Raw genomic sequence first — 71,413 nt, forward strand, 5'->3', positions numbered from 1 at the left:
GAGCCTCATCCCTGGAGGTGTGGCCCTGTGGAGGAAGCAGGACATCTTATGAGAATGGGCTGTGACTGGCCAAACACTACGGACAGAACGGCAACTCAGCTGTCAATTCAGCTGTCTCAGCCACACCAAACATTAAAAGGCTTCTGTCTCCACAGTCGTGGAGAATCCTGGCAATCCTGTAGTGTGTTCAGGGTGCTGGGAACGGTAACTGATGGGAATGATGGGTCCTTGACAAATGACAGTTCCCAGGATTCCTTGGTGGAAGCCAAGACTGTGAAAATGGTAGAAGAGGCCTTTGAATGTCCGGTGTGGTGGATGCTCTCAAGAGGGAGCCTGCCACTTTCATAGGGGTTATGTTCAGGAGATCACGCCTCCAACCAGAATCTAATAGGGTCAAAACACATGGGGCCCAGGGCTGGGTGGGATTGCCAAAGTTTCAGACACCTGCCTTTCTGCCTCGCTTTTTGATTCTTTAGATTTTTGAGCCAAGAACAAAAAGCCAAATTTACACGAGTTAGATGCGCCAAAGTTGCAGGCTTTCTGTAATTGTCAAGGAATGATGTATACGTGCAATTGCGAACCAGGTGGAACATTGTAAGGAGAGTGAACAAGATCACCCTGCTGATCTCGCAAGAGCCACCTCCTTGCAGGAATAAGGAAGCCAAGGAGAATCAGATGCCCCAAAAGAGCATCTTGGATGAGGTGGCTTATGCAAGGCAACTAGCCGTGAAGGTTATGCTCAGCCACCCCGTTTGGAGGGACAAATGCTTCTGAAAAACACTTCCTGGAAGCCACAGGTGAGGAGAGTGTTCCTATGACCCCCCCCCCCAAAAGGTGTTTCACAAGGACCCCTTCCTTCCCTCTGCCCCCGTACCTGAGGGTCGTCATGTCTCTTCAGGAATTTTGCCAGAACAAAGTAGATGTTGGGGAAAGGCTCCCTCGCTGCAAAGAAAACAGAGACATCAGCAGGCGCCGGGCTCCCAGCCATGCTAGCACCAGTCTGGCGCATGAGGGTGGGGGACATGGGAAGGAAGCATTCCTATAATATTGGGCACTCAGTTGACATTTCCACCTACCTGAAGTGTGAGCCTTTCCCCCTTTGTTCTGGAGTGCCTCTCTCCTACGGAAGAAACAAGCTCAGTTAGTCTGATTGGTTGGAGGACTTCCAGATAAATATATGTATCTATTTTATTCTAAGGTTCATTAGGGTAACTGAGGCCACCGGTTGGTGTTGGCTAGAATATCAGGAAGGACATTTTCATGGGATGCAGAAATTAGGAGAAATATGGGCTAAGAAGGCAAAGATAGAACCTGAAATGGATTATATTTCTGTCAACTTTTGAGATTTCATAAGATTTCTCAACCTGGCTCTGGCGTTAATGTTTTGGGGGCAGCATTTCTAAAGAAGAAAAGAAGAAGAAGATGGCAAGAAGAAGCACAACATGCCCTTGTTTGAGATCTAGGTGGTCCTGGACAGCTATATGTTTTAATTGAAGCACAAACATGGAAAACTATCTATTTCCCAAAATAATTAGGTTCGGACTAGTAGGCTCAGGGGCGTAGCGAGGCGCCACGGCACCCGGGGCGGCAAATTGCCATGCACCCAGGGGGCGCGGCGTCGCTACGTAACGACGCATGCATGGCGGGCTTTCTACCCGGAGTTTGTAGCTGGAGGCGCACGGCTTTAGAGGTGCGGGTGGGGGACGATACCCCGCCATGTAACGATGCATGCGCAGCATCCCGCTGCTCATGCGTGTTACGTAGCGGGGTGTCGCCGCCCCCCACGACTCCAATCTGTGCGGTGTGTGGGGGGTGCCACTTGGCGCCCCCACCCCTGCGACTCCCAAGCCGAGCCTCCAGCCTCCCGGTAAAAAGTCTGGGAGGCTGGAGGCTCGGCTTGGGAGTCGCGGGGGTCAGGGCGCCAAGTGACACCCCCCTCAGAGTGGAACCCGGGGTGTACTGCCCCCATCGCCCCCTATTGCAACGCCGCTGAGTAGGCTGGTATTGGTTCTTGCACGTCTGAAGCCATAGCCATGGAGACAGCTCCGGGGGGGGGGGCTGTCCCCCAAGGCAATAGCCAGGGGGGAAGAGAAGTGGCTGTCCCATTGCTGGCATGAAGAAATGGCAGTCCATGTCCCCAGCAATGGGAGAGCCACAGAAGTCCACAGCAGACCTGCAAATGCTGGGTTTTCCCCTGGCACCGCTGGGCTGCTGCTGCTGCTTCTTGGCCGGAGACTTAGGCGGCTCTCCCAAACCATGGCCCCGGGAAAGAAGAAGGACATTGTATTCTCCTGGCATAAATATCCACTCTAGGGGATTCCCATGGGCCCTCCCCCAATTATTTTCTCCCACCCCACCCTACCTCTGGTTCAGGTCGGCGCCACAACCTCCTGGCACGTGTGAAGAATGGATTCCCCATGGAATTAACACATCATGACTTCAATTGCGGCCTCCAATTGCGGCCTTGCCTTCTTTCGCTACCCGCAGCTGCCTATGTGGCCTGCTTGTCCTAGGACCTGGGAGGCAGAAAAGAAAAGCAAAACAGAGGAAGAGCTTACAGATGGGAAATGTCTGGGAAAACAGTTTGTAAAGCTGCTTCCCAGGTGCTTGGAGGGGGTGGTGCGAGGCATCTGGGCATCCGCAGTACAAGCCAAGCCCTGGCTCTGCGGCTCAAATGGAGGGAATTCTGTTCCTGGGCAGCTGGCAGAGCCCCTCTTGGCCACATCACATCCCCCTGGCAATGTGAACTGGACTACTGATCCTAAGCCCACCCCAGCTTCAGGTCCCCTTTCTAGAACCCACCGCTCTCAACCGACTCTCACCTGCCTCCCCCCCCAACATTCAAACTGCCATTCCAACCCTCCTCCAACCTTCCATCTCCACCAGAATTCCACTCTCTCTCTTCCCCCTCCCTCCTTGCTTGACATTCCCTTTGGAATACTAATAGCATCACCTTAACTGCCATATTGCAGAAACAGAGGAAGATGGGAAATGTCTGGGAATCCCAAAGTCTAAACTCAGAGACCCTGGCTTATGTCTCCCAGGAGGACTCGGGATCCACCCTGGACCTTAACCTTTCACTGTTGCCTCCCTGTGTCAAATTATAGATTGTAAACCCCTCGGGGCAGGAACCTCTTTATCAAGAGTCACACACAGTGATGGTGCAAACAAATAATAATAATAATAATAATAATAATAATAATAATTTTCTTATTATTATTTGTACCCCGCCCATCTGGCTGAGTCTCCCCAGCCACTCTGGGCGGCTCCCATTCGGGCTTCAGATGTCTTTTAAAAATGTGATAGCTGCTTATTTCCTTGACATCTGATGGAAGGGCGTTCCACAGGGCGGGTGCCACTACCGAGAAGGCCCTCTGTCTGTTTCCCTGTAACCTCACAATGAGGGAGCCGCCAGAAGGCCCTCGGCGCTGGATCTCAGTATCGGGCTGAATGATGGGGGTGGAGACGCTCCTTCAGGTATACAGGTTCGAGGCCGCTTAGGGCTTTAAAGGTCAACACCAACACTTTGAATTGTGCTTGGAAATAATACAAAAATAGGTTGACATTTTAATGGAATGACCCTGTGAGTAACAGGCGTGGTGTGTACGGAGCCTTAGAGTTAAGAGGCATCAAAAGGCCATATGGTTCAACCTTATAAGCAACCAGTTATTCGCAACAGAAAATATCATCTGGGAACCACAGCTGAGGACCTGCCAAGCTGTCAACAGCTGTGGACAAGTCAAGTCAGGTCAAGGTGGATGACACTAATAATAATAATAATAATAATAATAATAATAATAATAATAATAATATTTCTATGCCACTCCTCTGGGCACCAGAGTTCCTCCTACCTTCACAGTTCTTTCTCATTATGACTTGTCTCGGTAAGTCTCTCACCATCATCTGACAGGCATCCCTCTTGCAGGCCAATATAGGGGTTGCTTGCAAAGCAGCGCTTTGTGACATCAGCTGGCAAACAGGGGCCAGGCTGCTGGGTTGTCAGGCAGCTGAATTAAGAAAAATAAAATTTGGGAGGGGGGTGTCAAAGTGTGCTGGGATGAGGCCACTGTGGGTCAGGCCAGATGGTGCTGTTGGGGTGTGTGGTTGTGCCTCCCCTTCTCCCCCGCCCGTTCCTTTAGATGCTTTGATGGAATTATAGCATGGTAGAGTTGGAAGGGATCCCAAGGGTCATCTAGTCCAACCCCCGGCAATGCAAGGATCCTGCCCACAGCCAACCCTTGCTGGGCTCCAAACTCCAACCATCTTCTTACCAGCCAGATGCACTGACCCCTTGCAATTCTACGTGGGGTGGGGAAAGGGGAGAGAGAAACCTTTTGCTCTCTTGTCTCTCAGGACACTGATATGAGAGCTACACCATGCAGCCCTGTCAATATCGCAAGGGCGCATTCACAGGGAGGAGGGAGGAAGCTGGCTTTCTCCTGCTCCAGAGGCCCTCCGGACCTGAAGCCATGGCTTCAAGCTACAAAAAGGAAATTCCGACTAAAGTTCAGGAAGAAATTTCTGGCAGCAAGAGCTGCTTGACAATGGGAAGGACTCCCTCGGAAGGTGGTAGACTTCGTTTCTGGGAGGTTTTTGATAGTAAAAATCATGTTAAATTGCTGTTTCAGGCGTTGTTTTTAAAAGTCTGGAATGGATTAATCCCTTTTGCATTACTTTCTATGGGAAAGCGCGCCTTGGTTTTGGAACGCTTTGGTTTTGGAACGGATTAAGTTTGAGAACCAAGGTACCACTGCATGTTGGAAGCTGCCCAGGGTGGCTGGGGCAACCCAGTAAGATGTGTGGGGTATAAATAGTAAACTTATCATTATGGAACAGGACATCCCTATTTTCATCAGGGGGATATGTCAATAGTTATTAGCCATAAAGGCTATATTCTAACTCTGCTGTTGGGGGCAGCATGCCTCTGAATACCAATTGCTGGGAATCCTAAGTAGGGACAGCACAGTTGTACTCAGGCCCTGTTTTGGCCCTTCCCATGCCATATGGAGATATTTTTGGCCACTGTAATAACAGAATACTGAGCCCGCAAGCTCCTCTTCTGTATTGTTGTTGTTTACTCATTTAGTCGTGTCCGACTCTTCGTGACCCCATGAACCATAGCACGCCAGGCACTCCTGTCTTGCACCGCCTCCCGCAGTTTGGTCAAACTCATGTTGGTAGCTTCAAGAACACTGTCCAACCATCTCGTCCTCTGTCGTCCCCTTCTCCTAGTGCCCTCCATCTTTCCCAACATCAAGGTCTTTTCCAAGGATTCTTCTCTTCTCATGAAGCCTCAGCTTCACGATCTGTCCTTCCAGTGAGCACTCAGGGCTGATTTCCTTCAGAATTGATAGGTTTGATCTTCTTGCAGTCCATGGGATATACCTCTTCTGTATATACCTCAGAATATACCTCTTCTGTATATTCTGAATTATTTTGCACTTAATTCTATGGGAAGTGAGGGTTGGTAAGTTATGCATGCTGGGGTCATTGTTAGTCCAAGGAAAGGCCTGTGAGGGGGATATGGATCTCCTAACAACTCTCAGCACCTTCAGCAAACTATCTGGGATGATTTAGGGCACTGTTTCCCAAACCTGGATCGTCAGCTGCTTTTGGACTACAATTCCCATCATCCCTAGCCACTGGTCTCTGGCTAGCTAGGGATGATGGGACCTGTAGTCCAAAAAACAGCTGGAGACCCAAGGTTGGGGGAACACTGCTGTCGGGAAAGGCATGACTGTTGAAAGTGGTATGATACTGCTTTGAGGGTATAGCGCGGATGGGACCTGATATATAATATTTAGAAGCAATAAACACAGAAATGCCATACCATATTATATTTATATACCGCTCAAAGGTTTCCCAAGCAACGAACACCTTATCCATATAAAGAAAGATGCAACAAAAGCACGATACAGTAAATACACAGATCAATCATTGAAACAATGTCAGATAGCAATATCAAGGAAATGAAAACACACACGAGCTGATAGCGGCCTACTTACACAATGAATCCACCATGATCTAATAGTTATCAACTGATTGAGGACTGTATCACTTAACCCAGTGTGCAATGTCATGTGTGCTGTTGTGAATTTTGGTTAATCCTTGGTTTTATCTATAGCCTCCATTTTGGTGGGCGGGCGGGCGGGCTTTGATACCGAGGCGCTCACGAATAAGTGTTGCATTAGCAGCTGATGTCATCATGGAAGTCAAAAGCTGAAAGGGATATTGGGAAAGGAACCATTGTCTTTATCTCTATTTATCAGGGCAAACACTAGTCATTCTTTGGGCCTTCCATCTCCTGCTCGGAGATGCTGGCTGACAGGGCGGCAGATAGCAGACACCAGCAAATCCTGGATAACATGAGAAGGTAACCGGAAATGAAACAGACGGGTTTGTTAGTCTGTTTTTGGTATGGTATGCAGCAGGCTAATGAATTGTGCAAAGATCTTAGGCAGGGGCGAAACTACCGGTAGGCTTTATTTCATCTGGGTCAAAGACCCAGTTTGGCACTCCCCACCTCATGCACATTTGTGTACATGCACCACAGTCTAGGAACCTCTGGAGGTTTCATCTGGGGCAAAACCCCAACTAGCCCCCTGTAGCTACGGCACTGTTTCATGTATTAGATTCATGTATTAATTTTTTTTTTTTAGTTTTCCCCCTCTGAGAGTGGCTCAACCTGACAGAATAAGCTAACACAAGCAAACATGTTTTGGGCTGTGAGAGTCAAATGCGCCTTTAAAAAAAAAAACGGTGCCAGAAACTCTGCTTTAGGAGATGTGGGTCATGGGTTTGGAAATACCCTTGGTGGGGAAAAAAGCAGAGTGGAAGTCATTGAGCCGTACATGATCAAAGGGCAAAAAAAGGCATGCCAAGAGCTGTGTGCACTGTAAATCACCAGTCGCCAGGGACTTTTTCCAGATGTTGGCAAGCTCTTCTAATTTAATTTCCTCAAATATTTGATTGCGATGCATTTGTCTCCTGACAAAGCTGAAAAAAGCAGCCAAGTCTCCAGTCCAGGGATGGACAACTTATTTTTTTCTCCTGATGAGGGTCACATTTCCTTGGGGGCAATATTTTGGGGGCAGGACACCAAAGATGAAAGGTGGACAGGGTAGAACTCAGTGTGGATGGGGAGAGAACCAAAGATAGTTGTGTGTGGCCAGGCCACCCCCTTTTCTCTCACCTTGCCACTCCTTTCTCTCTCTGGTCGCTTCCAGACCACTGGTTCATTGAGCATTCATCCCAAGTTGTTTGCACAAACCTTGTGGGGAGGTTATATACATCCTCTGTTGTTTATTGAGCATCTAATCCGAATTATTTGCAGGGAGGGTATGCGACGTTGTGCATAGATGTTACCCTCAACTGCCCTGTTCAACAAATAGTGATTATGATCAAAAACTAGTGTGCATTTTTTTTTCATGCGAAAGGCTAGACTAGATGAATCCCAAGACGGAATTAAGATTGCCGGAAGAAATATCAACAACCTCAGATATGCAGATGACACAACCTTGATGGCAGAAAGTGAGGAGGAATTAAAGAACCTTTTAATGAGGGTGAAAGAGGAGAGCGCAAAATATGGTCTGAAGCTCAACATCAAAAAAACTAAGATAATGGGCACTGGTCCCATCACCTCCTGGCAAATAGATGGGGAAGAAATGGAGGCAGTGAGAGATTTTACTTTCTTGGGCTCCTTGATCACTGCAGATGGTGACAGCAGTCACGAAATTAAAAGACACCTGCTTCTTGGGAGAAAAGCAATGACAAACCTAGACAACATCTTAAAAAGCAGAGACATCACCTTGCCAACAAAGATCCGTATGTATAGTTAAAGCTATGGTTTTCCCAGTAGTGATGTATGGAAGTGAGAGCTGGACCATAAAGAAGGCTGATCGCCAAAGAATTTATGCTTTTGAATTATGGTGCTGGAGGAGACTCTTGAGAGTCCTATGGACTGCAAGAAGACCAAACCTATCCATTCTGAAGGAAATCAGCCCTGAGTGCTCATGGAAGGACAGATCCTGAAGCTGAGGCTACAATACTTTGGCCACCTCATGAGAAGAGAAGACTCCCTGGAAAAGACCCTGATGTTGGGAAAGATGGAGGGCACTAGGAGAAGGGGACGGCAGAGGACGAGATGGCTGGACAGTGTTCTCGAAGCTACCAACATGAGTTTGACCAAACTGCGGGAGGCAGTGGAAGACAGGAGTGCCTGGAAGCGACCAGAGAGAGAAAGGAGTGGCAAGGTGAGAGAAAAGGGGGTGCCCGCCTGGCCACACACAACTATCTTTGGTTCTCTCCCCATCCACACTGAGTTCTACCCTGTCCACCTTTCATCTTTGGTGTCCTGCCCCCAAAATATTGCCCCCAAGGAAATGTGACCCTCATCAGGAGAAAAAATAAGTTGTCCATCCCTGGACTGGAGACTTGGCTGCTTTTTTCAGCTTTGTCAGGAGACAAATGCATCACAATCAAATATTTGAGGAAACTAAATTAGAAGAGCTTGCCAACATCTGGAAAAAGTCCCTGGCGACTGGTGATTGGCATGCCTTTTTTTGCCATCCTCTGTCGTCCCCTTCTCCTAGTGCCCTCAATCTTTCCCAACATCAGGGTCTTTTCCAAGGATTCTTCTCTTCTCATGAGGTGGCCAAAGTATTGGAGTCTCAGCTTCACGATCTGTCCTTCCAGTGAGCTTGAACTCTTTAGCAGGTCTTAAATAACTCTTGTAATGTTACATAGACTTTGGACACAATGGAGAACAGAAAAATTAGAGTGACTTATAATATGCAGCTGAAAACTAAAGCACCCACGGAGGGGAGGAGGGAAGTCTCGAGATTCGGAAGAATCTTGTGTAATTTTTATTATTTGCGATTTTTGAATGTGAACAAATTTGTAAAATCAAATAAAAACTATTTAACTAAAAAACAATAGATCGTAATGGTTTGCTTTGAAGTCACTTCGCATCAGATGGAAAATAAATAAATCTCCCCCCCCAACCGCCCCCACCCTACCCTGTACTGCATTTTACCAGAACAAAGGTGGTAACCCTATTTCAAACACGACTGCGTTTAGCCAAATGTTGGCGTCTAGGCGCCCAGCAGCCCATCCCAGTCCGCTCACCGATCCATCCAAATGGGCCAAATGGCTTGGCTTTGCGCTTCTGTTGCTCCTGCTCCTTCCGACGCCGCTCGCCATTGGCTCGACAGCCGGAGCACGTGGCGGGGGGGCGCGTAATTGGCAGGCTGAGCCTTAAGGGAAAGAGGGGGCGGGCTCGCTCGCTGCCTTGGGCTGCACTGAGTCATTCGCCTTTGCGGAGCAGGAACACAAACAGGCGGCAGAACTTGCTGAGCTTGAGCGGAGCAGGACGAGACGGGACGGGAGGCGCGCTCAGTCCAGCCCAGCCCTGCAGGGGAACGACGCACCATGAAGGGACCCAGCTCCTCGCAGCTCCTGCTGGGGCCTCTCCTCGCCTTCTGCCTGCTGGTTGCTGTCAGCGGTGAGTAGACAACGCCGATTTCCCCTTCCCTTCTCTCGTTCCCCTGCCTGGTTTCTGGCTACTGGAGGTGGTGGGTGGGGAGCCCTTCTTAAATTGCGCGCGGGGCGCCTCGAAGGCGAAGCTGCCCTGGCTTTAAATCCTTTTGTCAGCCCAGCCCCTCTAGATTTGTTCCATCGCTGTGGACCAAATCCTTCCACGAAACTCATTAAAGCGCCGTGCAATCTCGAAATGCCCATTTGAAAAGATCAGCCGAACGCACAAGCAGGGGATGTTTACGCGTTGGGTTGGAATGCGGTTTGGTTAGGGAAAAGCGCTCTGTACATGCTCGAGAGGTTCTGTGCGCAATGATTGATTCGCCAGGGGCGGCGGGCGGCGATAAGTCCTGGCATCATTTTTAAGGGTCTTCTTCTCCCTGCCTGTGTTTTGGGGGATTTAGCCTTGGCAAGCTCTAAGACGAAGACCTGGTTAGGAAGTTTAGAGAAGCAGGCCCTGTGTTCAAATTGTGGAGGGAAACTGTGGGGGAAGGGAAAGGGAGCTAATGAAATCCACAAGCCTCTGGCTCGCCCAGTTTTTGCCTATCCGTATCGTTCCTCAGTAACATTTTACAAACAATAGCTAAGGGGGGTCAACACAAAGAGTAACGCTGTGCCACTATTTCCCCACTCTCTGAACCTTGACTTGATGTGGGGATCATCAGACTAACATTTTGCAGTGTGGGAAAATAGGCACCATATTTTCCCACGGGAATTGGTCTGTGGAAATCAAAGTGAAAGGAGAGTCTACGGGGGGCCAGCTCTAGGCTTTCAGGGTCCTTGTTTTGGGCATAAGTAACCTCTTTTCTTAAAACGTGGTGCTAGAGATATATTTTTTGTTCTCCTTCTATACTGACCTATTTCCAGGACTTAAGTATGTGTGCATTTTTGGTTAAAGGGACTTCCTAATAAATCTCCCAAGGGTTCTTTTGGGTGCTTGCGGACAAGAGGTCAGTACGGTAGGCTTTTGTGGGGATGTGGAAGACATTGGATGAGTGCAGTGGCTCATTTCCAAAAGGAGCTTAGGGATATAGGAAGCTGGTTCTAGAACCCGGTCAGATCATTGCTCTGTCTCTGTCTAGCTCAGTTTTGTCAACACTGCCTGGCAATGGTTCTCTGGACTTGGAGGCAGAAGTCTCTCCCAGCCCTACCTCTGAGCAGTGGTCCCTCACAAGGGTTAATCTTACTTGGAAGCCGCTGTCTGGAAGTTTTACCTAGTGTGCAGCTCCAGAGTGAGGCTGCTATAGTTTTAAAGCCATCTTGGTTTGGCTTAACGTTGCATCCAGACCTTGGCCCCATGGTTTGTCTTGCTCCAGACAAACCATGCACTTTAACCAAGGTGTGTTCCTGGCATAACGCTTTATCTAGGGTAGGCATACCATAGGTCTGGGTTTTAACACTACGCCAAGCCATGGCTTCGTCCCTTGTAGGGCAGCGGCATTGGGGAGGAGCATTGTGCCAGTGATCTTTTATTTGATTGGTTACTTATTAAATTTGGATACTGCCCTATACCCGCAGGTCTTAGGTTACAACATAAAATCGCAATCTGAAAACATGAAATAATACACAATAAAAAACAAAAGTCCCTTCAGTCAGGGAACCTGCTTGCTTACACTAAGCCATGGTTTGGTTTAGCTTTATGTGTAAAAGGTAAAGGGACCCCTGACCATTAGGTCCAGTTGTGACCGACTCTGGGGTTGTGGCGCTCATCTCACATTATTGGCCAAAGGAGCCGGCGTACAGCTTCCAGGTCATGTGGCCAGCATGACAAAGCTGCTTCTGGCAACCAGAGCAGCACACGGAAACGCCGTTTACCTATTTATCTACTTGCAGTTTGACGTGCTTTTGAACTGCTAGGTTGGCAGGAGCTGGGGCTGAGCAACAGGAGCTCACCCCGTCGCAGGGATTCGAACCGCCAACCTTCTGATCAGCAAGCCCTAGGCTCTGTGGTTTAACCCACAGCGCCACCTGCGTCCCCAGCTTTATGTGTAAGTTGGGCTAAATGATGGTCTGGAAATTAAAAGCTACTGCTTCCTGGCAAAATAATGCAACTCCTTTCCTGCTTACCATAGAGGTACTCCCAGTTGCCACCTCTTTCCGAAGTGTGCCCAGGATGACTTTAGTTAGGCCAGTCGCTTTCTCATAGCTTAACCTACCTCGCAGGGCTGTTGTGAAGAAGCAATGTATTGAACTCCCTGAAGAAATGGTGGAATATGAACGAATAAGTACATAGGGACACAGGAAGCTGTCTTAGGTGGAGTCAGATCATTGGCCCATCTAGCTCAGTATTTTCTACTCTGGCTGGCAGCTTCTCCATTGTTTTGGCCATACATAGAGATGCTGGGAATTGAACCAGCAACGTTCTGCATGCAAAGCAGATGCACTACCACTGAATTGCGGCTCTTCCCTAGTAAGCTGATTGAAAAGTAATTCCAAACAATTGCTTTCAGGATTGGGATGTAAGCATTATATTTTTCTTACGCCCTCAACGCAAATAGGCCTTGGACAGCCAATATAATATAGTGTAGTGATGGGGCGAGGGCAGATCTGGGCCCCATCTGCACTATGCATTTAAAGCATTATCGTATCACTTTAAACAGTCACGATTTTCCCCAAAGAATCCTGTAGTTTGTTCCATTCTCAGAGCTACAAGTCCCAGAGTTCCCTGCGAAGAGGGATTGGTTGTTAAAGCACTCTAGAAATGGTAGTTCTGTTAATTGAATAGGGGATCTTCTAATGACTCTCGGCACCCTCAACAAACTACACTTCCCAGGGTTCTTTGGGGGAATACACGACCAATTAAAGTGGTATGATATAGCTTTAATGTGTAGTGCAGACAAGGCTGTGATAACCTCATCCACAAGGAGTCAGATTGTGAATTGCTTATTGTATTAGTAGCAGCCAAATGACTCCCGATTAACACTTCTGAAATGAAGGAAACTTGGGATTTTTGTGTGTGCAAGGACTGTGAGCTCCATTCAGTTTTGGTACTTGGAGCAAACACTTGGGCTCAGAATTATTTATAATTTTATATGCATTTCTTTTGCTCCAGTTTCCCATGGGTGGACCTTGGGTCCATAATGAAAACGACAACAGCAAAGCATATTCTCCAAGCCTGAATTTTGCTCACTCCTTTCCTAGTGGATAGGCTGTTGGACTTAGGTCAGGGAGACTTGGGGTTGAATCCCACTCAGCCCTGAACCTCATTAACCGACTGTAGGCCAACAACTCCCTCTTAGCCTAGCCTACCTAACAGGGTTGCTGTGAGGACAAAACGTGCGTGCATGGGAAGGAATCATGTATGCCGATCTTGAAGGGAGAGCAGGATAAAAAAACAAGTTAGCAGTAGAATGAGGAAGTTGAGGGCATGCGTTCCTTGTAACATCTCTTCCCACACTTGGCAATGCTCCTTTGTGTGGTCAGAGTCGGGGATTTTTTTTCTGTGACCGTTTTACCTGGTTCCTAAGGCAACTGCTGGAGGAGGGAGCAGAGCATATTTATATTTCTGATTGATGGTGACAGTGGGGAGGAGACAAATGCTTACTTGCAGGGCTGTGATGGGTACGGGCGTGAACCCAACAATGAGCTAAGCATTATCTGCCTGGTCTCTTGTTAGCAGAGTCAGCACTCCTAAGTCTTTGTTGGAGGAGGAAAAAAGCAACAACACGAAACGCAGGACGGTGGAGGTGCAGAGATGTACTGTATGTAGCTGAAAGGGATTAGACTGGATTCTGCATGAATGAAAATCCCAGTGGATTCTGCTGTTGGTGCAATCTGTCCTCTTTCCTTTTTTTAAATTCTAACTTAAGTTCTGCATCTGGCAACCTCTGGGCCATCCGGCTCCCTTTGTTGGTGATAAATGTCCCCCACTCACTCGCCACACTTGCCATATAGGGGTGAATAGGGGAGCAGCCTCTGATATTTGGCAGATGGCATCAGGCCCACGGGGTATTTAAAGTATATTGCTTCCCCAAAAGAATCCTTGGAACTGTAGCCTGTCAAGGGTGTTTGGAATTGTAGTTCTGCAAGGGATAAACTACAATTCCCAGGGTTCTTTGAAGGAAGATGTGGGCGTAAAATGTGCTTTAAATGTATGGTGTGAACCTTCGATCAGTGATGCCCCTGCAAAAATAATTCTCATTCCTTCTGCCAAGCGTTTAGAGTCAAGAGTAGAGAAAATGCTACTCTTCCAATGAATGAAAACGCCATAGGAATTATTTGGGCTTTTATTTGGGGGTCATGAAACATTAGGGAGAGGTGGGCGACAGGAATTGGGGCTATTCCAGTTCCAGACAAGACACTACATTCAAATACTATGCTTTTTGAGCACATGGAAGGGATTTTCTATGCATTCATGAGGACTAGCAGCTTGGTACCCCTCCTTAAATGAATCCTGTTTTTTCCAGGCACTTCTGACACTGGGAAACAGACACATTGTACTCTAGGTTGGGGGCAGGATTGTGTTGCTCATCCAATTTCCTTGCCTCGTGACAGTAAGTGAAATGATAATTGGGAATTGGTTCTGACCCAGCATTCCCGATGCAGACACATAGTATTCTTTTAATCATTAGGCAATCCTTCCCTCTGCAAGCAGACAATAGTTTCTTATCCCAGCCAGAAGATACGTTTTTCCCTTTCCATTGTTTGCTGGTTTGTTTATCAGGGCCAAATGGAATGAGCTGGTTTTTAAACAGTAGCTAATCAAAGGACACAAACATTCTTAGCCTGCAGTCAGAATGGGGGAAAGGAAAAGAATATAAAGGAGCACCCAAGGGTGTGGAAGCAACCTTTTTTTTTATTCTGCAGGGGCACCCTAAAGAGGACCCTTGTTGTTTAGTCATTTAGTCGTGTCCGACTCTTCGTGACCCCATGGACCAGAGCACGCCAGGCACTCCTGTCTTCCACTGCCTCCCGCAGTTTGGTCAGACTCATGTTGGTAGCTTCGAGAACACTGTCCAACCATCTCGTCCTCTGTTGTCCCCTTCTCCTTGTGCCCTCCATCTTTCCCAACATCCAGGGAGTCTTCTCTTCTCATGAGGTGACCAAAGTATTGGAGCCTCAGCTTCAGGATCTGTCCTTCCAGTGAGCATTCAGGGCTGATTTCCTTCAGAATGGATAGGTTTGATCTTCTTGCAGTCCATGGGACTCTCAAGAGTTTCCTCCTCAAAAGGAACAGATGACATGTAGGATACGACACTGCCTTGTACCAGATCAGGCTTCTTGTTCATCTAGGCTAGTACAATCTATTCTGCTTTATGTTATGGTTGTTGTTATTTAAATTTACTAGTCCTTTTTAAAAAATATTATTACAAAAAGCATAAAACCAAACAAAATGTAAGTCAATTGTAGGCCTATTTTTACAAGGCAGGATCAAAACATCCCACTCACCCAAGGCCTAGCAGAAAAGGCCTGGCACCTAAAATATGTAATGATGGCGCCAGGTGAGCATCCTTGGGGAGAGCATTCTATGAGTGGGGAACCACCACTAAAAAGGCCCTGTTTTCGTCCAGATCTCCCATGGAGAGGGCACATGAGATTTTAAGCCATTTTTATCTACACCACTGCCCAGAGACCTCTCAGTCTGGGGCTGCTTAGGCATGCCAATAATAAAAAAGAAATAATAATGCATACTTAGATTGGCAGCAGCTCTGAAGGATTTCTGATGCGACTCTCTCTCCTATGACAATTGCCTGCTACCTGTCCTTTCTAATTGGAATGGTTTGGGATTGAACCTGAGACTTGTAGAGACATCAAAAGCCAGTTTACACCAAGTCAGGTCACTGGCCTGTCTAGCTTCAGATGTTAATGATTAAAAGGGTTTATATATCACTTTCATTTCTAGAAGGAACTGCTTAGGCAGCCCACAAACAAATAAAGGCAGACATCAAAATTACATGTATAAAAGCAACTGTAAAAATACAGCTTCCTGGAATGAAAATTTTATTTTATTATTAAGGTATTTATATCCCACCTTTTGACTTGTAGGAGGAGTTCCATTATCACAGAAATTGTAACAGGAGTTCACAGACAGGAGAGTCGCCCTTTAAAACCCACCTTTTCCTTTGCACGCTGTCTACATTCCTCTCTGCTCTAGCATCTTCCTTGCAATAGTAAGCGGCTTGCAGAGCTGTGCAGAGACCTACTTAATGCCTGTCCTATTAGGAACACACCAGGGAAATTACTAATTGGTTCTGCTGTAAATTGAGGGTGAATGCTGCAAACCCCCACCCCCTGCCCAGAGAAGCTCAATTCATAACCTTTTCATCACAGATAATATGTTTTATGAATGGGAAACCGTGCTTTGTGAATGAAGCACAATGATACATTATTGGACCATATTTTACCCAAGCAGCCACCCACCTCTGAAGATGTAGCCAGGAACCTCAGAAACCCCTCAATGGGCCGAGAATGGGTCAAGTGATCTGTAACTGGGTTGGAGGAAGTTGCTTATCTGTAGAAGATGGGAACTGTCAAATGGGGGTCTTTTGCTTATCAGAGAATTTGGGCAAGAGCAAGAAGAACAGATCTGAGAGGGAAAAGGAGACAGGGGTAGTTAAAAGTGTCTGGACAGGGAAATTAAATGTGTCTGACTATGGATGGCGGTTAGAGAGAGGCAATTCACAAAGTATCATGATGGACAAGTTTGGAGGTTATGTAATCACACAGGCTCCAATTTTGCTGAACGGCTCACGGATAGTCTTCCTGACACATTCTGAGGTTTTAAAAGTTGCTCCCCACATTGTTTTCCTTGACGCTTGGGTTTGTTTTATTCAGGATTGTTTTATGTGATGTTTTAATGTGTTGTGAACTGCTTTGAGAGTTTTTATTTAAAATATAAAGTGGTATAGAAATGAAATCAACAACGAAAAGCTTCATCCCGGTGGAATGGCGTCTAGGCATTCTGTTGTGGCGACCATAACCTAGGTTTAAGGTCTTGCTTGGTGATTAGCTTATAGACCTATCTGAGTTTCTAACACTGGTCCTCCAGGTGTTTTGGATGAAAGCTCCTGTCATCCCTGACCATAACAATGTTGGCTAGGGCTGATGGGCATTGGAGTCCAAAGCAGATCGGGGAAGGCAGATCCGGTTGTTGTTGAACTCTAGCTCCCACCGACCTCAGCTGCAGGATTGCTTGAAGCATTGGGGCATGAATTGACCCTCCCTTAAAGGCAGCGCCAGAGCAGGCATTAACAGCTCTCCTGCTGTGGCCCTGGCATCTGTCCCAGAATGCCAGGTTCTGAAACCACCTCTACTTGGCTTCTGAAACTTCTGGGATGTTGCCCATCCTCAGTACAGCCAAATATTCTTTCCCCAGCCTTTAAGGGTTAGGTGGTGGTGGTGGTGGGGGGTTGTTTTTAAATGAAAACTTGGGGTTGTATTCAACTAACTTTTTTTAGACCAATCAAAATGAATGCCCATTAAGTTTGATGTGTCAACTCCATGGGTAGGCAAACTAAGGCCCGGGCCCCAGATTCAGCCCAATTGCCTTCTAAATCTGGCCTGCGGACGGTCCGGGAATAAGCATGTTTTTACATGAGTAGAACGTGTGCTTTTATTTAAAATGCATCTCTGGGTTATTTGTGGGGTATAGGAATTCGTTCATTCCCCACCCCCACCCCCAAATATAGTCCAGCCCATCACATGGTCTCAGGGATGGTGGACCAGCCGCCTGCTGAAAAAATATGCTGACCCCTGGAACTCTGAGTTAAAGTTAATTCAGTACAACTCAGAGGTTCACTGAGCAGAAAAAAAAAGGTTCTCTGGAACCTGGAACCTCATTTTCCCCCCCTTACCCTTCTGGAAAACTCTGGCATTCACACATCCCTGCTAATTGCCAGTGCATTTCTGTTCAGCCACCTCCTTCCACTGAAGATACTCAGTGTTGTTGTTGTTTTGTAGTAACTTAGCCACTCCACTCCATGGTTTAATCATTTGCATTGTCCAAAAGGCAGGGCAGAGGGCAGCTAAGTACTCCTGTCTGTTTGGGAGCAAGTCAGATCGGAAGCGACATCTCAGATTCCTATGGCCATCCCTTCCTCCCTGGCTGTAGCTCGTGGCAGAGCATTGATGGAAGATGAGGTCATCTGGCACCAGCCAGGGCAGTGCCTGAGCTCTGTTGCTTTTTAAAATTTTCCCTTCCCAGGCTGGGCTGTGAGAGCTGCCCGTGCACCTCTGAACACAGTTTGGAGCCTGGTTTCTTCTTCTCCTGTTGGTGGAGCGGAGTTTAGTGAGATTAACCCCAGGGACTTCTGCTATAAAAAGACTTACGAGCAATAATGCTCGGAGGAGTAGCTTAAGCTAATGAAATCTGGATGTTAAAGCCCTACCCCAGCAAGCAAGGAGCCTGGAGGCTATTTTGGGAGGATCTGCCTTGGGTCCTCTCCAGCGGGAGATTCCAAAGAGGCAAAACGAAAGGGATTCTTCAAAGAGAAAGTACTTCTTCTCTCCGTGCATAGTTAAAACGGTGGGATTCGCTTCTGCAAGATGACGACTAGAGCTAGGCAATATATTGATACATCGTCCAAAACCGGTTTGAAGTCCATATTGTGATAACCGGTTTCATAATTTTTGACCTGGCAATATGTTGCGAATTGTGATGTGTGTGTGTGTGTGCATGCTATGCAAAAATCATGATGTGTGAAAAACTGTGAAGCCAGCCAGTGCCTCGACATAGCTTCCCCATGGCATCTGCTTGGCCTGGGTGCTGGAATAGATGGACCTGATTCAGCAGGCTATGTGCTCTGTGGAGAAGTACTTGTGTATACTTAAGTACAGTAGAAAATGTACGTAAGTATAAGTACCACAGAGCGCATAGTTAACTATGGAGTTTGCTGCTACAGCAGGTGTGGGAAACCTTTGACCTATTATTATTGTTGTTGTTATTTTATTTATATACTGCCCCATACCCAGAAGTCTCAGGGCGGTTCAGAGAAAAGATAAACATAAAAACCACAACACATATAACCAGAATAAAAACATCAACCCAATAACACCCCCCCCCAAAGAGCCACATTTTAAAAGGGCATAGGATGTCAACCAGATCAATCAAAGGCCTGGTTAAAAAGGAACATTTTTGCCTGGTGCCTAAAGGTGTATAATGAAGGCACCAGGCGAACTTCCCTGGGGAGAGCATTCGAGGAGGGGACACATGAAGGAGGACCTCAGGAGATGATCTCAGGGTCCAGGTAGGTTCATATGGGAAGAGGTGGTCCTTGAGGTATTGCAGTCCTGAGCCGTTTAAGGCTTTACAGGTAAAAACCAGCACTTTGAATTGGGCCCGGAAACTAATTGGTAGCCAGTGCAGTTGGACCAGGATTCTACTTGCTGCTGAACTCCTATCAGCCTCAGCAAGCATTGCCAGTTGCTAAGGATGATGGGAGTCAGAGGCGCCATCTTCTCAAGACGATTGAGGGGGCCCAATGTGATGTTGCGATGAGCCGAACTCCTTAGGTGTTGGCGTGCCTGATGGGAGTTGTAGTTCAGCTACCTATGGATGGCCTGACACCTGTGAGGATGCTCTCCCCCTTAAAATAAGCCCTAGAAGAACAGGCAGGATAAAAATAGTTTCTGGGGGTTGTTTTTCTTCTATTTCATAGCACATGCTGTACCACTGAGCTGTGGCCCCTCTCCAAATATGTTTTCTGTGTCCTCTCCCCCAAGTCCTGGACACAATTGGAAATGGGAACCTGAGCTAGACAAATCGGTATCCTGACCCCTGTTGGTACTTATGACTCAGAAGTGGTGGGGGAGAGGGACCTTCCTTGCAAAGCTGCTGCCTTGCACTGATTCACACCCTTGGTTTTCCAGGTGACTTCTGTGAAGAGAACAAGTGTCAGAATGGAGGAACTTGCCTGACCGGCATCACCGAATCTCCTTTCTTCTGTATCTGTGCAGAAGGCTTTACTGGGATTGATTGCAACGAAACCGAGAAAGGTAAACGTGGTGTTCGGAGGACAGGATTTATCGTTGGAACTTAAACAAGCAGAGGATGGTTTGTGATGATTATTAATACAAACCTATAGGCTACCATTAAGCCGTCAAAACGATGTGCATAATGAAAATCGAATACAACACAAGCTCTAAAAAGAGTAAAACCAACTCGGGATTAATGCTCAATACTGTACAGTCATACCTCGGTTTAAGTCCGCTGCAGTTTGAGTACTTTCGGTTTAAGGACTCCGCGGACCCGGAAGTGTTTACTTCTGGGTTCCGCGGCGCACGCATGCATAGAAGCTTTGCGCACGTGTGGAAGAGGCGCTCTGTTTAAGTACTGCTCGGGGAAGCGAACGGCTCCCCGGAACCAATTGCATCCTTAAACCAAGGTACCACTGTAATGAAGTCGCTTGGAGGAGCCCAGAGAGGAAAATGCAGGATAGGCAAAAAAAGGTAAAAAGACCCCTGGGTGGTGAAGTCCAGTCAAAGGCGACTATGGGGTTGCATCGCTCATCTCTCTTTCAGGCCGAAGGAGCTGGCATTTGTCCAGAGACAGCTTTCTGAGTCATGTGGCCAGCATGACTAAACAGCAGAAAATAGATAGGGCATTGGGTAAGGGACTGATCTGGGTCCTGGCACAAGTTCTGCAGTGGTCTCAAAACCTCTCCACTTGGGGACCCCCCAAATGCTTACTGTAACAATGGTGGAGTTAAAATAAGTGCAAGCACACCAGTCCTGCTAATTACGCCATTGTTATTCCATTGCACTTCAGAATATATTTTGCAATGCTAATGACATGCACATCTCATTTGATTGCCATTTGCAAATCATCAGCTGCTCTGACATACATGATTTCTTTAGAACAGGCATCCCCAAACTGTGGCCCTCCAGGTGTTTTGGCCTACAACTCCCATGATCCCTAGCTAACAGGACCAGTGGTCGGGGAAGATGGGAATTGTAGTCCAAAACATCTGGAGGGCCGAAGTTTGGGGATGCCTGCTTTAGAACATAAGGAGAGCCTTGCTAGATCAAGCTAGTGCAGGCACCCCCAAACTGCTGCCGTCCAGATGTTTTGGCCTACAACTCCCATGATCCCTAGCTAACAGGACTAGTGGTCAGGGATGATGGGAATACATCTGGAGGGCCGAAGTTTGGGGATGCCTGAACTAGTGGCTCATCTAGTCCAGCATCCTGTTTTCACAGCAGCCAACCAGATTTCTAATGAAATTGCACCTGTGTTTGGGGCGCTGATAACTCTGCAGGTGGTGGCTTGTCAACCTGCTCTTGCATAGTTAAATCTAGCAGGGGCTGTGAGATGTTCTTGTTTGCATCTGATTTCTTCTTCTGCATCTCTTGTTTTCAGGTGCCTGCCACCCAAACCCCTGCCAGAATGGGGGCGAGTGCCAGGTGGTTCCCAACAGGGGTGACGCCTTCACTGAATACCTTTGCAAGTGCCCTTTGGGCTATGAAGGCAAACACTGCCAAAACAGTGAGTGTGAGATGTGTCTTTGGGGAAGGTGTGGCTGCAAACTGAAGAGCAGCTCACGCTGGCTTTTGGAGCAAATGGCCCATCAGTCTGGTACCCTGTTTCCAGCAATGTGTAGCTACATGCCTCTAGGAAAGCCCCCAAGCGGGGCAACAGCCACTTTGTGCAATTACATCCATGTTTATAGTAGGCAAGATTATACATTTATATTTCCCTTTCCCTCATAAGGAGCTCAAGGGCGGTGTGCGTGCTTCCTTCTCTTTCCCCATTTTTTTCATAATAATTTTTATTATTTTATTTTCAATTTCAATCCAATAATAGCCTCATTATAACAATACCAAATTGTAATACAATTACTAATATCAATTGTTTAAATACCAAATTTAGGTGGCCTCACGCGTGCTAGAATTGATGGTTTGATTATTTTCTTTATTTCTGCATTCCAAAATCTTATTAATTTGAATTACATTCTGGTCAAAATAATAATCCCTTATACAACAGCTGAAGTATTAGTAACTTCTATTCGTGTTGACACATTAAATGATTTATAGAACTACAAGTGAGGCACTCAAACTATATCCTTGTTCTTCCTGTGTGTGGCAATTCTGTCCCTTCTCTTTCCCCATTTCACCCTCAACAACAACCCTGTGAGGCAACGAAGGGTGAGATGTTGTGACTGTGGCTCAAGCTCACCTAGTTAGCTTCCTGGCAGAGTGGGGATTTGAACCCTGGTCCTGCAAATCATAGCCTGACATTCTAACCAGTGCACCATACTGGCTGTTCATATTTCTCTGTGAGTCTGTTGTTGATGGCAGATATAGCTTCACCTGGTAACTATTACAGCTGTTCAGCAAAGAAAATGGCAATTTATCTGTTTCTGGCAACTAAAAGTAGCATCAAAGATAGGAAAAGTACAGTGGTACCCTGCCCTATCTTCTGTTTGGCCACAAATGACCTTCAGAGATTTGCAGTCTTAAGACATGGCTGACAAATGTAACAAAGCTTTCTTTATGGTTTTATTTTCATTTACAGAGTTTATATCCTGCCCTTCCTCCCCAAGGAGGGCAGGGAGGAAAAGAGATATACAAGAGAAAAACACATCAAGCCAATTCTAAAACAGACCAAAACATTCTAGCAGCAATTACAATTTGAAACATGCTTCCATCCAGCAATCTTGAGGTTGCCAGGAACAATATTCTTCAGCCACTAAATGCCTGGGTATTTAGTCAATTGGTGGTCCTGATTTGGCTGCATTGGGGGCGAGCAACTCAATTCTTCTTTCCTTTTGGCTGTAGACATGAACGAATGCTCTTCGCAGCCCTGTAAGAATGGAGGGACCTGCTTGGATCTCAGTGGGGACTATGCCTGCAAGTGCATCTCTCCCTACCTGGGGAAATCTTGCCAACTCCGTAAGTTCCTGCTCTGTGACGCGTGTGGAGGGTGGTGGTGATGAAGTGACCAAGATCCATTTAGAACACAACTGGTGAAAAATTGGTCCTACAAATGTTGTTGGACTAGAACTTGCAACATCCATGACCATTGGCCGTGCTGATTGGGCTGTTGAGAGTTGGGATCCATCAAGATCGGGGGTGTGGTGGTGCGGGGGCTGGTCTCCCATTTGTGATCCAGCCCAATAGTCTGCTTCTGAAAATTAGGCGACTGGAAGACCCTGGGGAAGCTTGCAAACGGGTTGATGAACTGAAGTTTATTTGCTTACACTGATATCGGTTCAAAGAGCTCAAGACCAGGAGTGCCTGGCGTGCTATGGTCTATGGGGTCACGAAGAGTCGGACACGACTAAACAACAACAACAACAACAATGCTTGCAAATTCTACGTGTGGGGAAAATGGCTTGCAAAATGCATATAAAGGCAAAAGTGCATTCAGAAATGTATGTTGGGAGAAATGCATTTTTGGGGGGAGGGAGGGGAAGATTGCAATTGATATGGAAATAAAGTGAACTGAATGCAAGACTGGAAAAGAGAGAGAAAATGGCATTTCTAGATTCAACCATCCCTACAAGAAATCCTCTTGAGCAAGCATCCCCAAACTGTGGCCCTCCAGATGTTTTGGCCTACAACTCCCATGATCCCTAGCTAAGAGGACCAGTGGTCAGGGATGATGGAAATTGTAGTCCCAAACATCTGGAGGGCCGAAGTTTGGGTATGCCTGCTCTTGAGTGTTCACCAGCATTCCTTACTCTTTCCTTACTCTCAAGCTGTGCTTGCCCAGTTCTCGTGAACTTCCTCCACATTTACACGTCAGTGATAATTAACGTGTAATTGTCTTCTCTGCTTAACTTTATTTCCAGCATGAAGTGATTGAGAATCTCAGTCCTCCAAAAGCTCCTCTAGGACTTCTTTTCATGTTGCTCTGCTTCTTGATGACACTTTTATTGCATAAACAAATTAGACACTTGAAGGGAGATAAGAACTAGAAAAACACATTATTCTAAATAACTCCACAAAGATATTTTCCCTCCCATCTCCTTGATGGTTTCTTTGCTAGAAGTAGGGAGCAGGAGCCAGTGGCTTGAAAACAGCATCCCTTTGAGGTTGAACCAGAGCTTGCACCCACCTCCGGTCAGAGATCAGGGATCTTGCAAGGCCCCAGGTTCTCCGGCAGCCGAAGATGGCAGATGTATGTGTGTGAGATTAAATTAGATATTTTTATTTGTATATAGTTATCCAACCATCCCAAGAACAAAAGTTTGAACCATATGAAAAGTACACAAGGCAACATTGATAATAAGCAACATCTTAGCAGATTGCAACATGCCCCTTAAAAAGGGAGGGGTTGTTGTTCTTGTTTAACAAATGTTAAAATAAAATAACACGATACGGAATAAATTGAGTACATGCAGATCTGAATAAAATTCTATAAAACCACAGAACGATCTCTGCTTGAGAATTTATACTTCACAGCCAAAAATTTAGTCGAAAAGCTGACACAGGGAAGCAATATGTGATGGTTTCAGTTTCTTCTTCTCTTCCTCTTTCCCCGCCCTTCTCCCTACGGTCTTGGTGACCCCCTCCAGGATGTTCAAATTTGCTCGGCATGGAGACAGGAGCAATTGCGAACACACAGCTTTCCGCCTCTTCTGTGTACTACGGGTTCCTTGGCCTGCAGCGCTGGGGTCCAGAGCTCGCCCGCCTCAACAACAAGGGGATTGTGAATGCCTGGACCTCCAGCAACTATGACAGGAGCCCTTGGATTCAGGTAATGGTGCTCTTGGAAGCAGCAAGTCCAATGTGGGCTTCAAAACGTGGGATGCCAAAAACTAAGCAAGGAGCATTTGCCCAAACTGCTCATAGGTATCTGTGTTCGTCTGAGGGCACAAGAGAAGGACAGAAAGCCTAAATATTGAACCTCAGAAACACAGTAGAGATCCATGTGGCCCTCTAGCCCTTTCTGTCTGGCCTTTGATAATCTCCTCAGACCCACCCCTGACTGGCGCTGCTTTGCACCCCAAGTGTTTTTGCCTTGAGGAAGAGCCATGGCTCAGTAGAAGAACATCTGCCCCGGAAGCAGAAGGTCCCAGGTTCAATCTGCAGGTAGGGTTGGGAGAGACCCCTGCCTAAATTCCTGGAGAGCTGCAGCCAGTCAGGGTAGTTAATACTGAGCTAGATGGACCAACAGCCTGAGTCTGTACAAGCCAGCCAGGCTGGAATGTGTGGAGAAAATAGCCAACATTGCAAAGGCAAAATTTGCATGTGTTCTCTCGCCCACCACTGATGTGTGGCCCTCCAAAGGTTGCCCAGAGAGGAATGTGGCTCTTGGGCTAAACAAGGTTACCACTTCCTACTGGGAAGGAGGGAGTTCAGGGAATAAAAGACACTTCTGCTGGTTTGGCATGTGCTTAATACTAACTTGGTTCAAGCAGCAAAGGGACCCTGGGTCCATCCATCTTTAACCTCAGAAAAGAGAGGTGGCTGGCTGCTGCATGGTTGGCATTGACCTGTGGCAGGGCCTTCTTAGTGGCGGCTCCCCATTTGTGGAATGTCCTCCCTAGTGAGGTGCATTTGTTCCCCTCTCTATTAATTTTCACGTGGAATTTTAAGAGCCATTCCTGTTTACCCAGGCATATGGTGGCTGAAAGTTTCTGTTTGGTTCTTGGCAACCTTGGAATTAAATAGCTATGAGAGCATGTGGCTTGAGGGAGGCCCAGAGGTTGATGGTTAGGGAGAGAGCCTTTTCAGTTGTGGCCCCCCACCTGTGGAACACTCCCCCCCGCAAGGCCCACCTAGCACTCTCACTGACATCTTTCAGCGCCAGTAGAAACAGGCCTTTGATAGACTGAGTCAATTATGTAATAATGGTGAATGTGCTGACTGTTACTGTTGGGGCAGCTTGTTTGAATTCTAGAAACATTAATGTGACTTCCTTTTTATGATGTAATGCAGGCATCCCCAAACTGCGGCCCTCCAGATGTTTTGGCCTACAACTCCCATGATCCCTAGCTAACAGGACCAGTGGTCAGGGATGATGGGAATTGTAGTCCAAAACATCTGGGGGGCCGAAGTTTGGGGGTGCCTGGTGTAATGTATTTTAAGATATTTTTTTTAAATTGCAAGTTGCTTTGATACATTCGTAGATTACAAGTGATCAATAATTCTAATAAGCATAGCTTGGATTGTGTTACTTTCATTTGTTTTTAAGTCTGATGTTTTAAGGTTCCTTTGGGAAGGAGGGGATATAAATGGGAATTAAATAAATAGAGATGGGTGGGGGTGAAAAGAGAAATAATAATAATAATAATAATAATAATAATTTATTATTTATACCCCGCCCATCTGGCCGGGTTCCCCCAGCCACTCTGGGCGGCTTCCAACAAAACAGAAATTCTAAAATACAGAAATCCATCAAACATTAAAATACAGAAATCCATCAAACATTAAAAGCTTCCCTAAACAGGGCTGCCTTGAGATGCCTTCTAAAGGTCTGGTAATTGTTGTTCTCTTTGACCTCTAGTGGGAGGGCATTCCACAGGGTGGGTGCCACTACCGAGAAGGCCCTCTGCCTGGTTCCCTGTAACTTGGCTTCTCGTAGTGAGGGAACCGCCAGAAGGCCCTCAGAGCTGGACCTCAGTGTCCGGGCAGAACGATGGGGGTGGAGACGCTCCTTCAGGTATACCGGACCGAGGCCGTTTAGGGCTTTAAAGGTCAACACCAACACTTTGAATTGTGCTCGGAAACGTACTGGGAGCCAATGTAGGTCTTTCAGGACCGGTGTTATGTGGTCTCGGCGGCCGCTCCCAGTCACCAGTCTAGCGGCCGCATTCTGGATTAGTTGTAGTTTCCGGGTCACCTTCAAAGGTAGCCCCACGTAGAGCGCATTGCAGTAGTCCAAGCGAGAGATAACTAGAGCATGCACCACTCTGGAGAGACAGTCAGTGGGCAGGTAGGGACTCAGCCTGCGTACCAGATGGAGCTGATAAACAGCTGTCTTGGACACAGAGTTGACCTGTGCCTCCATGGACAGCTGTGAGTCTAAGATGACTCCCAGGCTGCGCACCTGGTCTTTCAGGGGCACAGTTACCCCATTCAGGACCAGGGAGTCCTCCACACCCGCCCGCCTCCTGTCCCCCACAAACAGTACTTCTGTCTTGTCAGGATTCAATCTCAATCTGTTAGCCGCCATCCATCCTCCAACCGCCTCCAAGCACTCACACAGGACCTTCACCGCCTTCACTGGTTCTGATTTAAAAGAGAGGTAGAGCTGGGTATCATCAGCATACTGATGGACACCCAGCCCAAACCCCCTGATGATCTCTCCCAGCGGCTGCATATAGATGTTAAAAAGCATGGGGGAGAGGACAGAACCCTGAGGCACCCCACAAGTGAGAGCCCAGGGGTCTGAACACTCATCCCCCACCACCACTTTCTGAACACGGCCCAGGAGGAAGGAGCGGAACCACTGCATGACAGTGCCCCCAGCTCCCAAACCCTCTAGACTATCCAGAAGGATGTTATGGTCGATGGTGTCAAAAGCCGCTGAGAGATCCAGCAGAACAAGGAAACAGCTCTTACCTTTGTCCCTAGCCCGCCGGAGATCATCGACCAGTGCGACCAAGGCAGTTTCAGTCCCATGATGAGGCCTGAATCCTGACTGGAAGGGATCCAAATGGTCCGCTTCTTCCAGGCGTGCCTGAAGTTGTTCAGCAACCACTCGCTCAATCACCTTGCCCAAGAATGGAAGATTTGAGACTGGGCGATAGTTGGCCATATTGGCCGGATCTAAAGATGGTTTTTTAAGAAGCGGTTTAATAACCGCCTCTTTCAGCGGGTCTGGGAAGGCTCCTTCATGGAGAGAAGCATTTACCAACCCGCGAAGCCCATCGCCCAGCCCTTCCTGGCTAGCTTTTATAAGCCAGGATGGGCAAGGATCAAGGAGACAGGTGGTTGGTTTCACTCGTCGAAGCAGCCTGTCCACATCCTCGGAGGTAACAGATTGAAATTGATCCCACAAAACTTGACTAGACAGGACTCTAGCACTCCCCCGCCCCGGCCCTGCTCCCACGGTGGAGTCTACCTCTTCCCGAATCTGAGCGACTTTATCTGCAAAAAACTTTGCAAAATCATTGCAGGAGATCATGTGGCCCGTACTGGGCCCGGATGGAGCAGGTGGTTCCGCTAAATTGTTCCAGGCCTCCCAGGAGCCTTAAAAGCTGTGGTGGAGTGGGGGACCCGCCCCAAGCCCAAGGTGGAAGTGGGCTTCAGGGGGAGCAGTCCTTCCAGTACTCACAGCAGCACTGATGTTCCAGGCCTCCCAGGAGCCTCAAAAGCTGTGGTGGAGTGGGGGACCCGCCCCAAGCCCAAGGTGGAAGTGGGCTTCAGGGGGAGCAGTCCTTCCAGTACTCACAGCAGCAGTGATGTTCCAGGCCTCCCAGGAGCCTCAAAAGCTGTGGTGGAGTGGGGGACCTGCCCCAAGCCCCAGGCGGAAGTGGGCTTCAGGGGGAGCAGTCCTCCCAAACACTCCCTGGCAGAGCAGCAGCAGCAGTGTTCCAGGCCTCCCAGGAGCCTTAAAAGCTGTGGTGGAGTGGGGGACCCGCCCCAAGCCCCAGGTGGAAGTGGGCTTCAGGGGGAGCAGTCCTCCCAAACACTCCCTGGCAGAGCAGCAGCAGCAGCAATGTTCCAGGCCTCCCAGGAGCCTTAAAAGCCTCAATGTGCTGTGCTTGTTTCTGTGACTCCCAGCATGCTGTTGGGCACATAAGCCACACACAAAACATCTGATTAGTGTTGAGTCACACAAACGCACACACATACAGAGATATTTATCTAGTTTCTTCCTGCTTTTCCCCACCCTAGGTCAACCTGATGAGGAAGATGAGGATCTCCGGCCTTGCCACACAAGGGGCACGCCGTGCAGGCCGGGTGGAATATGTCCGGGCCTACAAAGTATCCTACAGCCTCGACGGGCGCGAGTTTGTGTACATTAAGGATGAGGAGCAAGATCATGACAAGGTGAGCAAAGCAGGCAGGTGCTGCACCTGTGCCTGAGGGATGGAGAAACAAAAAACAAGTGGCTGCTGAGATGGTAAAGGTAAAGGACCCCTAGACAGTTAAGTCCAGTCTAAGGCGACTATGGGGTTGTGGCACTCATCTCACTTTCAGGCCGAGGGAGCTGGCGTTTGTCGACAGACAGCTTTCCAGGTCATGGCCAGCATGACTAAACTGCTTCTGGCGCAACAGAACACCGTGACGGAAACCAGAGCTCACGGAAAATGCCGTTTACCTTCCCACTGCAGCGGCACCTATTTATCTACTTGCACTGGCGTGTTTTCAAACTGCTAGGTTGGCAGGAGCTGGGACAGAGCAATGGGAGCTCACCCTTTTGCGGGGATTCAAACTGCCCACCTTCCGATTGGCAAGCCCAAGAGGCTCAGTGGTCTAGACCACAGTGCCACTTGTACCCCTTGCATTCTGAATGATTCTGAAGTGTTTTAAAAGACATTATCTTATTTTTCTTAATAGCAGCCTCCCAAGGTAGGCCACTAAAACAGCACCTTTATTGTTAGGCTCGGCACCATCCTGCAGCCGCTTTTTGTAGTTGCTTCAGATGCTGATGCCTGCCCCACGACCCACAAAACTGGGGTTTTGATTATCGCAGAGTGGCAGTTGCTTGAATTTCCCACAGAGCTCCTGATGTACAAAGGACATATTAGTTTCCTTGCCCATTTTCCCCACTCCGGCCCTTCTCCCTTTGCCCCCCTGTATGTGGTCTCCAGAAGGTTGTCCATGAGGGGATCTGGCCCTCAGTCTAATCCCCCCCGAACTTTTGCCTTAGAGAGTGATTGAATTTAGCATGTGTATTTTACTTGCTTTTAGTAAACTAAAAACAGTGGGGCGACTCCTATGTTAGCCATACTCCGAGTAGACCCATTGAAATGAATGGACCTAGTAATGTCCTTTTGATTTCAAAAAGTGCTCTGACCACAACTAGCATCGGATTCATTAGTATCTGTGTTAGGCAAAATAGCACACCAAAAATGGCCTGGGTTCATAAGCTGGACTCTAGGAGGGCCTCCCAAGATGGGCAGTGCATTGTACAAATGCCTTGCTTAGAAAAGAAATGGGCTTCCTCTCTGCCACCGGCCCTCTTTTCCATTGAAGCGCATCACCTTTTGCTACAAAAAATGGAACAGTTTTGAGCACAGCATACATTTTTAGTTGCAATCGTAGGAGAAGCTACTGTGATTGAAACATATCTGAGCCTGCCAGATGATGTTGCAAGGAATCTTATGTGCGGCAGGAGATTTTCCATGGGGACTTAAAAATTGCCTTTTGCAAACTAAGGTGGAGAACTGAATTTAAGAGTTGGGAAAATAAAAAAAAACTGAGACAAACTGAAATTGACAGGTGTGCCTCGAGGGCTCTGCTGTCCTGCCCTCCCTGTTTCCTTTAAATTGCCGCAATTCCAGCCTCTCCCAACCATGCAACAAGAAACATTTTAGCTCTTCTCAGAGAATACTAATGATGCTTAATTTACTGTGCTGAGCCTGGTGGGTCCTTACTTGCCCCCGTGCAGGTGTTCAGGAGGCTGTGCTGAATATTTGGAAGTCCAGAGGTTCTTTGAGTTTTTCTGCAAGCACCAACAAAGCCCCCCTAAGTGCGATAATCAGAAGCACATTGCTCCCCATTGCATAGTAGCCATTCCTCAGACCCACCCTTCCCCACCCCACCTTAAAAGTTTTCTCTTGTCCCATTGGAAGCCTGATATAAGCACATAAGAGTTGAGCTAGCTTCTGCATGAAAGGAGGGAGGATTGGTGTGTATGGGTGTGTGTGTGTGTCCCAGCCTTGAAGAGCTGCATACAAACAGCCCCCACCTCACCTCAAATAAATAGCTGTTCTGATTATACTTGCAGCAAGTTCGTTTCGTGAGCAAACAGAACTGGTTGAGTTGGTTTGCTTTAACAGGGATAGCAAGGATCGTAGATGACGTTAGGCCTATGCAGAGTAGGCCTAACATTGTCTAAAAGTGACCTCCTTGGGGTGCAAGCCTGGGCAGTGTGTGTGGAGGTCTTGGACCGCCCGGAAGATGAGACCCTCCTCTCCGCCTCGCTGATGCGACCCAAAGGAAAGCAGAGCGATACATTTGGCACCAGCTTGGCTGCAGTAGTTGATGGAAGGAGGCGTACAAGGCACCACCCAACTGCATCTGGATTTGTGTAGGGTTTACTCCTTAGCCTTTTATTTTCCTGAAGGTATCACACAAGACAGCAGAGGTTTAAGACCAGAGTTTTCATTCTCCTAGATACTGGCTCCCTCAGTTATGCCTGCAAGCTCTAAACTCCTCTAATAGTTGTGTATTCCTCTGAGTTCAGATATAGTAGAAGGAAGAGGAGGAGGAGTTTGGATTTGATATCCCACTTTACCACTACCCGAAGGAGTCTCAAAGCGGCTAACAGTCTCCTTTCCCTTCCTCTCCCACAACAAACACTCTGTGAGGTGAGTGGGGCTGAGAGACTTCAAAGAAGTGTGACTAGCCCAAGGTCACCCAGCAGCTGCATGTGGAGGAGCGGAGACGCGAACCCGGTTCCCCAGATTACGAGTCTACCACTCTTAACTGCTACACCACATTGGCTTTCTAGAAGTAGAAAGAACATAAAAGGTAAAGGGACCCCTGACCATTAGGTCCAGTCGTGACCGACTCTGGGGTTGCGCGCTCATCTCGCATTATAGGCCGAGGGAGCCGGCGTACAGCTTCCAGGTCATGTGGCCAGCATGACAAAGCTGCTTCTGGCAAACCAGAGCAGCACATGGAAACGCTGTTTACCTTCCCGCTGTAGTGGTTCCTATTTATCTACTTGCACTTTGACATGCTTTCGAACTGCTAGGTTGGCAGGAGCTGGGACCAAGCAACAGGAGCTCACCCCGTCACAGGGATTCTACCACTCTTAACCGCTACACCACATTGGCTTTCTAGAAGTAGAAAGAACATAGGTAAAGGGACCCCTGACCATTAGGTCCAGTCGTGTCCGACTCTGGGGTTGCGCGCTCATCTCGCATTATTGGCCGAGGGAGCCGGCGTATAGCTTCCAGGTCATGTGGCCAGCATGACAAAGCCACTTCTGGCAAACCAGAGCAGCACATGGAAACGCCGTTTACCTTCCCGCTGTAGCGGTTCCTATTTATCTACTTGCATTTTGACGTGCTTTCGAACTGCTAGGTTGGCAGAAGCTGGGACCAAGCAACGGGAGCTCACCCCGTCACAGGGATTCGAACCGCCGACCTTCTGATCAGCAAGCCCTAGGCTCAGTGGTTTAACCACAGCGCCACCTGGGTCCCCAGAAAGAACATAGGTGTTATGTATTAAGTTAACTGCAGTACTCCTTCTGGCCACCGTGGCTGCAGTTCTCACTCAGGTCCACAACATGCAAATGAAGGATTGAGAGTGCTGTTCACGGATTGGGTAGCTAGGGGAAGTTTGTTACTGTTGCAAGTTACTGAGTACTATATAAGCAGTTGGCTAAGCTACTGTTCAGTCTGGACTCAGAGCTAGAATAAAGAGCTGGTTGTTTTGAGAGCTGTGTCTGCATCCTTCTTACCCAATATTCTACAATAGGGAACTGCCTTAAACTGCGTCAGACCATTGACACAACTAAAGGTAAAGGACAAGGACCCCTTGACAGTTACGTCCAGTCAGAGGCAACTATGGAGTTGCGGCGCTCATGTCGCTTTCAGGCCGAGGGAACCAGCATTTATCCACAGACAGCTTTCTGGGTCATGTGGCCAGCATGACTAAACCGTTTCTGGTGTAACAGGACACCATGATGGAAACTAGAGCGCATGGGAAATGCCGTTTACTTTCCTGCTGCAGCTGTACCTATTTATCTACCTGCACTGGTATGCTTTTGAACTGCTAGGTTGACAGAATCTGGGACAGAGCAACGGGAGCTTACTCCGAGGCGGAGATTTGAACCGCTGACCTTCTGATCAGCAAGCCCAAGAGGCTCAGTGGTTTAGACCAGTGCTCCCCAACCTTTTTATCGCTGCGGACCAGTCGACGTTTGATAATTTTACCGCGGCCCGCTGAGGGGGGGACATTGATTGTTTATATTTTATTTAGATTGTTTTGATTTAATAATTTTAATTTAATTGTCTTTAAATGTTTCTTGGGCGACCCGGTACCAATTGATCCACGGCCCGGGGGTTGAAGACCACTGGTTTAGACCACAGCGTCACCTGCATCCCTTGATATATCTAGTTCTGTATTGTCTGCACTGACTGGCAACACCTTCTGCGTGTAAGGGCGATGCCACAGAGATTTTCTGTTGTTTTTTCAACTTTCCTTCATTGAGCTCAGGATAGTGTGCATAGATGCAGGTCACCAGGTGTTTATAATCGCAACAAGCTTGTGAGAGTTGGATTTGAGCTCACGATCTCTGTCAACAAGCGCCAGCATTCTAACTATTCTGCCACTTTGCCTCTTTGAAGTAGCTGCCTCAGAAGATGTCCTCTTTAGAGAGCAAATGTGACTCTAGACCATCAACCCTGTTCCTAAGGTGTCATCCTTTCACCTTTGCCCTCTCTCCTCTGGCAGGTTTTCACTGGCAACTCTGACAATGAAGACACGAAAACCAACCTCTTCAATTTTCCGGTTACGGCCCAGTACCTCCGCATCTACCCTGTGATCTGCCGTAGAGCCTGCACTCTGCGCTTCGAGTTGGTTGGCTGCGAAATGAATGGTAAATGCTTCCCATTGGTCTAAGGCCACTGGCACCGTATGTTTAAAGCACTGCGATGCCACTCATGGCTTTCCCCCAAAGGATTCTGGGAACCAGGAGTGGTTTAACAGCGAGTCCCTCTTCCCAGGGAACTATGGGAACCGTAGCTCTGTGAGGGGAATAGGGGTCTCCTAATAAATCAGCACCCACAACAAACCACAGCTCCCAAAATTCTTTGAGAGAAGCTGTGACTGTTTCGAGTAGTCACATAGTACTTTAAACGCATGGCGTGAATGTGGCCTAAATGTCTTTGGTGGTGGTGCACTTTCTTGTATGGATAATCAGAGGGCAGCAGCACCCTGCAGAATTTGACTTCACCGTCCTTACCTCCATGTTCAAATTCTTTTTCCTTAATGTGTTTGGGTAAGCCAAAATGTCAATGTAGGTCTAGGGATGTGGGGGTATAGGTCAATGTTGGTTTCTCTCAGTTTCTCATTTTTCCAGTTCTAAGTTCAGTTCTCCACATTTCCACATCACTTTGTGAACTTTTTTTTTTTAAAAAAGGAAAAGGTACTCATGACAATTCATTGGTATTTCAGTGTGAATTTCCTCCAATATGCACATTTTTGCAAAGTCACCTCTTCTAATACAATGCAGTTTGGTAAGCGCCAAATTGTGTCATGCGCTCCTGCAGACGCGGCGCTGCGGGATACGAACGCTGTGGGTTGTGGACATGCCTCTGTCACGGATTACGTCCGCAACCCGAGGTTCCACTGTATATATTTTTGACTGCGTTACTTGGTTGTGGAGAACTGCATTTCCAAATTTGGGGAAATGCAAACTTTCCAAGGATAGCTGTACGTTTGGTTTGCATGTTGCTTTGGACAAGGCAAACCAGATACGCTCACATTAAAATGTGAACAGAATTGAATTTCACCCCGTCCCCTAAGCAGGTCACCGAAATTGCCCTGGGGGAATTCTGCAGGGTTGAAGCAGTTGCCTTTGCTGACCTCTAATTTCCAAAATCTGTTGTCACTTAACTGTGAAAACTGGGACTCTCAGATTGGCCACTTGGGTACTGTGGATAATTGCCAGCGCTGTCTGCTCTGTAAAGAAACGTTTAACACTTCTGTGCCGAGGCAGCCCAGATTTTGCTCTTTAAAAAAGCCGAATTTTGCTACCTGTTTTTGCATGATTTCTTGCTGTTGGCATCATATTTTTAATCTGGCTTTTTTTGGGCCACAGAGAGGGGAACTGAGAATCTTTCTCCAAGCTGCTGGGAAGCTAAGAAAAGACTAGACTTGATACGCAGTCCTCACTTCTAAACTTTAAATATGCATCTGCCTGGCAGGGGTTTGATGCATTGCTCTGCCTCCTCTTCTTTATGGGACAAGCTATGGGATAGCTCAGTTGGTAGAGCATGAGACTCTTAATCTCAGGGTTGTGGGTTTGAGTCCCGTGTTGAGCAAAAATATTCCTGCATTACATGTGGTTGGACTAGATGATCCTTGTGGTGCCTTCCAACCACAAGGATCTCCACCATTGGGCTTTGCTCAAAATAGTCATTTCCAGTTTGATCTTGGACGCGGCCCCTTGGTGAGGACTGGCCTGGCAGGAGTAGGCTTTCTTTGGCTTCCCTAACAGTGATGGAGTCTTGGTTGTTGGGTCCTGTTGCCTAAGCCAGGAGGCCTCCCTATTGCAGTGGTGCTGTCAGGGCAGGACTTATGGGCAAATGCTCAGGGCCCCACTCAATAGAATGAGCAGGTGGGCTCCCCAATCCAGGAGGGTTGGCTTAACTAGGGCTGCCATACGTCTGTGAATCGGACTGTCAAAATGGTGCCTGGGTGGATTTTTTTACCAAATCGGCAAAATGTCCTGGAAAACCTGGGTGTATGGCAACTAGGGCGATTTTAAAAGAAAAATTCTTTTACAATCTCCCAAAAGCTCCAAAACTATTTTAAAAAAGATGTTCCCAATGAAAGGTCAACAACTCCCCCACCCACCCACCCAACAACTTATTTCAGATTTTCACTTTTGGGAATATGGTTTAACGCATTTCCAGAATAGATGAAGTAATGCATATTAGCATCTTCGAGCAGAAGCCCTGAGTCTAAAAATGGCTTGACTTGCACCATTGCCCAAAGAAAGAGACTTTGTGGCCTTTTCTGTTTCTTCCTCCTCCTCTGCATCCATAATTGGCAATCGTACCTTTGTTACCGAATGCCTTGGTACTCGTACGTTTTCGGCTCCTGAACGATCGAAAACCAGAAGTGAGTGTTCTGGTTTTCGAACGATTTTCGGAAGCCGAACATCCAGCACGGCTTCCGATTGACTGCGGGATGATCTTGCAGCCCATTGGAAGTCGCGCCTTGGTTTTCGAACGGTTCCGGGAGTCGATTGGACTCCCAGAAGGCATTCTGTTTGAAAACCAAGGTACGACTGTACAGTGACACCCGCTGGTGGTGCTCAGAATTATAGGTCAGCTGACTGTTTTTCCTGCTTCTTGCTGTGTCACAGTTTTGATGTAGCATTGTAAATTTGCTCGGTGCTTTACTGAGCAGTGTCACCAAAACCAGACTGGCCCCTGCCCTGAGGACCTTACAGTTGAAATGTTGGTGGAGGGTGACAGAACTCCGTATTGGCCACACTGACCGGCAATACCTCTCCTGGGTCTTTCTGAGTCCTTCCTGAAGATGCCAGAGATTGAATGTGGAACCTTTTGCATGCAAAAGCCACGGCTCTTCCCACCCTCCGCATTAACCCGTGACTTTAAAAATATGTACTTTAAAAATTATCATTTAATCACAAAACGCCAATTAAAAATCTTTGCTCTGAGTAGGCATCTCAAATATTTTATCCTAGAACAGCATTTTTGGGTGTGTGTCGTGACTTGAGAAGCTTATCAAAGAATTCAGAGAAGTGGGAAATCTGAAGGATAATTATGTTTCGATTCATGTATTAGTCTGGGGAGGTGCAAATTATTCTGGTTTGCTTTAAAAAGTTACTTAAAAATAATTGAATGCTTGCAGTACAACTTTTGCATCTTGGGACATCTCTGAGTGATTCTGCTTGAAAAACTGGGTTTCATATTAATGCTAATTAATTTAATTGATGTATTATTATACACTTATTCTGCCTTTCCTCCAGAGAGCTCAGGTACATGGTTCTTTCCCCTCCTTTTATTCTCACAACAACCCTGTGAGGTGGGTTCTGTTGAGAGACAGTGATTGGCTCAAGGTTTGCCCAGTGAGAGCATGCTTAGTCCCTGCCATCGAAATGACCAGCTATGGATTTGAGGAATATCCACTGGTGAAATCTGAATGGGATTACACCATTATTGGGTAAAAACCAGGGTGGCTAACCTTTGATGCTCTAGATATTCCTGGACTGCAGCTCCTAACATTTTCTGTCCATATTGCCTGGGGCGGCAGGAGGTATTATCCAGCAACACCTGGAAGACTACATGTTAGATGTCCTACTCTTCCACCCCCAAAGTAGCTTGTAAATGTTTGTGGACATCATTGGGATTCCATCTTTTGGGCTGGGGTGGTGCTGTGGTCTAACCCACTGAGCATCTTGGGCTTGCCAATCAGAAGGTTGGCGGTTCGAATCCCCGCGATGGGGTGAGCTCCCGTTGCTGTGTCCCAACTTCTGCCAACCTAGCAGTTCGAAAGCACGCCAGTGCAAGTAGATAAATAGGTACCTCTGCGGCGGGAAGGTAAACTGCATTTCCGTGCACTCTGGTTTCTGTTACGGTGTTCCGTTGCGCCAGAAGCGGTTTAGTCATGCTGGCCACATGGCCGAATGCCCCGGAAAGCTGTCTATGGACAAGCATCGGCTCCCTCGGCCTGAAAGCGAGATGAGCGCTGCAACCCCATAGTCACCGTTGACTGGACTTAACCATCCAGGGGTCCTTTACCTTTAGATGCCCAGCTCTTCCACCTCCAAAGTGACTTGTAAATGTTTGTGAACATCTCTGGGATTCCATCTTTTGGGTTGACTTACCCTTGTCGTCCCCCCCGCCTTTGTGTTTCCATCTGTGCTTTGGTTCCTTGTTTTTAAAACAGTTTCTGAGAAACTGCAAGACTTGCTTTTAGTGAGATCCCTAATGGTGCACAAGTTGGTTTGAAACATCAGTCAGCTCTTCACCACTGCTGATGTTCACAGCACAGGGATGCAGGTTGCAGAAATTCTGCCTTAGAACCTTCCCCAGAATCTTTGCAACACATGGGAGTTTCTGTGGCAGGCATGTTTATACATGGGGGATCTAAGCCGATGAGTCAGCATGGAAAGTTTTGAAAGCTGCTGCTCTGGGGAAAATGTGTGTGTGTGTGTGTGTGTGTGTGTGTGTTTCTGTCTGTCTGAGGGTGCTTAATTTTGTTTTCTTTTGAGCATCTGTTGCTTCCGGTCTCTTCCCTTTCACTGTGTCTGTGTAAACCGTTGTGTTACAGTGTATTTCAACATGGCAGGTTGCTCGGAGCCGCTGGGCATGAAATCCCACTTCATCACCGACCAGCAGATCACAGCCTCCAGCGTTTACAAGACATGGGGCATCGACGCATTCACTTGGCACCCGCACTATGCCCGCCTTGACAGGATGGGCAAGAGCAACGCTTGGGCTGCCCTCAGCAACAAACAGGGCGAGTGGCTTCAGGTAAGGCCTCTCCGCTCCTATGCAGGAAGTAGGGGGGAGGGGAAGGGCAGTGCAAGAGTGAAGACTGGGCACTTGAATGTGTGACATAAGAGCAGCCTGCCAGTGCCCATCTAGCCCATCAATCTGCCCTCACAGTGGCCGACCGGATTCCTGGAAGAAAACCTGGAAGCTGGGAATGACCCCAATAGCATCCTGCTCACCTGTGATTCCCAGCACCTTATATTCAGTGCCTGGAAGTTGGCCATCATGGCTAGTAGCCATTGATAGACTTCTCCTCTGTGAATTTGTGCAATCCTCTTTTAAAGCGATCATTGCCTCCTGCAGCAGTGAGTTGCACAGTTTAACTATACCGCATGAAGAAGTACTGTCTGAAGAATTACACACACACACACACACACAGAGCGCTTTATTGTGGTCCATAGACCCAAAATACACAGTACAGCGATGGTATATATCAGGCATCCCCAAACTTCAGCCCTCCAGATGTTTTGGACTACAATCCCCATCATCCCAGACCACTGGTCCTGTTAGCTAGGGATCATGGGAGTTGTAGGCCAAAACATCTGGAGGCCCGCAGTTTGGGGATGCCTGGTATATATCGACCGCTATCGAGATGTAAGAGCGGCCTTTCTAGTCCACAAAGGTGCTTTAGCCCATACATAAATGTAAAGGCAAAGGGACCCCTGACCATTAGGTCCAGTTGCGGACGACTCTGGGGTTGCAGTGCTCATCTCGCTTTATTGGCTGAGGGAGCCGGCGTGCAGCTTCTGGGTCATGTGACTAGCATGACTAAGCTGCTTCTGGCGAACCAGAGCAGCACACGGAAACTGGGGACTGAGCGCACGTGCTGCTGGCTGAGAGCCAGCAGACAGCAAAAGCATCAGTATCAGAAGAGAGCAGCAAAAGAGGAGGATGGCTGCATTACTGGCCCTTTTACAGGGTCTCCCAGGGTCATGCCCATCTACCTGGTCACACACAGGGGGAGGATGCTCCAGACCAGGTGGGACAGGAAGTCCTCATGGCTGGAGTATCATACCCCTGTGTGTCCACTCTGCGCAAACATGAAGTGTTTTATTTGACTGCTACAGTGATGTCACATCCCACACGTGGCACAAAAGGAAGTCTAGATGAGTCCTCAGTTGTATGCAAACTTGCCCCCCAGGTTTGGATGCTTTTTCTGCAAATCTTCTGAGTTTTCAACCTTGGATAGGTTAACACCTTGTGCAATGGGGTAAAAGGTTTCCAGGGAAGGCGGCCTCACCTGAGTCGGGGCACCTCTTTTCTTCCTCTTCACAAATTAAATGTTGTCCTTGTTTCCCTGCAGATCGATCTTGGGTCCGAGAAAAAGGTGGCAGGGATCATTACGCAAGGAGCTCGTGACTTTGGGCACATTCAGTATGTAGCAGCCTACAAAGTGGCCTATAGCGATGATGGGAAGTCCTGGACTCTTTACAAGGATAGCAGGACAAACGGCACCAAGGTAGGTTTGGGCAATTTCGCATCCTCTGTGTTTTAGAAACCACTCCCATCCTCACTGAGGACTAGGGAGAGAAATTCAATTCCGTTTGCATTTAAGGCCAAATCTTATCAAATCTGCACTTTCCAGAACAAGATGAGAACCAAAAACAGCCACCCTCCAGAATGTGCACTTATCCGAAATTTGCGACGCAGTTCCCCGACATTTTTCAGCGTTAAATGCTTAAAAAGGAATACTTTAGTGAAAATAAACATAGAATGCAGGATTATATCAGGAGAAATTGCTTGCAGCAAAAGGGTACATTAGCCAAGTGTGTGTATATTAAAAGAGAAATTCACGCTAAAATGCCGAAGAATCAAGAAAGGGTAACCCTTGCTTGCAGCCCTGCGAGGTAGGCTGGCCTACTTCCTTCCCGCTCTTGTTTTCTAACCGTGCTTCTTTCTCCTCATCGGCACAGATATTCCAAGGCAACTACGACAACAACTCGCACAAGAAGAATGTGTTTGACGTTCCCTTCTACACCCGCTTTGTGCGCATCTTCCCCGAATCCTGGCACAACCGCATCACCTTGCGAGTGGAGCTTCTGGGCTGTGATGAGTAGCCCCAACCCCAACCCACTGGCCACAGAGGCCGTGAAGCAGAGAGCCAGACTGACTTCCCCACCCACTTTGTCTCCTTCCCCCTGCATCTCTGGACCTATGGCGCTTTCTGTTCCCAAATCCACTACTCCTAGTTCCGATTTATAAAAAAATCCTATGCCCTGTGTTAGGCACTGGGAATACCATTTTTTGTAGTTGGGAGCCAGCAGCTTTTCAGGGACGGGGGCCTTGCGGACTCTTCAACCCTCTGCTTGTCTTCTATCTCCCCCTCACCTTTTGCTTTCAAAGAACAATTGACAAGCTGGCTCCTTCAGGGATTGGCTGACTTTGTTTGCATCACCACGGCCCTCTCTTGTGGGTCCCTTGCACTGCACTTTTAAGAGCCACCATTGAGTGTCCAGGCTCTTGCTTTTGTAGGGTTGCTTCCCTCCTGGCGACATCGTCGCGCACACAAACCGATTCAAACAGTCCTTGGGAATCTCCAGTCCCAGGGAGCCCTGGGAACTGTGGTTCAAAGAGTGGAGCGACTGCTGCTCTGTAATGTAAAATGCTTAGCAGCTTCCCGGAGCCACATTTCCCAGGATTCTTTGGAGGAAACCATGGCTGGTCTAAGATGCAAGTTTAATAGCCTAGGTACGATGTAGGTCACAGGCAGTGCTGTATATATATATACTCCCTTGCATTATCATTATTTTTCAAAACATGATCAGAACTTTGGACCAAAATAAACCCCCAGGGTTTCAAAGTTCTAAGTTTTTGCAAGATAAGTTGAAGTTGGGCGTAATTTATTCTGCTTTCACAAGTCACAGAGAAGGCCACAATGTCCCTGCTTCCTGGAAACAGATGCCTCCGCCCCTTTCGGCTCCTCCCATGGAACCACGTGGTTGCCCACACTTTTCTAAGTTCATTTTCAAAGGCATGAGGACTAGCAGCTTGCTTTCCTCCTCCAGCAATAGAAGTCACTGCATGAAATCCACATAGCCCTGCTCCCAACTTACCTGTTCCCTCGGTAAATTTTTCTCAGGATGCTAAAAGATCGGAGACTGGGTAAACTCACAGATTTGTAAAGTATTACTTAAACTTTGCTGGGGCTGTTTTGGCAGTAGTCTAACCTTCCCCCAACCCTCCACTTTTTGGATACTGAAAAACATGGCACTGTTGCTGCTGTTCTTGTTTGTTAAACCCATTAGGCCCCTCTCCTTGCTACTAATGCAACAGCTTCCCCTAATTGCTTCTCTCTTTTGGAGACCATGCTTGGCAGAGGCCCTATGAAGAAGCGGGGCTCTGAGAAGCTGTGTCAAGGAAGGAAGGACAGCGTTTTAAAACGAAAACAAATGTGGAATGTCCCCTTTTGGAAGGGGTCTGTGTGGTGGCGGTTGGGGGAACACATGGCTTTCAGTAAGACAAACCTAATAAGAGGGGCTTCAAGTAGGGCCACCGTCTGGGATCTGGAAGCAATTAACCCAGAGCACAGATTTTTTGTTTTTGTTTTTTTTAAGCCATAGGAAATTCTGAGGGTAGCCGCTATGGCTTCTCAGCAAGACACAGTCCCTAAGTAAAGACTCTCAGTATTAAAACAAACTTTAAGAACTCTTGCTTTTTGATGTCTCTTTCAACCCAGGCAGAACCAATGGATGGGAGAGAGGGAGGTGGAGTTTGGGATGAGAGATAATACTGTGAGTTCCTGGCCTACTGTACAGATGAAAGAGATGGAGAATGAAAGTTTGTCTTCAGGTGGCCAATGGTATTAACTCAGCAGTGGAGAACCTTGGCCGTGGGAGCCTGAATGGGCCCCTCCAAGCCTTTCTGTCTGCCCCGTGAGACACTCCCCACATCAAGCCCCTCGCCGGTCCTGTTCTCCCTCCTTACGTATTTTTGCCTGGCTGGAAAATGTCCTTGCCCTAGGATGATGCTTCTTCCCTAGTGGGAGGAGGGAGAGGGGTATATGAATGTGTGTAGAAAGTAAGCCCAGGTGCTTTAATACGCCGCCTAAGGGCCACATGCAGCCCTCACGGCACAGGACAGGGAAGTCTTCCAGCTTCATGCTTCTGGTGCTATATTAGTGCAAGCATAACAACATCCAGTGCTTGGAAAGAGTGACAGCCAATCAGAAGGGAAGCCAAATCTGAAGATGCCCTGCTGCAAGATAAGGCAGAACCCAATGAGCTGAACTGATGCTTCACATGAAGCAGATGCACTGGGTAGCCACTCCTTCGCTGTGGTTAAGGGTTTGGGAATGAGGCCACTGATTAGTATGCATTCTTTGCTCGGCTGACTTTGCTCAAGCACAAATTCCCATTGCTTATCACGACTGGTTGAGGAATATATTGACCTTGTAAACCAGGGTTCCGAAGCTAGTTGCAGAACCAAGGTCAATAGGTACCCTGGTGAAGACTTGTCCTAATATAAATGTTAACCCTGGTATCAGGGAGGCAGGACTAGGGTGTGCATAATCCTATGGCTTGTTTATGATCTGTTAAACATGGTTAAGAGGCAGATTGCATTACATCTGTGCCGGCCTTTAAGAAGGAGTCCCATCTATTGAGCACCATGGTAGACCAGCTATAGATCTTCTCGGTCAGTCATTGCCCCATGTGCTGTTGCCTGCTCACTCTGCTGTGCTTGGAGCGAACCTGTTCAGAGCACGCCTGGCTGCGGCTAACCATGCACCCTGCCTGCAGAGGATGGTCTTCTGTTGGAAGGTCAATCAAAGGACAGTATTCAATTGGGAAGATTGTCTCTGTTTGAGAGGATGCCCATTTTGAGTTTTAAAAGACACCAGGGAGACCATCGGGTGCCTTGAAGTTGCCTACGAGCAGCACCCAGACAGCAGATTAAGACTACTCCCAGCAGACAGCTTACTTGATCATCCCCACCAAACATGGGGGCATATATTGCCTTCAAGTTACAATTTTTTCTAAATTTGCACTGATATATATAAGCGGGTGGTGCTGTGGGTTAAACCACTGAGCCTAGGGCTTGCCGATCAGAAGGTCGGTGGTTCGAATCCCTGCGACGGGGTGAGCTCCCGTTGCTCGGTCCCAGCTCCTGCCAACCTAGCAGTTCGAAAGCATGTCAAAATGCAAGTAGATAAATAGGAACCGCTACAGCCGGAAGGTAAACTGCGTTTCCGTGTGCTGCTCTGGTTTGCCAGAAGTGGCTTTGTCATGCTGGCCACTTGACCTGGAAGCTGCATGCCGGCTCCCTCGGCCAATAACGCGTGATGTCATGACTGGACCTAATGGTCAGGGGTCCCTTTACCTTTACCTTATATAAAAATGCACATTTTATGCAAAAATCTGGTCTATTGTGCTCTTCTTGCTTGACAATGCACAAGTAACCACCCGAGTCTGGCCTGTGTAATACAGGTGTTGCTGTGTACTCAAAAAGTGCCCCACATCAGCACAAAACAATTACATCTCTGGCCCACACAGGTCCAGTCTGAGTTTGACTCTGGCAATTCCACTGTCTCCACTGAGGGGGAAACATAACCTATTGAGTGGGAGAGCTCAATGCATCTGGCAAGGCTGTTTATATTATCCCTCCTACTTTCCTCTCCTTTGATGCTTCCATCCCTACTCCCCCCCCTCTCACACGTGAGTGTGTTTGTGTGTGTCTATCACATTTGCACCAGACATCTAAAGCATTATGATACCACTTTAAGCAGTCCCCTCTTCCTGGGAGCTAGAGTTTTCTTTTAAAGGGTACTGAGGTTTGTTAGGAGACCACCTGTTTCCTTCAGAGAGCTACAGTCCCCAGAGTTCCCTTGGGGGAAAACAGGATTTATGCTTAAATCACTCTGGGAATTGCCACTCTCTGAGTGGCATGGAGGTACCAATGATCAGTTGTGTTGTACCTTTGCATGTAGGGTTTCAAGTGAAAATGGGTCACCTGGAGCCATTGTGATGTCAGGTGATGGGCCGCTGAGCAGCCCCGCCCAGCTGTCAAGCTTGACTCATGGAAGGCGGAGGAGGTAAAGATCTGGCTTGCTGGATAAATGCAGGCCCCACGCCTACCCTGCTGGCTGCACTTGCTTCCTGACCCACAAATGCTTCCTGGGTGCATCATGCCAGCCTACCAACGCTGTACTTTGAGGTCTTAGATTACAGCTGCAACTTGTTCTAGCTGCAGGTCATACGGAGGATGGCATGGTGATGTCTGGTGCTGCTGGGAACCAGACTCTTAAATCAAAGCGTGAGCTCAAGAGAGACATTCCTTTGGGGAGGGTTGGCTAAGCAAGCTCCAAAAAAGAAAAGCTGCTGATGTGTTCAGCCTTTAGAGATGCCCAGAAGGCTTTGATTATCTATGTGCAAAGGAGAAAAGGCATGAGCTGGCGGTGGGGAGGGCTAGCATTATCATAAGAGAAGATGAGGGATTAATGCAGGATCCTGCCCCAAACAGTGGCCAACCAAACACCTCTTGGGAAGCCCATAATAAGCAGAGCACCGAGGCAATAAATATTTCCCTGTCTGTGTCAACTGTTATTCAGCAGGATAATCACTCTCAATATCAGTTTTCTGGCTCTGATACTGGAGGCAATGCATAACCACCATCAGTGGTGGCTGGTGCCTATTGGGATTGGGAGGGTGTAAATGAGGGAGGCCAACAGTAGGTGGTGCCAGAGACAATGGCAGGTGAAGCAAACTCATTCTGCTTTTGTCGTCCCCACTGCTGAGTTCCACAATGGCAAAACTGAGACTAAGGAGGAAGAAGCAGATGGCCAAAGCCACCTCCCAGGACTGGTGGCCTCCGTGGACCTGTTTGCCTTAATGGACCAGCCTCTACTGTTTATCATGACCAGTAGCCATGGCTAGACTATTCACTCATGCACTTGCCTAATCTCCCTTTATCTGTGATTTATTTTGGGCAACATTGGGGTTGGTCCCAATAAGGGTTTTTGCCAAAAATGCAGGTCATAATCATGGCAACATATAGTCTGGCCCCCCACAAGGTCTGAGGGACAGTGGGCTGGCCCCCTGCTGAAAAAGTTTGCTGACCCCTGGCATAGATACACCAGGGTTCCCCAACCCAGGCCTAAAGAGTAGGGTAGGATTGGTACATGCAAATTGCAAAAAAGCAGGTTTCAGCTAAATATGAAAAATTATCTTATGATCACCATGGTACCAGCTATGGAGTCCATTACCCTAGGGAGGTGATACTCTACTTCACCGGTGGAGGCAGTAATGTGGTCACAACAACAATGCTCTTCTTGTTTGGATGCCGGATTATCATCTTCCAAAGCAATGCTCTATTCCCAATTTAAGATTGGAAAGCGTAATCCCAGTGGACAACAAAAGAGGTTTAAAGATGCTCTCCAGGCAAACATATAAAAAAGTACAGTATAAACACTGACGACAGGAAAACACTGGCCTGTGAGCGCTCCAATTGGAGAATAGCCTCTACCAAAGAAGTCATGGACTTTCAAAAAGCACGAACTCAAAATAAAAGGGAGAAATGAGCTAAGAGGAAGGCATGTTTGGCAAATCCTTAGTGGGATCAACTTCCACCTGGAAACCTATGTTCCCATTGTGGAAGGATGCGCGGTTCCAGAATGGGCCTCCGCAGTCACTTATGGACACACTGTTAAGACCGTACTCGTGGAAGACAGTCCTACTTGGCCACGAGTGATTGCTGAAGAAGAAAGAAGTTTCTAAATACCAGTTGCTGGAAGCCACAGGAGAGAAGAATGCTCTTGTGCCTGGGTCCTGCTTGAGCATTTACCCACAAGCATCTAGTAGATGCTGGACTAGATGGGCCATTGGTCTGATGCAACAGGTTCTTACGTTCTTAGTGGAGGCATTTAAGCGAAGGAGAGATGCTGTGGCTGCCTGAGCAGGGCATTGGACAATGACACCCCCCTAAGGGTCCTTCCCAACCCCACAATAGCTAAGAGCACCAAGGTACAATGCAAAGCTCAGCCTGTTATTTCTTGCACAATGCAGCTGATGATGAATGGTGGGAACGGCTGAAAACTTATTGTATGAATCTTCTGGATTTTTTTCTGGTGTATTTATAACCGTAAGAACAAACAACTCTCTCGGCATGTCAGCTAGTGGAGTGCCAGGTTATTGCAGAGTGAATGGCTTCCCTGCTTGGGAAGGTCTGTAGCTCTGTGGCAGAGCACATACTTTCCAGGGGGGCCCAGGTTCAATCCCCACCAACTCCAGGTAAGGCTGGGAAAAGATTCCTAGCTGAAATCTTGGACAGCTTCCTAAGTTCCTAAATACAGCGTGTTCTCTATTGAGGAAGCAGCAAAGAGCTTTCAACAGTATGCAATAGAATAGTGGAAGTGGGCAGAGGACACAATGTGATCCTGCAGATGAGAACAAAAGTGTTACAAGGTACCTCCTGGTTTGTTTGTTAAGTGACATCATGCTTATTTCTTGGGGATTTATACAGTGGTATCTTGGTACTCGAACGGCTTGGCTCCTGAACAAATCGGCTCCCAAATGCCACAAACCCAGAAGTGAGTGTTCGGTTTGCGAACATTTTTCGGAAGCAAAATGTCCAACACTGCTTCCGCGGCTTTCGCTTGAGTGCAGGAAGCTCCTGCAGCCAATAGGAAGCCAGGCCTTGGTTTTCAAATGGTTTCGGGAGTCTAACGGACTCCCGGGACAGATTCAATCTGAGAACCAAGGTACCACTGTACTCGGTTTCGATACTGTGTGGATGGTTTTATTTGTGACGAATATAGGTTTTATTCACCCCTCTTGCACACAACCATGAAATCTCACCTTTGTCTTTGGGAGTATGACTACGAAGACTGTGGTGGTAGAAAACTCTGCCCTTGGAGACTCCTGGCTGGACTCCTCCTCCTCCTCCTCCTCCTCCTCCTCCTCCTCCTCCTCCTCCTCCTCCTCCTCCTCCTCCTCCTCCTCCTCCTCCTCCTCCTCCTCCATGAGCTTACTGCCTGCCCACTTCTTGCCCATACAAACAAGTGACCGGAACAAAGAGCTACAGAAGAATCCATTGCTTGCCTTGGGCACTCCTGGGTAGCTGTGCAGACTGGGCCCAGAGCAAGCGGCAAGCAATGTGGGAGCAGGAAGCACCTGGCTAGACTAAGAACAGGTGTGGGGAACTGTTGGACCTCCAGATGCTGCTGCTAATGGCCAGCATCATCCCGAAAGCCAACGGTTCCCCACACTTGACATAGAAAGTTACGTTATACTGAGCCAGACCACCTGTCCATCTAGCTCAGTATTGTCTATGCTGACTGGCAGTATCTCTCCCAACTCTCCCTCAGGTCTACCTGGAGATGCCGGGGATTGAACCTGGGACCTTCTGCCCCTTTGCATTTGTTCACCAGGGGTCAGCAAACTTTTTCAGCAGGGGGCCGGTCCACTGTCCCTCAAACCTTGTGGGGGGCCGGACTATATTTTGAAAAAAAATATGAACAAATTCCTATGCCCCACAAATAACCCAGAGATGCATTTTAAACAAAAGGACACATTCTACTCATGTAAAAACACCAGGCAGGCCCCACAAATAACCCAGAGATGCATTGTAAATAAAAGGACACATTCTACTCATGTAAAAACATGCTGATTCCCGGAACGTCCGCAGGCCAGATTCAGAAGACAATTGGGCCACATCCGACCCCCGGGCCTTAGTTTGGGGACCCCTGACCTAGCCCATCATCATCATTGACTCTTACTAGTAGTGGCTCCCCAGGGTCCCAGGTAGAAGTCTTTCCCACTACCTGTTGCCTGAGATCCTTTTAATGGGAGATGCTGGAGATCAAAACTAGGATCTTCTATGTGCAGAACATGTGAAGAACTTAAGAAGAGCCTTCTGGACCAGGTCGGCATCCCACCTAGTCCAGCATCCTGCTTTCACAGTTGCCACCAAGATGCCTGTGGGAAACCCGCAAGCATACCTGAGCACAAGAGGACCCTCCCCCTCCTGCGATTTCCACCAACTGGCATTCAGAAGCACTACTGCCTCCTCCAACCACAGAGGGAGAGCATCTCTGTCAAGGGCTCTGCCAGGGTGTTTGTGTGTGTCCTCCCTTTACCCTTCAAATGGTGGTTCCAATCCACGAGAAGGGCAAGATTGAAGTTCTGTGAGAAAGAATATCCCTCTTGGCTGTCCAAAGAGCTTTTTAGACACCTCTCCACTTTGCAGGGAAACTGTCCGCAGGATGATGCCTCTATAGGCAGATTGTATCACACAGGGTGGAAGTGAGAGCTGGACCATAAAGAAGGCTGATCGCCGAAGAATTGATGCTTTTGAATTATGGTGCTGGAGGAGACTCTTGAGAGTCCCATGGACTGCAAGAAGATCAAACCTATCCATTCTTAGCCCTGAGTTCTCCCTGGAAGGACAGATCGTGAAGCTGAGGCTCCAATACTTTGGCCACCTCATGAGAAGAGAAGACTCCCTGGAAAAGACCCTGATGTTGGGAAAGATGGAGGGCACTAGGAGAAGGGGACGACAGAAGACGAGATGGTTGGACAGTGTTCTCGAAGCTACAACATGAGTTTGACCAAACTGCGGGAGGCAGTGCAAGACAGGAGTGCCTGGCGTGCTATGGTCCATGGGGTCACGAAGAGTCGGACACGACTAAACGACTAAACAACAACTGGAAGTGTATGCTCAATTCTGACCAAACTAAACTTACTAGAGCAAAATATAGAGCAGGATGGGTCTCAGTGTGTAATATATTGCCGTTAAAACAACAACAAAACAACAACATCACACAGGGTGGGAGAATCTGAGCCTATTTCCAGAGCAGTTGAACAAATGCCCCCTGTTCTCAGGGTTTGTGAGCCATTTCAAAGAGAGAAAAGGGACTCGTTTGAAGAATATTGGGGGTTGGTTCTTCTCTCTCTCTCTCTCTCTCTTGTGGGAATGTTCAGGAATGTGGATGAGGAGATATTGTTTAATATATCCTATCCCCGCTTGCGCTAGCAAGCACAAAACTTTAGCAGAGTAAAACATTCCCCTTTTGCAAAATACACAGCAGAAGAACGTTTGCGCAGGCTTGATTTAAGCCACTAAAATAAAGTGTATTTTCCTGGTATTTCCCCTTTTTCCCTCTTAAAAGAAAAGACACAACACAATGCTCTTAAAAGTATAAAAGATGTTTACTTACAAGCATCTCGAGGTACAGCACACTCAAGAGGTAGACTTGCTTAGTTAAAAGGTAATATATACATTGTGAAGTTCACTTATAAGAAGTGAGACTCCATCTCATCTCTCTCTCTAGGCTGGAGGCCTTGAGGGAGAGACTCACTAAGATGTGTGTAGTCCAAGAGGTCTGGTCCAAGAGAGAGAAAATGGCTGTTTCCTTCAGGATTTATCTGCCACTTCCTCAACTCATTTGCATGTGAAGGAAGAGGAAACTACGCTTAGTCATATCCTCCTCCTCAGTCCTCCAAGTGGACTATCTAGGGATTGTTGTGACTTGACTGCACTTAACCCTTTGCATCCCACAAACCCCTTCTCAGGCAATTCACAACATACACAAAAACATACATAAATAACTTTAATCAACCACCCAAGAGTCCCAGCTTGCCACGAAGATCCTGGAACTTCTCTCTTGGCAGGGGCTTTGTTAGGACATCTGCAGTCATCTGGTCAGTGTTGCAGTAACACATTTCAACAAGTCCATCCTCGATCACCTGGCGTATGTAGTGGTACCTGACCCCAATGTGTTTGGTGCGTGCAAGGAACTTTTCACTTTGTGTCAGCTTCATACTGCTCTGATTGTCCTCCATCAAGCTGACAGGTCCCGTTCTTGGCACGCCAAAGTCCTTCAGGAGCTGATCCAGCCAGGGGATCTCTCTGCAAGCTTCCGAAGCCGCAATGTACTCAGATTCTGTGGACGATAAAGCTACACATTTCTGTTTATAGCTGCCCCATGCAATAGCTCCGTCCCCATACATAAAAACATAGCCACTTGTGGATTTATAATCCTTATTGTCCCCAGCCCAATCCGCATCAGTGTACCCAAGCAGTTTAGGGTCTCTGACAGCTGGCAGTTTTAATTTACAGTCCATGGTTCCCTTTAGATAACGAACAACCCTCTTAACTCCAGCCCAATCATGCTCAGTGGGACAACTTACTTTCCTACTTAGGATCCCCACTGCACTTGCCAGGTCAGGTCTGCATGTGGTAACCAAATACAAAAGTTTGCCGACCGCTGACCTGTATTGCGTGTTGTTTGGCAGCAACTTCGAACCTTGTTGATTCTTCAAGAAGTCTGTGGCCATCGGTGTCGCAACTGGGTGTGCGTCCTGCATCTGCATGCTTTCAATCAGTTCAGTTATCTTTTGCCTTTGGCTGAGTAAGAACGATCCATCCTCTTCTCTCTCAACTTGAATTCCCAAGTAGTATTTCACTTTTCCAAGTTCCTTGACCTCTACTTCCCTGTTGAGGTGTTTGACTATGTCTTTATAGTCTTTCTCATTTGACGTAGAAATTAAAAGGTCGTCAACAAAGGCTAAAATGTACGAAAACTGTCCATTCCTTTGTTTGGTGTACAAGCACTTATCAGCAGTCCCTTGCTTGTACCCAAGCTGCACCAGCATCTCATGGAGTTTCTGGTTCCAAGCCCTCGCTGCTTGCTTCAAACCATAAAGTCCTTTCTGCAGCTTGCACACTAGATGTGCCTCATTTGGTTTAATGAAACCTTTGGGCTGCTTCATATAAATCTGCTCAGAAATTTCGCCGTGAAGAAAGGCTGTCGCAATGTCAATATGGTAAACTGACATTTGCTTAGATGCTGCAATACTTAAAAGTAGTCTGACACTGCTGTATCGAACTGTCGGTGCAAACACTTGATCGTAATCCTCTCCATACTTCTGGGAAAAACCTTGTGCCACAAGCCTAGCTTTGTAGCGTTGCACCTCCCCTTCTGAACCCTTTTTAACCTTGAACACCCATTTACTTCCAATTGCTTCCTTACCAGGAGGTAGTTCTGTGAGTGTCCAGGTCCTGTTCCGATGAAGTGCATCTATCTCCTCCTGAGCAGCTTTCCTCCAGAGACTGGCTTCATCTGGTGGCATCCTCTCTATCTCTTCCCATTTGGAAGGTTCCTGTGGAGACGCCGACCTTGTAAGGTAGGACAGCCGTAATGGTGGAACACCTCTGTTGGTTCTGGATGAGCGTCTGACCTCTGGTCTTTCGACCGCATCAGCTTCCTCATCCTCCTCCAGCAGTGGCATATCCCCATACAGCTGCTCGTCATCATCTTCGTCTCTGGTGCTGCCAGGGGCCTGGACCTCCACGTCTTCTCGGGTGTCACCTATAGGGGGTGCTACGACACTAGAAGTTGGATTAGTACTTTGTATTGGTTCAAAAGGAAAAATCACAAATTCCTCATCCTGTGGCTCCTTGGAACAATCAATGGCAGTGTCCTTTGTATCAACTTTGCCTTGCTCATCGAAGTAAATTACATGCTGCGAACTTGTCTTGCCAGTTTGCGGATCCAAGACTCTATATCCTTTTCCTCCAGAAGCGTACCCAACTAGGATCCCTGCCTTCGCTCTGGAATCAAGTTTGTGTCTGTGCTCCTTGGGCACATGATAGTAGCACAAACTTCCAAATACACGTATATGTGACAAATTTGGGGCTTTTCCATGCCAAAGTTCAAATGGTGTGCGCTCTGCGCCTTTTGTGGGCAGTCTGTTCTGAAGATAGACTGAGCAACGAGCCGCTTCACCCCACAGCCTGTGTGACAAGTTAGCTTCCTTTAGCATGCACCTTGTCATTTCCAAAATGGATCTAAATTTCCTCTCTGCAATTGAGTTTTGTTGGGGTGTGTAGGCAACTGTGGTCACGTGTGATATGCCTTCTCTAGCCATGACGGCCTGCATCTCATGTGAACAAAATTCCCCACCATTATCGGACATTAAAATGGAAGGGGCTCGCTGGAACTTGTTCTTGACCATGTTAAGATAGTCCCTGAACAATTCCACTGTCTCACTCTTCTCCTTGATAAAGTAGGCTACGCAGAATCTCGAGAAATCGTCCAAAAATATCAAAATATATTTATTACCTCCTAGAGAAGACACATTCATTGGTCCACATAGATCTGTATGGACAATGTCCAATACTTTAGTGCTTCTCTTCTCTGCACAACGTGGGAAAGAAGGTTTAGTTGCTTTCTCACTAACACAAGTTATACATTTTGATGTTGGTGTATTTGTGTTGCTTTGCTTTACCTGCAGACCTCTCACAAGATCACCTTTCTGTAGTTCCAGAATAACGTTGGTGTCTCTGTGTCCAAGTCTCTTGTGCCAGAGTTCCAGACTTCCTTCGTCCTTTTGACTTGGTTGCGCCACCTTTGCAGACTGGTTCTGCTGGTTCTCTGAAACATTAAGCTCATATACACCATCCTTTAGTGTGCCTTGAACATAAACTTCATCATGCTTAGTCACAATACATTGTCCTTTTTCAAATGTAATTTTAAAACCTTTCCTGTCCAAACTGGACACGCTGAGTAAGTTGCAATTAAGCTTTGGTGCAAACTTAACTTCAGTTATCTTAGTATTAATTGTTTCATGATCTACGTTGAATTTCAAATTCACAGTTCCTGAACCAATTGCCTTTACAATGTTGCCATCAGCAATCTCAATTTCAGAGGTTTCATCCCCATTAATCTCATTAAAATACTCCTTTTCATAACAGAAATGAGAACTCGCTCCACTGTCAAGAATCCACTTATTGCGCTTATTTTCACAATCCTGGACAGCTAAACTCCTCTCCTGCATCAACATGGTTTGCTCATGACTCCCCTTCTTAACACCTTGTGGTTTTGAGGGGTGGGATTCAACTTTATCCCCATTTTGACTCTTGCAGTTCCTTGCTATGTGGTTTTTCCCATTGCATTTAAAACAAATTATTTCTCTAGATGTCTGTCTGGACTTTCCAAAATGCTTGGATGCATAGCTGCTATCCTTCCTCCTTGGATTCCTTTCTTGAGAATCAAGGCTATCTCTGCATTCCTCTCTTAAATGGTTGATAAGCTCATTAAAAGTTAAATCCTTTGTGTGATCCATTATACTTTTAAATGGAGCAAACGTAGGTCCCAATGATGCAAGCATAAACGTTACTTTAGTCACATCATCAAAGGCTCTGGGAGTAAGGGCAATTCTTTGAACAATCTCAGAAAAATTCTTAAAATGCTCTGTAAACTCTTCTCTAGAATTCATCTTCAACTTGAGTAACTTATCCAACAAGTATCTATAGGAACTCTCTGTAGATTGTGCATAAATGCGTTCAATGTCCTCTAGGATCTTAGATGCATCATCTTCAAAATTTATCATTGATAGATGCTCATTCCTCAAACTGCTCAAAATTATGTGCTTGGCTTCATCATTTTTAATACTCCAAGCTTCTATCTTAGCTAAAGCTTCTGCATCGGTTCCTGTAGGCTTTTCTTCCTTAATGGCCTGCAGAACACGCCTAGCAGCAAGATAAACTAAAACGCGCTGCTTCCACTGCACAAAATTATTGTCATCCAGCAGCATAAAACTTGGTCTTGCCTCACTATCAAAACTGGAGCTTGCCATCTTAAAACTTCAAAAATTTCCAAAATTCAAAAATCTTTCAAAAATCAAATTCAAAATCTCAAAAATATCTTCACTACCTCTGAGCTTTCTCAGTGCTGTAAACTCTGAGGGAGGGGAGGGGTAGTTAATCCCCCAAGCACACTGCAGAACAAAGAGACCATGTGCTCAACCAGGAAATCCTAACTGGAAAAATCCTACAGAGTTCAAAATCACAATCCAAATCAATCCTTCAAAAATACACAAAATACGCAACTCTGGGCCGCAATAACCCTTTGTGGGAATGTTCAGGAATGTGGATGAGGAGATATTGTTTAATATATCCTATCCCCGCTTGCGCTAGCAAGCACAAAACTTTAGCAGAGTAAAACATTCCCCTTTTGCAAAATACACAGCAGAAGAACGTTTGCGCAGGCTTGATTTAAGCCACTAAAATAAAGTGTATTTTCCTGGTATTTCCCCTTTTTCCCTCTTAAAAGAAAAGACACAACACAATGCTCTTAAAAGTATAAAAGATGTTTACTTACAAGCATCTCGAGGTACAGCACACTCAAGAGGTAGACTTGCTTAGTTAAAAGGTAATATATACATTGTGAAGTTCACTTATAAGAAGTGAGACTCCATCTCATCTCTCTCTCTAGGCTGGAGGCCTTGAGGGAGAGACTCACTAAGATGTGTGTAGTCCAAGAGGTCTGGTCCAAGAGAGAGAAAATGGCTGTTTCCTTCAGGATTTATCTGCCACTTCCTCAACTCATTTGCATGTGAAGGAAGAGGAAACTACGCTTAGTCATATCCTCCTCCTCAGTCCTCCAAGTGGACTATCTAGGGATTGTTGTGACTTGACTGCACTTAACCCTTTGCATCCCACATCTCTCTCTCTCTCTCTCTCTCCTTTTTGTGACCAAGCGGCTCATAAGCTTTTGTGCCTTGGCCATGCCCCGCAGATGCTCTCATTTGGCAACCGCTCCCAGCTCATCTGGGCCTGAGCTGCTTCTCTCCCCTATGCATGGGAAAGTGTGAGCCCCCAAAGGAAGGGCTCAAACTGCAGCTGTTTAACAATCAAAGGTTTTTTAGGTGCCAGTCCCAGAGGGAGGATGGATCAGCTCTTAATTGCCTCCCAGCTTCTAGTAAATTCCTCAGCCCCTGGCCGCTGTCCGAGACAGGCACGGATATAATAAAAGTCTGTGCCAAGACAGGGCAACAGCCTTGCCAAATCGGCTAAAACCTTGCCCTGTGATCCCACTCCATTTCCACCGCCCCCTCCAGCATGCCACAATTATAAATAGGTCTGTAGGCTCATTAATATATATTTTTTTTTTAAAAAAGAAAGCTGAATAGCTATCTGGCTTTTGACTGATCAATGAGTGGATTAAAAATTTCATACATTTATTAATGCAACTCTTGGAGAAAGTTTCTTTTCTCCTGAGGATCCTGAATGATCCATTGAAGTGTGAGATTATTGCAAGTTATAAAACTAAATTATGTTATTGTTAGGACTGGATGAACCAGCCCATTTACTCTCAGGCTCACATTTTTCCAATGTTAAGTTCCTTTTGCTACATTTCCACATTGCATTTTAAATCTTAATATTACAAGATATATTTATACAAAATATATCCAGTATCCATAATTTTTTTAAAGGTCATAATGAAAAGTGATTTTAGTGCAAACTTTTCCCTCACACTTCTACAAACAATTTTCCCCGATACACACAGTTTTGCAAGCAATTTCTATTTGCAATTCCTGGCATTTTTTGCAAGCAAGTTTGCCCACATAATGCATTTTTACCTGCTATTTTCATGAATACATGCACAGTTTCCCCTAATATGCACCTTTTCATACACATTCTTTGGTTGGAGAATGATGAAAATTGGAGAAAATTGGAGACATGCTAATTTAAAATAATGGCAATGGGTTTCAATTTGCATATTGCTTCACATGAAATTCTGGACCAAAACACATTCCTCACCCACCCTATGCACGTCTGCTCAGAAGTAACTCCCTTTGCTTCCAGTAGAGTCTACTGCACAGAACCACAGGCTTAATCAGTTGTGTGAACCAGACAACAACACATGATAGAGTACCGGTAGTGTTTTAGAATCTGAGCAGTGAAGTTACAAATTCAAACCTTAGCCATGGATTTACCAGGTAATCTTAAACTCCATCTGCAGCATGGAATAGATCAACCTTTGCCAAACTGGTGTTCTCTACGGTAGATTATAGCCTACTTTACAGCGATGTCATCAGGAGTACAGATATTTCACCCTTGTCAAGCATTTTTAGCAATTCGGCAAAGCACTGTGTAAATCTCTTTTTTTCATTTTGTGCATTTAACTGGAGGTTTGTTTAAACAATAGTAGAAGTTTATGGTGCAATGATGTTCCCCATTCCAGCGATTTCAAACACGTCGGCTTCATCCTGCCAGTCTCCAGAGATGCACATAACTCGCTCACGATACCTTGACACTTTGATGTTCTCCAGGCCCTGTGGTTATGAAGGAATGGATTATAGCAAGATTTTCCTGGCACCTCTGCCTTTTGCCACAAGCATCCTTCCGACATTTTTTTCTGGGGAGCAAGTTGCTGATAATGGCTCCAGGATGTAGAGACAGGAAATCGATGGGAGCCCCCCTCACGCTGTAGGTCACGCTGCAGAGACAAACATTGTCTTTAACTCCTGGCTATCAGCATGCTTGTTCTGCTGGGTGCCTGGAAGACAGCTGCTCAGGAAACATCAGGAGATGGGCATCCTTGTCTCCTGTGACCAGGAAATTCCTGGCTGCAAACATAGCACCAAAGGGTGGGTTTTTTGGGGGGTGGGGAGGGGAGAAGTTGATCAGTGCTTCAGTTTTCTTTAGAGCAGGCATAGGCAAACTCCGGCCCTCCAGATGTTTGGGACTACAATTCCCATCATTCCTGACCACTGGTCCTGTTAGGTAGGGATGATGGGAATTGTAGTCCCAAACATCTGGAGGGCCAGAGTTTGCCTATGCCTGCTTTAGAGCAGGCATCCCCAAACTTTGGCCCTCCAGATGTTTTGGACTACAATTCCCACCTTCCCCGACCAATGACCCTGTTAGCTAGGGCTCATGGGAGTTGTAGGCCAAAACATCTGGAGGGCCGCAGTTTGGGGATGCCTGCTTTAGAGCATCACTACAAGATCACTTCCCCAAAGCAATCAAGATCATTAAAATATTTATTCTACCAGTCATCTGTAGAGATCAAGGCAGCAGACATGTTCTCCTTTCAGTCCTCATAACAGCCATGTGTGGTGTGAAATGTGAGAGATATTAAGTGGCCCAAGGACAGCTACTAAGTTCTGTGGCTAACTAGAGGTTTGAACCAACACTGGTGCTCAAGTTTCTGAGAAAGCTACTCTGTGGTTTCCTGGCCATTTCACTAATTGCATGGACAACTTGTTGTAAACCAGTCAACCCTAAATCCCTGATAGGATAGGCTGAGAGACTGTGTCCCGTCTTCCCTCATGGGTGAGGAGAAGCACTTCAGGGATTTTGATTTGTACGTTGTCTTTCAGTCGATCTCACCTGTTTGTCTTTGACCTTGTTCTTAAATCACTTTGGTTCTTTTGTGTGTGTGTAAAGTGGCACTAACAGATGCAATAAATACACTATATATTTTGTATTCATCCATATTATCCATAATACCTGGTACATTACAAGTGATATTAAAATCCTGCTAATGTTTTCATCTGCTTACAGCGGTCTCCTAAGTAAATTATAAAATTTTCCCATTCTTTTAAAAAGTTTTTGTCCTCTTGGTTCCCGAGCTTTCCAGTTAGCTTTGCCATTTTGACATAGCCCATCAGCTTAGTTTGACATTCCCCGTCTGGTAGGGACTGTTTCTTCTTACCATCTCTGGGCTAGTGGCATTTGTGCGGCTGCTGTCGCATACATAAAAAGTCTTTTCTGCTCCTTTGGAATTCCTAATAGAAAAACTTCTGGTTTTTTAACAAAAGTTATTTTCAACATTTTTTGCAGTTCACTCACCTCCCTTTTCTCTCTCCTCAGGTAAAGTTTGTGGGTGCTATGGTGGCAGTGGGTGCTTTTAAGCACCTGTAAGCATTTTGCGGAGGATAGTGCTCCTGAACAAGTGCAGAGTGCATCACTTGCCCTCCTCGCTGAGTAACTAGAGAGAATCCCTGAATGTGAGGAATTAAGGGCTTCCACATCTAAGGGTGGCGGTCTTTCCAAACATAGGAAGCTGCCTATGTGAGACCCTTGGCCCATTTGATTCAACAGTATCTGCAGCAATGCTCCAGGGTTTCAGCTGGAGTCTTTACCAGCAGCCCTACCTGGAGATGCTGAGAATTGAATCTGGGATCTTCTGCATACAAAGCAAATGCTCTGCCGCTGAGCTACGGCATTTTCCCTACTACACCTTCCAGCATGCAAGACCAATGCTTTCCACAGATGTGAACCCTCAGATCTCTTCATGTAGAAACCTTGGGCTGGCTTTAAAGGCTTGGTCAGACTGACCCAGTTCCAGCTGGCAAGTGGACACAGGTCCTGATTGTCTCAGAAATTCTAGTGGGAACAGGAACCAGCAACTAAAGAAACAGAACCTTTCCGTGAAGGACAGCACAATTCAATAGGCTCTGTTGCCTTTACATTGTCTACAAGTCTCCCAGTTAAGGAAAGACTTCTTGAAGTCTAAGATGTTGACTTGGATGGATTCCTTTAAGTTGGCTTCTCAGCCAGCACTGAATAGAAAAAAGAAGAAGATTTCTTCTAAAGGGTGCCTCCAGAGAGTCCCTGTTTTGTGGGAGAGATTCCAGTGCATACTGGAAAAATTATGTTCGTGCAATTAATGTGGATTCAAGTGCTCTGCCACCATAGTTTAACAAGTCTTCTTAAAAAAAAACCCAACCAAACAAACAAAAACTTAGTTGGTCTTTAAGGTGCTACTGAAGGATTTTTTTAATTTTGTTTCAACTCAGACCAACACGGCTACCTACCTGTAACTAGACTTTCTGCTGTTAGGAAAGTGGTGGAGAAATGGATTGAAAAAATGTGGGATAAGTGACTGATTAATGGGCCGATGTAAGCAATAACTCATGGCAAGCAACAACCACAAGCAATAACTCATGGACTTCCATTGAAGCCAAGTGTTGGAAAATCCAGAACAGGTAAAAGAAAATATTTCTCCATGCAGCACACAGTCAAGTTATGGAACAAACTCCCAGAGGAGGCAGCGATTGCCACCAACTGGAATAGCTTCAAAAGACAATTAGGCAAATTAATGGAGGACAAGGCTATCCATAGCTACTCGCCATGATGGCTATGCTGTGCCTCTGTGGTGGAAGGCAGTAATGTTTCTGAAAACCAGTTGTTGGGAACTACAAGAGAGGAGAGTGACCTGGGCTCAGGTCCTGCTTCTCACAGGCATCTGGCCACTGTAAGAACAGGATGCTGGACCAAATGGGTCCTTGGCCTGATCCAGCAGACTCTTCTTATGTTAAACAAAATAGAACGAACCCAGTGTGGATGTTTATTGCTGTATAACCTTGCCACAAACAAATCAGAATGAATCTGCTATATATTTTAGAATGCATTTTGCCCATTTGTTCTCTCTGGGTTAGGGATGCCTCTGGAGATATCACCGCTGTTATTATTTAACTTATTGCAACATTTTAATTCTATATTATTCTATATTATTGTTTTAATTGTGTGTGGGGAGGGGGAGGAATTTAAAGGTGGGATGTGAAACCATGAAGGAACGAACGTGAATGATGGTGCTCTGTTCTAAAATGCATGGTTGTTTTTTTAAAGAGTCTGTTCTAACAAGAAAGGTTAACAGTTCACAGGAGGGTCAATAGTTCAGTGTGGTAGTAAAGAGGAAAATAAAGCCTAAAGTCAAAAAGTGGAAATGTAGGAAGCTGCCTTATACGGAGTCTGGTCATTGGTCTATCTAGATGAGTATTGCCTACACTAACTGGCAGTGGTTCTCCAGCATTTGGACAAGGCTCTTTAATAGAACTAGGGACCCAGGGGCGCTGTGGTTAAACCACTGAGCCTAGGGCTTGCTGATCAGAAGGTTGGTGGTTCGAATCCCTGTGACGGGGTGAGCTCCCGTTGCTTGGTCCCAGCTCCTGCCAACCTAGCAGTTCGAAAGCACGTCAAAATGCAAGTAGATAAATAGGAACCGCTACAGCGGGAAGGTAAACGGTGTTTCCATGTGCTGCTCTGGTTTGCCAGGAGCGGCTTTGTCATGCTGGCCACATGGCCTGGAAGCTATACGCCGGCTCCCTCAGCCAATAATGCAAGATGAGCGCGCAACCCCAGAGTCGGTCACGACTGGACCTAATGGTCAGGGGTCCCTTTACCTTTACCTTTAATAGAACTACCTGAAGATGTCAAGATTAGAACCTGGGACCCTTTTCCAAAACTGTAAAGGAGTAGACTCACTAGCAGGGTTTGAGTAAACCTTTACAATTAACAACACAGAAATTAAGGTGTAAAAATGGGGAAATAATAAAGTGCAAGACGAAATGTGAAAATAAGTAGGGTATAAAAATGTGAAGAAAGTAGTAACATTTAAGTTAAACACTGTAAGGTAAAATAAATCAAGCAGGGAAAGTAAACACCCAAAGAACCAGAAAAGGAAGTTGGGGTGTGTGTGTTTAAATATGTTATTCTGTTTTTGAGATAATGTTGATTGTGATGATGATAAAATCTGTAAAACTCAATAAAAATGATTCAAAAACAAACAAACAAATAACCTGGGACCCTTTTCATACAGAAATATGAGCCACAGCACTTCTTCAAAGGAGAAGGATCCTAAGCGATGGAACCTAATTGATTAGAGGAAGTGGTACTGTATCCAGAATTCTGCTCCCCTTCTGAGGTTGTCCCTATTTTCCAGGGACAGTTCCAGATTTACAGAAGCCACCCTGGTTTCTGATTTGATGTCCCACTTTTCCTTAGGACATCCCTATTTTCATTGGAGAAATGTTGGAGGGCATTGGCCTAGTATACCTGAAAGAGCATCTCCACCCCCAGCTGAGGTCCAGCTCTGAGGGCCTTCTGGCGGTTCCCTCCCTGAGAGAAGTGAGGTTACAGGGAACCAGGCTGAGGGCCTTCTTGGTGGTGGCGCCCACGCTGTGGAACGCCCTCCCATCAGATGTCAAAGAAATAAACAACTGACTTTTAGACGACATCTGAAGGCAGCCCTGTTTAGGGAAGCTTTTAACATTTGATGAATCATTGTATTTTAATATTCTGCTGGGAGCCGCCCAGAGTGGCTGGTTGTTGTTGTTGTTAAGGGAAAGTAAGAGAGACAGAAGATAGTGTAAGAGAGCACTGAAACACTGGATCATAGCTGCCAAGTCTCCCGTTTTCCCTGGGAAATCCCCATTTTTCCAGCTGTCCCTAGATGAAAAAATGGATTTTTTTGTTTTTCCCTGGTTTATTCTGGTGCAGCGGCCATTTTGGAACTGAGCGGAGCATGCTCAGAAGCAACTTTTGATGCTGCTCTGCCCAGTTCCAAAATGGCTGCAGTGTGACTTCTGGCGTGACGGCCATTTTGGAACTGGGCAAAGCAGCATCAAAAGTCACTTCTGAGCATGCTCCGCCCAGTTCCAAAATGGCGGCAGCGCTACTTCCGGTCTGCTCTTTCCGGCCCGGTCCCTTATTTCTCTGACAGCAACTTGGCAGGTATGCACTGGATGGAGAACTGGAATCCAGTGTAAAAGAGAGAGCAGGTTTGGTGTGCCGTAGAAGCCAGAAGGCTGCAAAAGCAGGAAGAAGCTGAACCCTCAAAGGTCTTGAAATTGATGAAGGAAATTGATCAAGTTGGTCTAAACAAAGCTCAGTGTCAGGGCTAGCACAGCCATTGGGTGGGGTGAGGCTGCTGGGTGGTGGTGGTGATTTATTACCCTCTAATACAGTATGCCAAAATGGAGTGTATTTGGATTTTAAATGTGTCTGAGGCCGTCACCATCCTATGCCTAATCGCCCAACCACTTTGCCCAGTATAGAGAGGTGGTTGGGCTGGCCATTGTCACGTGACCCCTGGAAGGCTGATAGAGATTCACCATCCCCGCTCTCCAGCCAATCCCAGTCCTCCTTTGTCTGTGACACCCGGTCAGCTCAGCCAATCCCTTGGCCAGAGAGATTTGTGGTGCTTGGCAGCAAACAGGCATTGTGATTATGCATCCTCCCTCGGCGGTGTTTCCAGGAAAAGGAGAGAAGTCTACGTACACCTCAGCACATTCCTTGGGCCTCCAGGGAGCCATCGCTGCCCCATCGCCACACGCATCACAACACCAGACAGCTTTTTCCTTTGACCTGGAACAATGGAGCAGGTGACTCAGTGTCCCCGAGGCTCTGGAAACACCGTACCCGTGACAGAAGATACTGCCAGGGAGAGCGGCACTTCCGAAAAACAGCAAGGGGGTTGCGAGGGCAGTGGGGTAGGGGGAGAGGGAGGCACTGGTCCACAACTCTCCCCCCAAAAAAAGCAAAATAAGTTTTGTTGAGGTGCGGCTTGGGAAGGTGGGAAAGCAGCTGAGAAAAACAGCGGAGTCGTGCTCTGCTGGGTATTAACTGAGAGCTTCCCCTAGATGCAGCCATTCATCCTAACCACACTACAGAAGAGTATTGGTTCCCGCAATGAGACACCCATAACTCTGTGGGGCTGAAGCAGATATGACCCAAGGCAACCCATATGCCCAAATTCTGCTCCAGGAAACAAGGCTGAAACAAAGTACGATGCGCCATAAGTATGATTTTTTTTGTTTAAAGGTTTTTGCCCATCAAACATTTTAGCCTGAATAAAAATTAATAAAATGTCAACATTTGACTGCAATCTTATATGCACACTTACCTCAGAGTAAGTTCCACTGAATTCAATGGAGCTAGTTTTTTGAGTCCACATGTATAGGATCACACTGGGCTCGTTCAAAATTTCCTTTGTGCCTCATTTCTAGGCAAAGGTTTGGGATTTCTGTGTCCAAGTGGTTTTCTTTTCTTCTGCCCCTTTCCCCAGGAAAACCCACATTCTATAGCTGAATTGGAGTAAACAAGACTCAGGTTTTCTTTGCCAGTGACCTGGAAATCTCAAACCTGTGCTCAGAAAGCGTGGCACAAAAGGAAGTTTGGGTGATTAGGCTGCAATCCTATTGTCACTAATCTGGCTGTAAACCCCATTGAGCACAGTGAAACCTACCTCTGAAACTGAATTTGCTATTTGAATCTGACTCCTTAAAATGTATTGATTGTATCTTTAAGTTCTGCTTTGATTTATAGTGTTAAAACAGCCAAAGAAATGAGGGGGAGTGGAACCTTTAATGGAATAATAAGAATTGTGACTATTGCTCAGTCACCATATGGCATTGTTTAGACTCATCTACAGTGCTGATTGTGACACATTCTTCTATCCGTGTGTGTGTGTGTGTGTGTGTGTGTGTGTGTGTGTGTGTGTAAAAATAGAATCACTGCAATACTCAGTGAAAAGATGGGGTAGAAAATCAGTTTCACGTATGCTACAGAAAAACAGAAATCCAAAAGATGTATTGTTCAGTAATAAATAACGACGATTTTGATATTAAAACACACCAGGCTGTATCCAATGTTAGTCCTACTCAGAGTAAACCCATCTGGGTTAATGGACATGGCAGATCTATTAATTTCTATTCTGGGCCTACTCTGAGTAGGACTAACATTGGCTACGTGCCTATATTTTCCTGTGATATATTTGTATGATTATATGAACACCTTAAAACACTTTGAGAGCTCCCTTTGATCGAGGAAGCAAGGGATTTCTTCTACAATATTCAGGGAAGGTTTTTGAGTTTAATATGGAATGTTGAGCTGCGGAATGTTACACATCAGCTGGAAAAGAAAAATGGAAAACTGAAGTGGGAGGGGAAGGATGAATGGGCTTGCCTGAGCCCCCTAACAATTTACAGTATGCTGGAGTATAGCATTGCAAGCTGGCAACCTCAACCCTAATATGGAAGCACTCCTCTTAGGGGGCAAGGATATACTGCAACATTTAGTTGCAGTCTGCATTTGTAAAGTCTCTTCCAGACTACCAGTTTATTGAGTATTCATTCTGATTTGCTTGCATGTGGAAGTTAAAGGTAAAGGGACCCCTGACCATTAGGTCCAGCTGTGGACGACTCTGGGGTTGCGGCACTCATCTTAGGCTATGTCTAATTTTCATTGAACATGTTCAAACAGACTGGGAGGGTCATCTAGTCCAGCCCCCTGCAATGATGAAATCTTTTGCCCAAGGTGGAGCTTGAACCCACGACCCCAAGATTAAGAGTCTCATGCTTTACCAGCTGAACCATCCCACTTTGGCAGTTTTCTTTATGGGAGAGTCATAGGATGAGCATCCACCCAGATTTGTTTGTGGGGTGTTTATATGCCTCCTTGCAATCATTCCTTCACCCCACACTTTTCAGTCCATCTTCCCATCACTTTCCTAACTGCAAGAAGTCCATTTTTTTAAAAAAAAATAATGGTTTTCTTACACTAGGGCAGCAGAGTGCTTTCATTCATTTCAATTGCACAAACCCACATTTCCAGTATCTGCTCGAATCCCTCTTGCAAAAATACTGGAGGTGACCTAAGAAACTCCACCTTTTGGCTCTGACAAGAGCACTTATGGGTGGTTCAGAATAAAAATTACGAATCACACATATAAAAAAGGCCTCCCACAAGATAATCAAAAACAGACTCGTCCCTTCGATGTAGCTGATATTATATATTTCCTTCCTTTATCTGTGAGACATTTGGGCTGTTTTATACAAGTGTTCTGCCCATATTCTTAAAGAGAGGATGGAGGCCTGGACTCCTTCCTTGCAACATATATTACCCTAAACACACCATCCTCCCCACAGATTCTCACCAGAATGCTTTCCAGCAAAGAAACGGCATTCCAGGAAGAAGCCGCCATAGCAACCTAGTGGTGCCCAGGCACCCATGAGATCTTAATCACCGCAAGCTCGTTAACAAACCAATTAGCTGATTTATTTTAGGGGGTGTAAAAACCAACAACAACAAGCACTTTACGTATTGTTGGAAGGAATAAGGAACAATGATGAACATGCCCTTCCCAGGAGGCCAGTACTCCCGACTAGGAATGATTTCATGCTTGGTGAATGTAGCAATGGGTGTCCCATCAAGGCCTCTCCCTTCCTGTGGTCTCCAGACATCCACCAGCTTGCCAAAGACATCTGCAGCTGGATCTGTTATGGTTCACAGCTGCAAGGTAGATGCTGGCAATCCAGCAGCCGCTTTGCTTTTCCAACGGGCTGTAAATGTCAAAAGGCTGTTGCTGTCCCTGCAGGGAGCGTGAGCCACTGATTTCTAGGTAAATACGGACAGAGGGGATTCGTGACATTGAGATGAAGCACACCAGACCATGCATTGAACACACATTAAAAGCGTCCTGGGAACTGCAGTTTTTAAGGATGCTGGGAATTATAGACCTGTGAGGGGTAAACAACGCTTCCCAGAATTCTGTGGGAATGTTTAGGGAGGCAGGAGAGGATATATTGTTTATTAATATCCTTCCTAACTTGCGCTAGCAAGTTCTGTAACTTAGCAGAGTTTTACATTCCCCTTTTAAACGCACAGCAGGTAGCTGGTTGCAGGCTTGTTTAAGCCTCTCCATATTAGATTCCTGGTAACTTCCCTTATTTCCCTCTTAAAAGAATATACAAGCCACAATCTTGTGTAAAGTATATAAAAGAAGTTTACTCACATCATCAGTTCACAGTTGGATCCCTAAAGGCAGACTTCATTACAAAGTATATACATGTGGGTCTATCCCATATGGAGATAGTCCCTCCAACAGAGTATCTCTAGCTAAAAAGCTCTTCAACAACAGAGAAGGTCAAAGAGAGGAAAATGGCTGCGTGCCTTGTCCTTTTTGTTACCTGGACAGGTAAGGTCACACCCACCTCTAGTCACATGCAAATGGAAGGATGCTCCAGCCCAGGAGGAAACAGGAAATTTTGGCTGACTGGACCAAACATCCCCTTGCATGTCCACTCTAGGAAAACAAGGAATGTTGTATTTGACTGCAACTTATGTATCACATCCTACATTTTTCAGGTGGAAATGTGCTATAAATATATGACGTGTACACAGCAAGTGTAAAAACACTGGCCCATCTAGTTCAGTGCTGCCTACTTTGACTGGCAGCAGCTCTCCCGGATTTCAGACAGGCTTGTCTACTGCCTAGGGTTGCCATACATCCAGAATTTCCCGGACACAACCAGCAATTGGCCGTCAGAAATGGTGTCCGGGCGGAAATCGGTAAAACGTCCAGGAAAATCTGGATGTATGACAACCCGTGTCGGCAGTGTCATTTTTGGCGATTTCCCTCAAAATTAGCTCAGAAAGGGGGGGGGGTATAGAACGAAAGCTCAACAACTTCCCCACTCCGAAGTAGAAAGCTCAACAATTTTTAGGTCCAGATTTTCACTTTTTGAAATACAGTGGTACCTCGACTTAAGAATGACTCGACAACTGAATTTTTCGACTTATGAATGGGGCAAATGGCCGCACGCTTACGAATTTATCGACATCCGAACGGAAACTGCGGCGGTTTTAGAGGCTTTTTTGACTTACGAATTTTTAGATGGGGTTGCTTCGACTTAGGAATTTTTCCGTTTCCAATGGATTCATATGGGAAATCACGTTTCCAATGGCGCTTTTTGACTTACGAATTTCTTGACCTATGAAGGTGCCTTTGGAATGGATTAAATTCGTAAGTCGAGGCACCACTGTATGTCAACCCTACTAATGCCCCTACCTGGAGATGCTGGGGGTTGAACCTAAGACCCTCTTCAAAAACAACAACAACAAACAAACAAACAAACAACAACAACAACAACAACAACCCATCTGCCTGGGTTTCCCCAACAGATTCTCTGCCCCTTCCCCAAACACACACCTTTTTGTCAGTCAGCACCTCTAATATCTGTGGTGTTTCATGCAACAGCATCCCACTTAGATGTAATGGGGGGGATGTGATTCCTTTTTGGGGAGGGCTGATGTGTCCGTGGCTATCCTAGTCCTGCTACTCACCTACTGACCTTAATTTCAAGAAGCTTCAAATCTACTTCGCGGGCTAGCACGGAGCATAAGCTTCTCCATTTGGGTTCTGTTCGAGTTGTTGCCCTTTCCCCAACCCCGAACATACTCCTTTCTTCTGGCGCCTAGTTAGAAAGCTCCTTAATCCAATACTAACAGAACTGTGTAATAGATACAATCACCGGTCTCCTTCTCCTTTCTGCTATCCAGCTTTTCCCAGATCAGGTTTTAATGCCTATTAAGTGTTTAAACATCTACCGTCTTAAACTCTTGCCAAGCAATTTCTTTTTATTAAGCCACGTGGGAGCTGGAAAAGAGATGATGCATCCACAGTTTTGCATGTGTGATATATTCCAAAGATCTCTGTGCACCCAGAAAGATTAGGAACACAGGGCAGGGCTTTATATCAAGTCAGGCCATTGGCGCATCTATCTCAGTTTTGCCTACCCTGACTTGAAGAAGCTCTCTAGAGTTTTAGACAGGCCTCTGCCCCTGAATTATGGCCCTTCCCCTGATTATGCTGGACCTTAGATGCATAGGACCTCAGTCCTGAAATGGGGAAGCTGTTGGAATCCAACACCCACCAGCCCCAGCCCACCATGGTCAGTACTCAGGAATGATGGGTGTTGGAGTCCAGCAACATTCTCCATCCTTGCCTTAACCTTTTCCAACTCAGGAATAAAACTTGCACCCCAAATCCAGATGTTTGGGACTACAAATCCCATCATCCCTGTCCATTTGCCACGGCTGATGGGGGTTGCAGTCCACAACATCTGGAGGGCACCCAGGGGCGTACCCAGGATCAAAACTGGGGGGGGCAAGAGAGGGGGAGGCAGAGAGAGAGGGAACGAAGGAGGAAGGGAAGAGAGAGAAGGAAGGAAGGGGTGAGAGAGAGAGAGAGAAGGAAGGAAGGAAGGAAGGAAGGGGTGAGAGAGAGAGAGAGAAGGGAGGGAGGGAGCGAGAGAGAAAAAAAAGGAAGAAAGAAAGAGGGGGGAAGGAAGGATGGAGCTCCCGTCCACCCCCCCAGCTCAGGCTGCTCCTCCCCCCTCCCACGTTCCTGTCGCTGGCTGCAGCCACGGAGGGGGCGGAAACAGCCCAATTTCCATAACCCGCAGCGATTTTTCCCCTTCAGTTTTCGGAGGGGAAAAGTGCAGGTTATGGTCTGTAAAATACGGTAATTTTTTTTTGCTTGGGGGGGGTAGCTGCCCCCCCTCGCTGGGTACGCCCATGAGGGCGCCATGTTGGCTAGGCTGAAGTATTCAGGCCCAGTAAGTTCTGGAAGTTTCAGAGAGGTGAGTGTGAACAGAAAACACTCACAGATATTAATCTTTACGGGAGGAGGAGGGACTCATAAGAACTTTCTGGGGTCGTGTCTTTAAAGAGAAGGTGGTGGATGCCCCACACATTAAAAAAAAAGACCTGTCACTGCTTCAAACAGCATTTTGGCTGCCCTTAGCTGCCTTGACAGGATGTCCCAATGGGAACAATGTTATATCATGACATAGCACTGTGCCCAGGGGTGTTCTGGAGAAAGCAAAGATGGCTGCCCTCACCACCATTGGCCAGCTGGAGCGGGGTAAGAAATCATTCTTCTTTTGGGACCAGGTTCAGAACTGGCATTTTTGGGCCGTTGCCAGGGGCCCAGATGCATGGCAGGACCAACAACTATATGGGGGGGGGGGCTTTCTGAGTAATTCAAACAGCTGACAGCTGTCTAGCACAACTGGCTGTGCTGCAACTGTTTCTCACTTCCCACACCCAGAAGGTAATCCTGCAGGATGGGGGTGGGGGTATAGCAATGGAGGGTGGTGACTTTGTCAGTGCCTCCCCTCAAACCCGGAGCTGGACCCAGCTGTTTGGGCTTGATGCTTTAAAGATGCTTTGGAAACCTCAACTGGTCCAAAACGCAGCAGCCAGATTGCTAGCTGGGGTTCCATTCAGAGCTCAAATAACCCTTGTTTTAAAACAGCTGCACTGGTTATTAGTTTTTTTTTGGACCTAATTCAAGGTGTTTAAAGCCCTAAACAACTTAGGCCTCAATTTCCCAAAAGACCACCTCCATCACTACCAACTCTCTCAGGTGTTAAGATTGGCAGAGGGGGACCTCGTGGTAGTTCTGCCGCCCTCAGAAATATTTTTTCTTTTTGCAAATTTCTTCAGTGAGCGGGGGGGTCTTAAAAATACGTTTTTGTGAGGAATTCAAATCTGCTATGATTTTTATGATTGGACAACATTTAGCTTGGTAAATCTATGTTTGATGAAGAAAACATTTGGTTTTCTTGGAAAACCAAATAATTCAAATTTAACCTCCTGAAAATGTCAGGCAATGCCACAAAAAAATTAGTTTCTCTGCTTAAATAGTATCTAAGCATACAATATTATACATGGTACCTCGGTTTATGAACACAATTGGTTCTGGAAGTCTGTTCATAAATTGAAGTGTTCATAAACTGAAGCGAATTTTCCCATTGAAAGTAATGGAAAGTGAATTAATCCGTTCCAGATGGGTCCGCGGCGTTCGTAAACCGAAAATTCGTAAAACGAGGTGTTCACAAACTGAGGTTCCACTGTAACCATAAAACTACATTAGAAAGTAACGACATCAGTTAATAAGACGTTTCATCAAGTCTTGGGAGCCAGCGTGGTGTAGTGGTTAAGAGCGGTGGACTCGTAATCTGGTGAACCAGGTTCGCTTCCCTGTTCCTCCACATGCAGCTGCTGGGTGACCTTGGGCTAGTCACACTTCTCTGAAGTCTCTCAGCCTCACTCACCTCACAGAGTGTTTGTTGTGGGGGAGTAAGGGAAAGGAGATTACTAGCCGCTTTGAGATTCCTTAAGGCAGGCACCCCCAAACTTCAGCCCTCCAGATGTTTTGGACTACAATTCCCATCTTCCCTGACCACTGTTAGCTAGGGATCATGGGAGTTGTAGGCCAAAACATCTGGAGGGCCGCAGTTTGGGGATGCCTGCCTTAAGGGGAGTGAAAGGCGGGATATTGAGTCCAAACTCTTCTTCTCTTCTTCTTCTTGCTTTGAATTGATCTTGGACATCAGGTGAATTCACATTTCTCATGTGAGAGTTGAAAAACATGAGAGTTGAAAAATTCAGCATGCCCTAATGTGGAATGGTAGCCTGGGAGAGGGTTTTCTCCATGGCAGCCTGTAAGTTGTGGAATCCTACCGGAAACACACACACTTAGAGAGATGCATCAGGTGCCTTCATAGTATAACATTCATCATATGCTGAAGCAACATCTCTTTACCCTGACCTTTGACACTCAAGACCCTCCCTGCTGAAATAGGAGGGGCCCCATCAGTATTGGCATTCCGCCGGCTCCTGAATTCCCACAAAGATTGAATAGTTTCTGCTGTTTGCTAAAGAAGAAGCACCTGTTTACCTTGGAGTTTGACAGTTAAGGTATTTTGTGCTGTGTGGGGCCCACCTCTTTTGCTAAATCTCTGCTGTTCTCTTTTCTTTGGAACAAATTTACTTGTTTTTATCTTTGCTGTTTTAATTTGTTTCCAATTGTATGATTATATTTGGGTAAAGTTATGGTGAAGAGTGGGCAAGAAATCTTACGAATAAAGAAATTATGGATGTTGGAGAAATGTGATTCGGTTTGCATTTAAAGATGACCCTACCCAATTCATATTTTCCAAAACAATACGTGAGCCTGAACACAGCTGTCCTTAGAAATTCACACTTCTCCGAATTTTGCAGTGCAGTTCTCCAGCCAAGTAATGTGAATAAAAATGCATATACTGGGGTAAAGTGTCCATTAAAATGCATAAAAGTGCAAATAGCATACAAAAGGATATTTCTTTTAAGGGAAATTGCTTTGCAAAAAATATGTCTCTTAGGCAAAAATATACAAAAATGTCTATATAAGGAGAATTTTGCATTGAAATGCCAATTGATTTTCCTGCACCAAGACCAAAGCTGCTGCTCGTAGATTGCTCAGGAAAGCAGACAGCACAAGTTATGCACCCAGGTGGCAAAAATAGATGTTGGGCCAAGTTAGAAGTGCCCAGCGGTCTGTGGCTCTAGCTCATTGTACCTTCTGAGTGTGACCTTTGACGCAAAGCAAAGCAATGCGATGCCCATCCTTTTTAGACAAGGTCTCCTTGTTCGTAACCAGGAGACAGACTGTCTTGACAGATAAAGCCTCTTGTAGATATCAGACAGTGAGAGAGAAAACAGCACCAGCCCAGTGCCTATCAGAGAGGCTTGTGCCTCTGAGATCAAAGCGGGAATAGTTCATTGAGAAGGAGCAGCATTCGGGAAAGGACGGACTGTAGGCCATTTGCTTTCAGGATGAGCAATTGGGGCAGTAATGCCAGGAGGGGCTGATCTGCCTGTTAAGGATATAGGAGAACTTTGATGGAAAGGGGGCTGGAAATTGCAGATGTTTGCTTATTTGTCCTATATGCAGAACAGAAATCAAACCAATAAATATAACCAGTATTTGCTCTTGTTTTCAGTTGACAAGTGATACATAATCATTGAGTTTCTTCTCCCCCCAATTTGCATTACGCTTACATCACATTGAAATGAACGTTGTGGAATAATGTAATGATAACATAAAGCATTGCAAAATGTGCATATTATGATAAATTTGCATGAAAATGCTGGTGAATTTTCATGAGGACTGAAACAACCCCCCCTAGCAACCCAACGTACAAATTAAGTAAGTTCATTCTTATATGTGAATGGAACCAAATTGCTTCCCCATTCCTAGATGTTCATCCCACCTAATTGTGCTTCTTGGGAAGGAGGGACAGTGCCTAGGCCATGCAAATACTTCATTCTCTCTCTCTCTCTCTCTCTCTCTCTGTGTGTGTGTGTGTGTGTGTGTGTGTGTCTGTCTGTGTGTGTGTGTGTGTCTGTGTGTGTGTGTAAAGGTTGTTTACTTTGAAGTCTGAACATCTTCTGCTTCCACAGCGCTGGATCCAAGCCCCATTTCCTCATCCTAGAATAAC

The 71,413-nt window shown here is 46.6% G+C and overlaps 1 protein-coding gene and 1 long non-coding RNA gene across 3 annotated transcripts in view; one reads left to right on the top strand and one right to left on the bottom strand.

The window, feature by feature from the left end:
* Positions 1–1,120, bottom strand: part of LOC148683645 (uncharacterized) — a 3,287-nt gene extending 2,167 nt beyond the window's left edge. The window contains exon 1 of the long non-coding RNA XR_015946849.1: positions 1–1,120. This exon is cut by the window's left edge and continues 247 nt beyond it. This is a non-coding gene — a long non-coding RNA (uncharacterized LOC148683645).
* An 8,196-nt stretch (positions 1,121–9,316) lies between these two features.
* Positions 9,317–41,441, top strand: MFGE8 (milk fat globule EGF and factor V/VIII domain containing). 2 transcript variants are annotated; one of them, XM_035131376.3, is made up of 10 exons: positions 9,317–9,502; positions 19,342–19,467; positions 20,831–20,956; positions 22,249–22,362; positions 23,991–24,172; positions 28,261–28,416; positions 32,998–33,142; positions 37,573–37,775; positions 39,100–39,255; positions 39,710–41,441. In XM_035131376.3, the coding sequence occupies exons 1-10, from the start codon at positions 9,430–9,432 to the stop codon at positions 39,851–39,853; spliced, it is 1,425 nt and encodes a 474-aa protein (XP_034987267.1). In that variant the 5' UTR covers positions 9,317–9,429; the 3' UTR covers positions 39,854–41,441. The 2 variants fall into 2 exon arrangements, with proteins under 2 accessions (XP_034987267.1, XP_034987268.1); XM_035131377.3 differs by having other exon boundaries at positions 37,591–37,775.
* The last annotated feature ends 29,972 nt before the right edge of the window (positions 41,442–71,413 follow it).

This window comes from Zootoca vivipara, chromosome 13 (assembly GCF_965207765.1).
Source record: "Zootoca vivipara chromosome 13, rZooViv2.hap1.1, whole genome shotgun sequence".
NCBI classification, from domain to species: Eukaryota; Metazoa; Chordata; class Lepidosauria; order Squamata; family Lacertidae; genus Zootoca; species Zootoca vivipara.

What these genes read in the sequence shown, in the direction of transcription:
- MFGE8 (XM_035131376.3), top strand. Translation starts at nt 9,430, where the DNA reads ATGAAGGGACCCAGCTCCTCGCAGCTCCTGCTGGGGCCTCTCCTCGCC. An exon ending in CCTGCTGGTTGCTGTCAGCG is followed by an intron (nt 9,503 to 19,341) that starts GTGAGTAGACAA and finishes TTGGTTTTCCAG; the next exon opens with GTGACTTCTGTGAAGAGAAC. An exon ending in GCAGGACAAACGGCACCAAG is followed by an intron (nt 39,256 to 39,709) that starts GTAGGTTTGGGC and finishes TCATCGGCACAG; the next exon opens with ATATTCCAAGGCAACTACGA.